General features: G+C 41.9%; 1 protein-coding gene across 5 annotated transcripts; it reads left to right on the forward strand.

Annotated features, from left to right (window-relative positions):
* Positions 1-384: 384 nt before the first annotated feature.
* On the forward strand, positions 385-51,883 carry dnajb5 (DnaJ heat shock protein family (Hsp40) member B5). 5 transcript variants are annotated; one of them, XR_010963074.1, is made up of 6 exons: positions 391-481; positions 685-945; positions 17,097-17,707; positions 26,435-26,553; positions 33,842-33,969; positions 49,348-49,434. XR_010963074.1 is itself a non-coding variant. In XM_067985338.1 (5 exons), the coding sequence occupies exons 2-4, from the start codon at positions 735-737 to the stop codon at positions 46,074-46,076; spliced, it is 1,062 nt and encodes a 353-aa protein (XP_067841439.1). In that variant the 5' UTR covers positions 385-453; positions 685-734; the 3' UTR covers positions 46,077-46,118; positions 49,348-49,431. The 5 variants fall into 5 exon arrangements, 4 of the variants coding, with proteins under 4 accessions (XP_067841439.1, XP_067841441.1, XP_067841438.1 ...); XM_067985338.1 differs by lacking the exons at positions 26,435-26,553; positions 33,842-33,969 and adding an exon at positions 45,837-46,118 and having other exon boundaries at positions 385-453; positions 49,348-49,431; XM_067985340.1 differs by lacking the exon at positions 33,842-33,969 and having other exon boundaries at positions 49,348-49,495.
* The last annotated feature ends 13,056 nt before the right edge of the window (positions 51,884-64,939 follow it).

Consider the following 64,939-nt stretch of genomic DNA (forward strand, 5'->3'; position numbering starts at 1 on the left):
CTCCTCTAGTCCAACTGGAGCCACGAAAAACGATCCTAATTCCAGCGAATGGTTTTCTAGCTGTCTCGTCCTTTCATAACGTAGTCTGGATTCGGACCGGAAGCGATGCCATCTACCGCTGACGGAATGTTTCTCGAAGTTTCTCTGCTCCCCCCCCCCGCGCGCTCCTCTCTAATTCCATCTCATGAGTCACCCCTCACAGCCGCCGGATCATCCTAACTTGATAACTGTCGATTTTTTTTAAATATTGGATGATCGACATCATTACTAACCAATCATCTCTGAAGAACGGTGGGTGGGTTTCCAAATATAACAAATTACAGGGCGGTGATAACACAAACAGACCAATCAACGCATTAATGGGCGGGGCTTATGTGGCTCCAACCGGGCACTTTAGCAGCTATCAAGTTAGGTGGCACCGGAGCGTAGTTCTGGTTGACGTGTTGGTTTAAAGTAGGGGGAAAAATATATATATTTAACGGTAATGAATTCGGGGGATTAGGCTTGAAATATTTCAATTTTAAATGAGAGTTTTAATGCGAGTTTCGAATTTATCATGAGCGGTCACCGGACAGAGCTTGTCACTTGTGTTTTTTTGTGTAATAATCTAGATGTGTCCATACAAGTATATATACCATATATATATATATATATATACATTATGTACTTTTTTTCCTGTTTCAGAAAAATCGCTGCCGTCTGGTGGGGATTCAGGTCAACGTTTCCGAAAAATCATGGGTAAAAATTATTATAACATCCTCGGCATCAGCTCTGAAGCCAATGAAGATGAAATTAAAAAAGCTTACAGGAAAATGGCCTTGAAGTTTCACCCGGATAAAAACAAAGAGCCCAACGCCGAGGAGAAATTTAAAGAGGTGGCCGAGGCTTACGAAGTGCTAAGTGACCCCAAGAAGAGATCCATTTACGATCAATATGGGGAAGAAGGTGAGTGTCCTTGGAGCTGGTCTCCCCCGTCTTCCTGCATGCACCGATTCTCGGGGAGCGGCCGCTGGGATTCACGATTTGTGCGTGATAGATAAATGTTGCAATCGATTGCAGAAGATATTTAGTGTAAAAGTGAGAGGCTTTGCAGACATTGGCCTAATACAGATACATTCTTCCAACAGTTCTTGATGAATGCAGTTTATTTTTCTGAACTTCCGTTTAGTTTTTTGTTTACGATGCCTACATCCAGTTCCGTACAAATGGAAGTTATTCTTCCCCGCCTTAATTTTGAAGGGGGGGGGGGGTTCAGTGTAATCAATATATGATATGGACTCACAATAATGAAGTTGCTGCTAATTAACTTTAAAAAGCAATGTAAGCAGTTTGATAGAGCCTCTGTGTTTGAGGGAAGTCACTCTTGCGTCCGACGTTATATTTGAGAGTAGTAGGTTGCTGCTTGAACTATTCTATTAATTATCAGCCTTTATTCATATATGATTTGTCTAATCTGCAGTGATGAACTAAATAAACAAGCAGTGATGTGTGGTGTCCAATCAAACCACCGTGACCTTTCCTTGGTCAGCGCTATGTGAACAGTTAATTGGGAAAGTAATGTGAGCAACCAGTTGTGACTATAGTGATCCATATTAATTTAGTTGCTTTATGTTCCTCACCTTTAGTTGCTTTTCCTTTTGCAGAATTTAAAAATATCTGGTGGACAGTCCTTTATTTTTATCAGACCCCTCACCCAATATGCCATATTTAAGCAAGCCTGTCTTTTTATCAATAGGATGTAACTCTTTGAATAATAATGTTTGTGCTTCACTAGTTGGTTGAAGAGATTTTACCCAAATATTGATAAACTTGTTTCCTAGCTGCCATGGCTGACCCCTGCAGAGCAGCAATTAACAATGCAAATGCAAGCATTATCTATATCATTGAGCATGCCTTTCTTTGCCTTGTTGTAGTCAGAGGAAGTCATGCTCAAAGTGTATAGTCAGGCCATACCTTAAGTTCCATATCCAGTTCTGGTCACTGAAACACGGCAGAGGCATTCAAGCATTGGAGCAGCGCAGAGAAGAGCCACAAAGTTGATTCCTAATGTTAGGGGTCTGATTTATGAGGAAAGACTGAAGAACCTTGAACTTTTAAGCCTTGAAAGGAGGCATCTGAGAAGTGATTTTTTTTAAAAATTGAGGCATATGATAGTAAATGTATGGAAAAGGTAAATCTGGAAAATTACTTTGAACTAAATTGCAAGTACAATAAGGGGGCACAGATTCAAACCAGTAAAAGACAAATTTAGGACTGATATTAAGAAGTTCTTCACAAAGATTGGTTAGTCATGGAATGCTTCCAGATAGAGCAAGGAGGCAAAAACCATGGAATCGTATGCAAAATAATTGGATGCCACATTGATGGGACGTTAGAGATTTTTTGGATACTTGAACTAAAATAGGTCAAATGGCCTTTCTTATCCATAAATATCTTGTGAAATCAAATGTATAAAGTGCAAAGTTGTACAAATGTAGATGCCCTGGCAATTGATGATTTATAATGGAAAATACAAACCGCAATAATGAAACTCCATGGAAAGTTAATTTTTTTTAAAAACTCTGTATTCAGGTTTCGGCTCTCGGGATTTAATGACACTAAACATTGCTCATTGTTGACACTAGGCTTGCGTAACATATTGGGACCAATATAGGAAAAAATTGCACTTAAGCTAATGTGCTTACTGCAATGACATACCTCTTATGTGATCTTCCGTAAAGTGCTCCGCCATTACAACAACGACTTACATTTATATAGCTCCTTTAACGTAGGAAAACCACCCAAGGTGCGACACAGGAGCGTAATCAACAACTTGCATTTATATAACGCTTTTAACGTAGAAGGAGCGTTATCAAATAAAATTTGACACCGAGCCACAAAAGGAGATATTAGGACAGGTGACCAAAAGTTTGGTCAAAGAGCTGATTTTAAGGAGCGTCTTAAAGGCAGAGAGGTTTATAGAGGGAATTCCAAAGCTTAGGGCCTATACGGCTGAAGGCACGGCTGCCAATGGTGGGGCAATGGGAGTGGATGATGCACAAGAGGCCAGAGTTGGAGGAATGCAGAGTTCTTGAAGGGTTGTAGGACTGGAGAAGATTACAGAGATGGGGACGGGCGAGGTCATGGAGCAATTTGAACATGAAGATGAGACTTTTAAAATCAAGGTGTTGGTGGACCGGGAACCAATATAGGTCACTGAGCACAGGGGTGATGGATAAGCAAGACTTGGTGCTGGTTAGGATATGGACAGCAGAGTTTTGGATGAGCAGAAGTTTATGGATTGTGGATGATGGGACGTCAGCCAGGAGAGTATTGGAATAGGCGAGTCTGGAGGTAACAAAAGCGTGGGTGAGCATTTCAACAGCAGTTAAGCTGAGGCAGGTACGCAGAGGTGGCAGTAGGTGGACTTTGTGACGGAGGGGATATGGAGTCGGAAGTTCGGCTCCGGGTCAAATAGGACACCAAGGTTGCGAACAGTGTGCTTCAGCCTGAGACAGTGGCCAGTGAGGGGGATGGAATAGGTGGTGTGGGAATGGAGTTTGTGGCGGCAGCCAAAGACAATGACTTTGGTCTTCCCGATGTTTAATTGGAGGAAATTGCGGCTCATCCAAAACTGAATATCGGACAAGCAATCTGACGTCCAAGGTAGTGGAGGGGCCGAGATGTGGTGGTGTGGTAGAGCTGGGTGTTGTCAGCGTACATGCGGAACCTGACATCGTGTCTTTGGATGATGTCGCCGAGGCTCAGCATGTAGATAAGAAATAGGAGGGGACAAGGATAGATCCTTGAGGTAATGGTGCAGAGGTGGGAAGAGAATTCAATGCAGGAGATTCTCTGGCTACCACTGGATTGGTAAGAATGGAACCAGTAAAGGGCATTTCCACTCAGCTGGCAACAAAAGTGAGGCATTGGAGGAAGTTTGTGTGGTCAAACATGTCAAAGGCTGCAAAGAGATTGAGAAGAATTAGAGCGCCGCAGTCACAGAGGATGTTATTTTTAACTTTGATTAGGACTGTTTCAGGGCAGTGGCATTGGAGAGGTTCAAACATGGAGTTGGGGAGAAAATGGGCACAAATTTGGGAGGCAACAACACGTTCAAAGATTTTGGAGAGGAAAGGGAAGTTGGAGATAGGGCAGGAGGTGTTAAGGGTGTGATTTTTGAGGAAGGACCTATTGATGGCAGATTAGAATTGTGGGGGGGTGGACGGTTTACAACATCAGCTAGCTTGAGGGCCAGGAAGGGAAGTTGGACGATTAGCAGCTTAGTGGGGATAGGGTCGCAAGAGCAGGATGTGGGTCTTGTTGACACGATGAACTCAGAGAGAGCATGAGGAGACGTAGGAGGGAAACTAGAGAAAGATGCTAGGGCGGGGGGAAATTAGGCTTGGGGAAGGGAGAGTTGCGGCAGAGGCTGCTGAATGAATGGTTGCGATCTTAGTGACTAAGAAGTCGCTGAGCTCCTCGCGCTTGTTGGAAGAGGTGGGGAGAATGGTTTAAGGAGAAAGTTGGCAGTGGAGAAAAGAAGCAGGGGGTTATCTTTTCATTCCAAAATTATCCCGGAGTAGTGAGCAGTTTGGCATTGGAGCCCCATGCTGTTTGATGTGGTCCAGCCAGATCTGGCTAAAACAGTTGTGCGCCATATGTTTGTCTGTGCCCCTTAGACTTAAGGGAACGACGATGGAGGCCACACCAGGGGGAACGACCAGGGTATAAGGGTTTTGCTGGGGACAAGGGTATCAGAGGCAGATATGAGGTTGTGATTAAACAGATCGATAGCTGCAAAAGTATTGTAGTGAATGGAGGGCCAAAGGCTAGACTGTTGGGAGTTTGAAAGTGTCAGTAAGTGATTTGGGGGAAGAGTTTTGTTCCAGAAGCAGACACTGAAGGAAATGGGGTTGGAAAGGAGATGTGAGTGAGGGATACAAGGAAGTGAACAGAGATGGCCTTATCTGTGATCGAGACAATGAATTAACTTGCATTTGTATAGTGCCTTTCACAACCTCAGGACGTCCCAAAGTGCTTCACAGCCAATAAAGTAAATATATATTAAGGGGAATAAAGAGGCCATGTAAGATGGGAAAATCAAGGGAGTGGGCGTGAATATGGGTAGGAGAGGATAAGGGAGGTCAGAAGTGCCCGATAACTCGGGGAAAGAGGGCCAGGTGAGATGGAGATTGAAATCAACAAGGATGAGAAGTTGCTCATTGCAGAGGCCGACGGAGAAAATGATTGAGGATATCTCCGAAAAACTTGGCATGGGGTTTGGGTGGACAGTAAAGAACGCAGATTTTAAAGGAGAGGTGAGCGGGGTAGAACAAGGTGAGATGTTCAGAAGAATAGAGGGCTAACCAAGGTGGTATTTGTTGACCAGGGCCACACCGCCATTGCCATCACCATTGACAGATCTAGAACCTCCTTGATTTTTATGTGGAACAAAACACTATTTCCTGATACAGCCCAGAGTTTGAAATGGGAGAACTATTGTACTACAGTGTATTTTCACAATTCAAGTGGATATGTTACAAAAATTTCATATACCCACCATATACATTTTCTCAGTCCCACATCAGCACTATCGCTCGAGCTTTGCTGTCATGACTTAATATTGTCCAAAACTGTTTTGAGTTTATTGCAGCCTTATAATGCCTGCTGAATGTAACCAAGTGGAAGGTAGTTTTTAATACTCTTCCTAGATTGTTATAATTCTAGTTAAATGTCAGTTTTTATGGCGAGGGGAGAAAATACTGCCTGAAATCACACAACAATGCTGAAGTATAACAGTTTTTTTGGCGGTTAAGGGTGGAGGATGATTAGAAAGAATACAAAACTATATAAACAGGTATCCTTGTACCAACATTATAACCAATCTGTTCAAGTGGGATATTTCACAACTGATGCATTATTATACTATACTCAACCCTACATAGGGGGTATTTGGCTGTAGCATATTGTTTAGCATGTAGGTTTTTAAAATGGAGTCAGTCCAGCAGTAAGACAGCATTCATGTTTCTTTAACATCAAACTTCAGTCACAACATGCGGATGCCAGCTTTCGTTATCATGTTGGTTTTGCCTGATGAAGCAACCCACCTGAAATTTGGATTGTCTGAAAGTTAATGTCTATACTTGATGATATAGTTATAGCAGTCCTCATGTAAAGAAATGTCTAAGCATTTAAGGCAGTAAAGTGGATACTGAGCAGGAAAAATGAAGACCACCACCTTCTCAAGGGCAATTAGGGATGGGCAATAAATGCCGGCCTCGCCAGCGACGCCCACATCCCATGAACGAATAAAAAAAATTTAAGAAAAGGGGAAAGAAATCCTTTGATAAAGATATTAAACAAATATGCTGTTAAAATTATATGGAAATGTGTATTTTGAAGTTTTGGCAGCGGCAATCTGTCTCTGATGTAGAGAATAATGGACACTCTGCACTTTTTTTAGGCAGCCTTTTCATTGAGAGCTTTGTTATTGGCAGGAGGAACCAAAGGGCAGGTACAGATAGGACAAATTCAGACCAGGAAATAGAAAACAGTTAGTGATGTAGTTAGTGACTCAGAAAGGCAAAAGAAGCAAAGGTTAAATAGTGTTCAGCACAGGAATTTGACAGGGTTAGAGGGTATATACTTCAATGCAAAGAATATTACAATGTAGATGAGCTACGGGCACAGATAGACAGATGGCAGCATGATATCATTGCTATAACGGAAACCTGGCTTAAAGAGGGGGGATAATTGGCAGCTCAATATCCCTGGATATAGAGTTTTTAAGGCAGGATAGAATGGGTGATTTTAAAAAAAAGGAGGGGTAGCATTATTGGTTAAAGAATCAATTACAGTTATGAGATGGGATAATATGCTAAATGGATCATCAATTGAGGCCATATAAAATAAAAAAGAAGGGGCAGTTACACTACTAGAAGTGTACTATAGGCCCCCGAATAGCGAAAGGGAGATAGAACAAATATGTAGGCAAATTTCTGAGTGCAAAAGTAAGAGAGCAATAATAGTAGGGGACTTCAACTACCCTAATATCAACTGGGATTCAAACTGTGAGGGGCACAGAGGACGCAAAACTCTTGATCGGTGTCCAGGAGAACTTTTTTAGCCAGTACGTGACAAGCCCAACAAGAGGGGATGCAATTCTAGATTTAGTCCTGGGAAATGAAGATGGGCAAGTGGGTGAAATGACAGTGGGTGACCATCATGGGGATAGTAACCACAATTCAGTTAGTTTTAGTATTATTATGGAAAAGGACAGAGTTAAATCCGGAGTATACGTTTTAAATTGGGGGAAGGCAAATTTTACAGAACTAAGAGGTGATTTGGCAGAAGTGGACTGGACGCATCTACTTGAGGAGAAATCAGTGGCAAGCCTGTGGGACGCACTAAAAAGTGAAATTCTACGGGTACCATGCAGACATGTCCCCTCAAAGAAAAAGGGTGGCACTGCCAAATTTCAAGCCCCCTGGTTGTCTAGAAGTATACGGGCAAGATAAAGCAGAAAAGGGAAGCTTATGACTGTCACAGAAAACTAAATACTCCAGAAAGCCTAGAGGAGTATAGAAAGTACAGGGATGATGGAAATAAGGAGAGCAAAGAGAGGGCATGAAAACATATTAGCTAGTAAGATTAAAGAAAACCCAAAGATGTTTTATCAGTACATTAAGAACAAGAGGATAGCTAAGGAAAAGGTGGGACCTATCAGGGATGATAAGGGTAACTAGTGTATAGAAGCAGAGGATGTGGGTAGGGTTTTAAATGAATATTTTGTCTCCTTATTCACAAAGGAAAGGGATGATCCGGACGTAGTAGTTAGAGGAGAGTTATGAAATATTGGATAAGGTAAACATAATGAGAAAGGAAGTACTAGAGGGACTGGAATCCTTGAAAGTTGATAAGTCACCAGGGCCGGATGGATTGTTTCCTAGGCTATTGAAGGAAGCCGGGGAGGAAATAGCGGATGCTCTGAGGATCATTTTCCAATCCTCACTAGATACAGGGAAGGTACCGGGGGACTGGAAGACTGCAAACGTAATATCATTGTTTAAAAAGGGTACGAGGGAAAGGCCAAACAATTATAGGCCGGTCATTCTTACCTCGGTGGTGGGCAAACTATTAGAATCAATACTGAGAGATAGGATAAACTGTCACTTGGAAAGGCATGGTTTAATCAGGGATAGTCAGCATGGATTTGTTCAGGGAAGGTCATGCCTTACAAATCTGATTAAATTCTTTGAGGAAGTGACAAGGAGGATAGTGCAGTGGATGTTGTCTACATGGATTTTAGTAAGGCATTTGACAAGGTCCCACATGGCAGACTGGTCAGAAAGGTAAAAGCCCATGGGATACAGGGAAATGTGGCGAATTGGATCCAAAATTGGCTCAGTAACAGGAAACAAAGGGTAAAAGTCAATGGATGTCTTTGCGAATGGAAATCCGTTTCCAGTGGTGTGCCACAGGGCTCAGTGTTGGGTCCATTGCTGTTTGTGGTATATATTAATGATTTGGACTTAGGAACATAGGAACAGGAGTAGGCCATTCAGCCCCTCGTGCCTGCTCTGCCATTTGATAAGATCATGGCTGATCTGTGATCTAACTCCATATACCTGCCTTTGGCCCATATCCCTTAATACCTTTGGTTGCCAAAAAGCTATCTATCTCAGATTTAAATTTAGCAATTGAGCTAGTATCAATTGCCATTTGCGGAAGAGAGTTCCAAACTTCTACCACCCTTTGTGTGTAGAAATGTTTTCTAATCTCACTCCTGAAAGGTCTGGCTCTAATTTTTAGACTGTGCCCCCTACTCCTAGAATCCCCAACCAGCGGAAATAGTTTCTCTCTATCCACCCTATCCGTTCCCCTTCATAACTTATAAACTTCGATCAGATCACCCCTTAACCTTCGAAACTCCAGAGAATACAACCCCAATTTGTGTAATCTCTCCTCGTAACTTAACCCTTGAAGTCCAGGTATCATTCTAGTAAACCTACACTGCACTCCATCCAAGGCCAATATGTCTTTCCGAGGGTGTGGTGCCCAGAACTGCTCACAGTACCCCTACTTGAATGTAGGGGGTATGATTGGCAAATTTGCAGACAACACAAAAATTGACCGTGTCGTTGATAGTGAAGAGGATAGCTGTAGACTCCAAGAAGATATCAGTGGGTTGGTGGAGTGGGCGGAAAAGTGGCAAATGGAGTTCAACCCGGAGAAGTGTGAGTAATGCACTTAGGGAGGGCAAACAGTAAAAGGGAATACGCAGTAAACGGGAATATATTGAGAGGGGCAGAGGAAGTGAGAGACCTTGGAGTGCATGTGCACGGTCTCTGAAGATGGCAGTACAGGTAGATAAGGTTCTGAAGAAGGCATACGGAACGCTCTGTTATTAGCAGAGGTATAGAATACAAAAGCAGGGATGTAATGATGGAACTGTATAAAACATTGGTAAGGCCACAGCTGGAGTATTGTGCGCAGTTCTGGTCACCACATTACAGGAAGGACATAATTGCTCTGGAGAGAGTGCAGAGAAGATTTACAAGAGTGTTCCAGGGCTTGAAAATTGCAGCTACGAGGAGAGATTGGAGAGGCTGGGGTTGTTTTCCTTGGAGCAGAGGAGGCTGAGGGGAGACTTGATTGAGGTGTACAAAATTATGAGGGGCCCAGATAGAGTAGACAGGAAGCACCTGTTTCCCCTAGCAGAGAGTTGAAGAACTAGAAGACATAGATTTAAGCTGATTGGCGGAAGGATTAGAGGGGACATGAGGAAAAACTTTTTTATCCAGAGTGTGGTGGGTGTATGGAATGTGCTGCCCGAATTGGTGGTCGAGGCAGGGACCCTCAATGCTTTCTAAAAAGTACCTGGACCTGCACCTAAAGTGCTGTAAGCTGCAGGACTATGGACCGGGTGCTGGAAGGTAGGATTAGAATAGGTACCTGGTGGTTGTTCGAGCCGGCGCGGACAGGATGGGCCGAATGGCCCCCTTCTGTGCTGTATCTTTTCTATGGTTCTATTTATGTCATTTGAACCCCTCCAAGAGATAACTGCCTGGAAAACGCCTCCACAAATCCTTTTCATAATGGAGCAGTTTTTTTTCCATATCAGACATTGACTACAATTTTCCATTTTAGTTTGTGTAATACCTGGACTGGGGCCAACAATAAATCAGAATGTGATTTCTGAAGTTTGCATAATCTAGTTACCAGTAAACAAAAGTTGAGATGATAGGTATAAATATATGATTACATTGAATGGATGATTATCTTTTTTGAGTAGTCCCATGTCAGTCAGTGTTGAAGTGCATTAATAAAAGAATCAAGTGTTCAGTTGTTAAGTACACATGTAATGTACCAAGAGACCATGTAGAGAGCAAGAAGGATTCAGATTTGATCCTTAGTTAAGTTGTTTTGAGTTAGCTATGTCGGGCATGCTGGCAAAGAGGCAGTATAATTTGTCTTAGTGCCCTGAGTGGAGAAATTAACCAGGGTTTCCATTCTTGATCACTACTCAGTGACCTTTTCTGGAAATTATAGGGGTGAGGACTGATGGTGGGCTCTGATGCCTTCCATGGCCAAATAATAGCACTTTATAATTAGGCTTGTACAAGATAAATAATTGATTTTGTAGCCAATTCAATGAGGTTTGCAGGAGTGATAGGGCTGTAGTAATGTCATCTTAACTATCCAGAGGTAGCCTGGGATAGCACTAAACATTGATGGTCATAAAGGGGAAGGGTTCCTAAAATGCATTCAAAAGTGTTTTGTAAGCCAGTGTGTTGCAAGTCCAACGAGGAAAGATGTAGTACCAGACCTAATTCTGGGCAATGAACTGAGACAAATGAATGGCTTTCAGGTTAGAAGAAAGTTTAGAGGCAAGTGATAGGAACATGAGAAAATATAGGACCAGAAAACTCTGAAGTCCCATCTCGCCTGTCCCAGATCCAGGCCAGTCTCAAAAATTAATATCTCTCAATTACTCACTCCCTCAAATAGCTATCTGTTTTCCCCCTTAAATTTTTTCAGATTACCTGCCTCCTTGGACAGTGCATTCCACACCTTCACCACCCTCTGCATAGTTAAATCTAAACTATCGAGACACTTTTCCTTGTGTAAGCCTGAGCCTGTGTCTCTTGGTTCTAGACATGTTGACAATTCCAAATGTGTTTTCAAGGTTCAGCTTATCTGCTCCCTTAAGAATCTTGAATGCCTGAATAATACCTCCCCCGAACCTTCTCTTCTACAGTGTAAACATTCCCAGGCTTATAGCTCAGATCCCTTAAGCTAGGTATCAGTTTGATTGCCCTTTCTTGTGCTTCCTGGATGTCCTTGTTGTACTACAGTGACCAGAATTGTACACCATACTCCAGGTTTGGCAATACCAGTGTCTTGTACAGACTGGTTACAACTTCATGGAATGTGCACACTCTCCCTCTGGCTATACATGCATTACCTTGCCCTTGTTTTCATTTAATGCCATTTGCCACATTTTGATTTGAATCATAACATAATTAGGTTCACAGCCAGAATAAAGAAAGGAAAGAAAATCAAAAACAAAATGTTGGGCTGAAAAAGAGAACATTTTAGAGGGATACAAGAAACCTGACCTAGATTAATTGGATGGGAAAATTGAAGATAAAAGAGAAGACAAGATGGGGAAATATTGAAGTACAAAATGGGTAGGATGCCATTTGTGCATGCCAACAGAAAATGGTGCTTTGATTCGTGCTGTTGGCAATACCGATCCAAAGTAGCAGACATGTTTTTTGCTAGTGAGCTTAGCTGTTGAAGGATTCATACCCAGCCCATACCGACTAGCACAGTGGTTTTGCTGTCATTGATCCATATAAACCTTTCCTGGTCAATGGGGAAGGTGTCGGTTCCAGAAAAACAGTCACCGATATGGCTCTGCAACTCTGGGTATAATTTCTTTTGCTGTCACAGTAGTGAAACGACCCTAACCAAAGTTGTGAACAACATTCTCTGTGCTTGTTGTGATGCAACATCCAGTCTTAGATGAGCCACAATTTTCACCAGCTATACATCGGGAGGGTTAAATCCATTGTCTTTGCCCCCAGTACAAACTCCATACCTTCATTACTGATTCCATCCTTCTCTCTGGCCGTTGTTTTAGGCTGAACCAGACTGTTCACTTTATCTGTGTCCTGTTCAACCGTAAGCTGAGCTTGTGACCCTTTATTCTCCCTCTTGAAAACTGCCTACTTCCATCTCTGCATCAGTGCATCTGCTGCTGAAACCCTCATCTACATCCAGACTCAAAGTACTCCAGTCCACTGTTGGGTGGCTTCCCGTCCTCCACCTTACATAAACTTCATCTTATGCAAAACTCTTCACGTATCAAATCCCACACCTGGCCCCACTTGCCCATCACTCCTGTCCTCGCTCGCCTATATTGATTGCTAGTTCTTCAGTGCCTCCATTTTAAAATTCTTATCCCTGTGTTTAAATCCTTCCATGGCCTCATGCCTCCAATTCTCCAACCTCCAGCTTTACAACAACTCCCACACCCTCAGATCCCTCTGACTCTGGCCTCTTCTGCACTCTCAATTCACTTCACCATTGGCAGCCATCTCTTCAACTGCCTAACTCCTATGTTCTAGAATTCCTCCGTAAAACCCCATTGCAAGTCAACCTCCCTCTCCTCTTTTAAGATCCTCATTAAATCCCACCTCTTGCCAAGATGTTCCAAGGAGCTTCAGAGGTCAATTTTTTTAATCTCTCCTCCTTTGGCTCGGCATCCACTTTTCATACATCTCTGTGAAGTTCCTTAGATGCAAATGCAAATTGTTGTAATAAAAAAAAATGCCCTATAATATAAATGGTTAAATTCTACAGGAGCACAAACTGCAATTTAGGTTGTGGAAGCATTTCTGCTAATATAATGCAGCATTGGTTGTTGAGATCACATATTGGCAATCTTTGTACGTGTACATCAGATTTGTACCACCTGAGGTGTTTTAAGTAAACAATACCAAAATGTTTAAAACATTTTTTTAAGTGGAATGAGTACTGTTAGGAATTAATTTAGTCGCAAAGGACTCTTGTTTTCTACAGGGGAAAGAAGGGATAGAATACATACACCTCAATTAGAATTCTGTCTTGCACTTGAGAAATTCTAATACTTCAGGCTTGGTGGAAACCGGAGAGATGCTCATATCTGACCAAACCTCTTGCTGACATTAGTTGGCCAGGTTTCTAGGCCAGTATTTGAATCTGAATCATCAAATTTCCCTTGATGAATTGTAGAAGTGTAATTGAGGTTTAAAAAATGAGTTGTATTGAAGTGCTGCTGCATTCTTTCACTTAAGTGTTCAAGCAGTAACAGAAACACTAGAATGTTAGACTGACATCCAAGACCCAAGTTTGAATCCCAGTGTTTTACACATTGGACTTATCCCTGGAGAGGGAGTGTCAGTTTCAGCCAGCTCATCAATGGTGGGAATTAGCTGAACAGGGGTTCATGTGCCTGCTAACGAGCCTTCAAGATTGAGTGTCTGTGGAAATTCCTGTTCTGCTCTGTGACAAATATGAAAAGCTAATTTTGAGAGGAGATATCATGTGGAAAACATCTTTATTTTGAAAGTGTGCATGATAATGTTTGTTTTTAACCTCCTCCATCCCCCCCCCCTCCCAAGAGTGCAGAGACACAATGGAAGAAATCATTTGGTGATTGTGTTTAAAAAAGTTGGTAGTTGGTAATGTTTGGCTTCAATAGCTATCTTGTTAACCTGTCAGTTTGTATTGAATTTTTAGGTACTTATGTGATTTCTGTGAATGTGAGAAGTCCTATAAGGGACAGCAGATAAGTTTAAAATTAATGAAGAAATATAATATCAAGGGAAAAGAATCATGAAAAGCACATTTGAAACAGACAAAAAAAAGCTAAAATTTATTGTGATAGAAATTTTAATTTTTAACCTAAAACAATTAAATGAAAGATTTTTTTTTAAACGCAGAAACGTTCATTTTTGAAGTAGTGGATTCGGGACCTATATAATGCAAATTGTTGTTTTTGTTCACTGACATCTCTCTGCTGACTAGAATTTGTCCCTATTTTCACTTAGCAACTTCAGATATATAATCCTGAAGTTTATAGGGAAGTTTAACAAAGTGGTTCAAATGATTATGGTAGTATGTAGCTGAGCCATTCTACCAGGAACATTATAGGTTCTGTGCGGAATTAGCTGACCTGAGCCTGAATAGTCCTTGGAATTTAAAAAAATTAATTCTTGAAGTACGAGTGTCGCTAGCAAGGCTGGCATTTATCTCTCATTCCTAGTTGCACTTGAGACGATGGTGGTGAACCTGCACCTTGAACCGCTGCAGTCCTTGTGATGAAGGTACACCCATAGTGCTGTTAGGTAGGAAGTTTCAGGATTTTGATCCAGGGACGATGAAGGAACGATTATGTCCAAGTTTGGGATGGTGTGCGATCTGAAGGTGATGGTGTTCCCATGCACGTGCTGCCCTTGTCTTTCTAGGTGGTGGAATTCATGGGTTTGGGAGGTGCTGTCGAAAAAGCCTTGGTAAATTGCTGCGGTACATCTGGTAGATAGTGCATACTGCAGTCACGGTGGAGGTGGTGGATGTTTAAGCTAGTGGATGGCTGTGTCCTGAATGGTGTTGAGCTTCTTGTGCTGTTGCAGCTGCATCCATCCAGGCAAGTTGGAGCGTATTCCATCATGCTCCTGACTTGTGCTTTGTGAGTGGTGGAGAAACTTTGGGGAGTCAGAAGGTGAGCCACATTTCAAAATACCCAGCCTCTGACCTCATCTAAAAGCCACAGCATTTATGTGGCTGGTCCAGTTGAGTTTCTGGTCAATGGTGACCCCCAGGATGTTGGGGGATTCAGCAATGGTAATGCCATTGAATGTCATAGGGAGGTGGTTAGAATTTCTTGTTGGAGATGGACATTACCTGGCACATGCATGGTGTGAATGGTACTAGTCACTTACCAGCCCAAGTCTGGATGTTGCCCAAATCTTGCTGCATATGGGTGTGGACTACTTCAGTATCTGAGGAATTGCGAATCGAACTAAACACTATGCAATCATTTCCAAACAGTCCCACTTCTGACCTTATGATTGTGGGCGGGGTGGGGTCCATTGATGAAACAGCTGAAGATAGTTGGGCATAGGATGCTATCTTGAGGAATTCCTGCAGTAATGTCCAGGGGCTGAGTTGATTGGACTCTAACAACCACAACCATCTTCCCTTGTGCCAAGTATGACTCCAGCCACTTTAGAGATTCTCTCTTCCTCCTCCCCCCCCCCCCCCCCCCCGCCATTAACTTCAGTTTTACTAGGGCTCCTTGGTGCCACACTTGGTCAAATGCTACCTTGATGTCATGGGCAGTCACTCTCTCCTCACCTCCTAGAATGCTACAGTTAACCTCGGCACCCTGGTGAGGGAAGGGAAAATCAGCCAGGGTTCTCACTCCTGATCACCTTCTGGCAAGTAAACAGTTACTGACGGCAGGTGAATTGGGCTGTATGCTCCCATGGGAGAATAGTTTAGAAACACGTTTACTGTCCCGAGTCAACTTGGTGTCCCATCGAAGTGTCCATAAATTCAAAAGAAGGGGAGAAGAGAAAATTGGTGAAAGAAAGACAAAATGAGATTCTATTTTTAAGAAATCCATCTCTGCTGGATGTAATTTGACTTTATATCGCAAAAATACTGAATCTAGTCTTAGTTCCTATGAAGTGCCTTGGGACGATTTACTACATTAAAGGCATTATATAAATGCAGGCTATTGTATCTGTTCATGTCAGTAGTTCAGTTTTGACACAACTGTTTATTAAGCTGGTCAGAGCTTGAGCCAATAGTGAAACAGAAATGCATAGAAAGGGATCACACCTTAAGAAAAGCACTGTTTTCAATCATTGGTTAATTTGCTTTAGACGGGTCTGTTCAGTATTTTATACTGAATGTACATTCTGTCGTAAATATTCAAGTTTGCTGTTGCCTAATCCAAGGATTATTACTTCAGCTGTGTAGTGATATTTTTATTTTCTAGAAATTGTCATCACTTTTTATGCACAGTTATAGGCATTTTGTTAAAGATTTTGAATAGTTCATGGGAGATATTAATTTGACCCAGGTAAATGCACTCTGGGATACATTTGATTTGACAAAATAACCCAACGGACCACAATTCAATTGGACAAGTGGCTTTGGCAACAACAGTGTGCAGCAGTTGTGTTCATTAAACTGGGAATATTTTCACTCTGCTCATAAAAAGTAGGAGCAGATGGTCCCTGGGGACTTCACAAGTACTGGGAATAGATCAGCAGATCCACTGAAGGACTCAACCACATGGTCTGTCCTTCAATTGACATGCCGTATCCAAAATCATCAAGTAGCATGCATGTGGACATGTTATTTTATTTACAGTTTAAAGGACTGAAGGGATGCTTCAATTGTTTTTCACATATAGGTGCCAACATTTCTGTTAAAATAGTGAGCCTTCATCATTTAACAAATTCTGTGGAGCTTAGCTTGTGGTATAAATAAAATGCTCTTAATCAAGGTAACAAGTATTGTAATCTAATACTAAACTGTAAAAGATTGAAAAGCAGATTGTTCAATTCGAGGATGTCAAAATCTTTTCTACCAAGTATTTTGATTCTTGGGCATTAGTTTGTAATATAGGTCATGCTTCGGAATTAGATTCTGGATTTTGTAAAACAACACTTGTACAGTCAAATGTAATATCCTAAATTTTATGCTGGTAATTAAAATTTAGCAGTAGATTAAGTATTAAAGGGGTCCCTAAATTACCTAGTTTAGAGGAATTTCTGTATTTTAAAAATTCAGCTGCAAGTCTTCTGATGGGTGTCCTGAAGTCTTATTTCATAGCAAAACTATACTGTAATGTCATAACGGATGAGGTTCCACAATTTTCTGTATTGCTCCATGCACCTGTACAAAGATATGTGTGATAAGCCTGTTCTATCTGTCTAAAATGTTGTGAATCTAGAAAAAACACAAATATGCATCACCTCCTTACTGATTCAGTTCTGAGGTATGCGGGTTTTTGTCTTTTGTAATTTGTCTTAATTTTTTTTATTTCATAGGTCTGAAAGCTGGAGGAGCCTCTACCGGTGGCCCTGGTAACACGTTCCACTACACGTTTCATGGTGATCCACATGCTACCTTTGCTTCCTTCTTTGGTGGGTCCAGTCCTTTTGATATTTTCTTTGGTACTCAAGGACGCTCCAGAATGGCTAATGGCTTCAGTCATGAAGACATGGACATTGATGATGATGATGATGACCATGATCCCTTCAATGCATTTAACCGTTTTGGTTTCAGTGGAATGAATGGATTTCATCGACGGCATCCAGAGTCCCTCCATACTCGCAGAAAGGTACAGGATCCTCCTGTAATTCATGAACTTAGAGTATCTCTTGAAGAAATCTATCATGGTTGTACTAAAAGAATGAAGATCACACGTAGACGGTTGAACCCTGATGGCCGAACCACAAGGACTGAGGACAAGATTCTGAACGTTGTTATTAAAAGAGGTTGGAAAGAGGGCACAAAAATCACATTCCCCAGAGAAGGTGATGAAACGGCAAACAACATCCCAGCTGATATTGTCTTTATTCTGAAAGACAAGCCTCATCTTCATTTCAAGAGAGATGGATCCAATGTTGTTTATGTAGCCAAGATCACTCTTAGAGAGGTAGGTACAGACAAGTTTTTTTTAAAAAACCTAACAGAAACTTAGAGGCTATCTTGAAATGCAAATTATTTTCTGTTACCCAATATCCACACGAGTAAAGCATAGCTTGATTTGGTCCTAGGAAAACTATGTATTTTGTGCACATCAATATTTTCTGTAGATAGGTGGTGCTACATGTGATCTTCTATTCCTGCATAGTATAAAGCCCCAGTATCTGTGCAAATTCATTTTTCCCCAGTTAAAAAGATTTGTTTTCTGCACCTTGCATGCATATCTCATTGAATGTCTCCAACTTTCTTCTCGGAGCAATTTAGGTTAGATATTCCTTCAGGCCAGTTAGTGTTTTTCAGAGTTTTTCCTGGTAAAATTGGGCATATCAATAAAAATAGTGCTATTGGTATACAATAGCATTTAAAAGAAAAATAACAAACCCTGTCTACCTACAATCTAAGAAATAGACTTTTTTTCAGGGAATTATGGCAATAGCCATCACCCAAACGCGTGCTTTCCCTAGCAGTAACAAAGGGCCGAGGCATATTTTGGAAATTTGGTTTTGGTCAATATTGTACGGCAGGTCTCCCCATTGAGTGGAAAATACACTAGTTAGAAATGTTCAGAATTTGGGAATTTCCGGTGATGGATCTGTTCACCTTTCTGGTCAACCACCAGCTCTTGAATTACTGCTTGAAATTACGTCTGCCTGGAGGCTGGACAGTCTCTTCCTGGACATAAAGCTTTCCATACAAGTTTTCTCCATTGCCCTTAATCTCAAGGGTAGTACAAAAGATACGAGCAGAGAGGAGGAAAACTATCTAACCCTAAATTCGATTGGTTTTGAAAACATATTTTTGGTTTCTAGATGTTTCTCTGTTACATCTTCGAGTATGATTCCATTATCTTTCCTAGCACCGATGTTAAGCTAATTGGTCCATAGTTCCCTGGACTTTTTAAATACAAGAATCACATTAACTGTCTGCAAGTCCTCTGGAACGATTCCCTTTTCTAATGAATTATTATATATATGTAATAGTACCTCTGCTTTCTCTTCCCTAACTTCTTTTAGTATGTGCAGATGCAATCCATCCGAACCTGGGGTTTTATCCTCTAAGTTTGATTAGTTTATCAATTATCTCCCCCTTTTCTATCTTAAATGTCTTTACATCTTTTTTGATCTCGTCTTCTAATGTGATGCCCACCACATTAGTCTCCCTGATAAACAGTGAAGCAAAGTAATTATTTAATATTTCTGCCATTTCGGTGTCATTGTCTGTGAGTTTATCGGGTGGCCCTGTCCCTATTCTGATTTTTCTTTTGTTATTTGTGTATGTAGAAAACTTTTTTATATTCCTTGATAATTTAATTCCATGGTTTCTGTTTGCCTTTCTAAATTTTTTTGACTTCTTTCCTAACCTTTTCATATTCCCTTTTGTCATCCTCTCCTTTGTTGTCTACATACTTAGTGTATGCCTTTTTCTTTAGTTTCAATTTTGCCCATATTTCTTCATTCATCCATGGTATATCATTACTAGCTAGTTTGTTCTTGCTTTTTAGTGGGATATATTTCTCCTGGACTCTCTTGATCACCATTTTAAATGTTTCCCACTGTTGTTCTATTTCTTCGTTCGTCAGTAAGTTTTTCCAGTTTATTTTTCCTAGTTCTATTCTCATCCCCTCAATCAGCTTTTTTCTAATTTATTACTTTGGTCTTTGTCTTACTTATTTCCTTCTCAATCTTTATCTTAAACCTTATTATGTTGTGATCGTTATTGCCTAGATGTTCCCCTACGCTTACTTCTCTTATCTGTTCTGGTTCATTTCCCATTACTAGATCCAGCAGTGCTTCCTCTCTTGGGTTTTTTACATCCTGGGTGAGAAATGAGTCCTGCACATATTGTGAAAACTCCATTCCCTGTACCCTTTTACCCACCTCTTCTTGTCCGTTTATTTGGGGGTAGTTAAAATCTCCCATGATGATTATTCAATACCCTATACTGATTTCACACATTTGCTTACATATTTCTTCCTCCACCTTCTTTCCACTATTAGATAGTTTGTAGTATACCCCTATTAATGTGATCAATCCCTTATCTTTTATTTCAATCCATATGGATTCTGTTTCTATCCTTCTGTTAGTTATGTCCCTTTTTTCTACTGCCATTATGTTCATTATGTCATCCCTAATTAGTACAGCTACTCCATCCCCCCCCTCGCCGCCTTCCTTCTCTATCCTTTCTGATTAAGTTATAACCTGCAATGTTTAGTTGCCAGTCCTGTTCTTTATGTAGTCATGTTTGTTATTCCTACTGCATCTGGTTCCTCACTTCGGATTATTACCTCCAGTTCCCCCGTTTTATTTTGGATGCTGTGTACATTGCTGAACGTGCAGTTTAAAGCATCTTTAGTAGTTGTTCCTTTTATTTCAACACTTTAGGTAATTATTTTCCTTATTTATCACTCCCAATGTGTTTATTTCAGTTATTTTATTGGTTTCCAGACCTGGAGTATTTATGGTTTCTACAACACTGGCCTGGACTTTATTCTGGTCCTTATCTCTTACTCTTGTTTTATCTTTTTTACTAACATTTTTGCCTGAACCTTTTCCTCCCCCCGGCCCCCTTTTATCGGTTTACAGTCTTATTAACCGCCCAATTTATCCTTTCCACTAGGACCTTGGTCCCAGCCTAGTTCAGGTGCAGCCTGTCCCAACAGTACAGCTTCTTCCTGTCCCAGTACTGGTGCCAGTGTCCCATGCAAAGGAACCCTCTTTCCCACACCAATCCTACAGCCACATATTTACTTTCCTGATCTGTTTGTCTCTATGCCAATTCGCATGTGGCTTCGGTAATAAACCTGAGGTATTTTGCATTTATAAGTGCATACTTAATTTGGGAAGCCTCCAGCAGGGTTAAATCAATTTTATATTGCCTATGCTACCTCAACGATTTTAGCGACTAATTCTCTTTTTACAATTTTTATACTTTGATCAGCAAATTGTGTAATGTTCCACCTTTTTAAAAATGTCTCCTTTTGCAAATAGTTAATAGTTTATTTTAACTTTGCTTGGGATGTAACGTCCATAAATTGGGTGTTACTTTTTAAAAATGCTAGTGTATCTAATTGCTGGTGATTTGATAACGTGGGCCTATCTACAATGCAGTCAACCCTCCTTATCGTTCCTAGACCTGGAAGTACCACCTTTCCCAAGTGTTTATCTCCCTCTTTCTTTTTGAGCCACCTGCCCCGCCCTGCCTATATAGTGACATGAGCAATGGCTTGCTACATTTCATCTGTTATCACACATTGCAGCTGTTGGTGATGACTGTCAGACATTTGAGCCAATTCCGTTTCGCTCATTTCCACCAGGCTCTGTTACTTTGCTAACTGCTTGACCAGTTTTTGCTGCTCCTCTGGGATCAGTCTCCACAAAGGTTGCATGAAGATGGTGGTGCGGACGCTGTCAATAACCATACTTCCTAGCCATTGAGATGTCCAGTGCATTGACCATTTTTGTGGTGCATGAAGTTGGAATAGCCTTTGCCAAAGAATTCCTGATGCCATCTATGGTCAGCAACCATCTTCAGGTAATGTGTCCACAACCTAAGTTGCCTCTTTCCTCACAGTCAGCTGCACCTATTCTGGCAGTGACGAATCTTAGACTGCTTGGAAAGCACATCTGCTGCTACTGTCCAAGAAGTGGCTTGATTGGTGCCATGTTGCTCCTTGGTAACAGCCATACCTTCTGCTGTCAGGCTGTTGTCGTCATTTTCTGCTTGGTGATATATTATCAAGCAGGCAGAGTCAGTTTTTACATGCTGATGGTGGCACTGAAATTAAGATACAATGAAGTAATCCTGTAAAATATTAAAGAGGCAAAATAGTGTAGCACAGATGTAATGTTTCCCCAAAAAATCTATTACATGGATTTTGTTGTCAGCACAATGTGTGGAAAATCAGAAGTACTCTCAAGGTTTAAAAATGGTTTACACCAATGATATTGAGATCTGTGTATATTCACCATGGAGGAGATTGCAAAAAACTGTTCGTCAAACGGGTACATTAGAAGTATTTATTTATACTGCATATCTTGTCAGCTCAAAAAAGGAATCGGCATTTATTTCTTAATGCACATTTAAAATAGTTTTAAAACAAGCAACAAAAGATAATGGGTACATTCAAGAGCTGAAAAGTTGGTTGGGCAAGTTCCAGTCTTACTGAGCAGTGGTTGTACTGATCTTGCATGAAGAAAGAATCTTGTTCCTCTGTGCATGTGTTGGAACCACAGCCAAGAAGTGGCTCCTGGGATTTGTAATCTCATTCAGGGATGTGCATTGAGTAAAACATGTCAGGCCTGGGGTTTTTCATTGCAAGGCATCCAAAAATAGGGAGTCATCTAGTTGAGTTCAAATCCTGAAGTATGGGAGAAGGGTGGAGTCCGGAGTCTAGGATGTTTAGCAGGCTGGTAGTATGTGTCGTGCTGTTTTTGGTGGGTAGGGACAATGGAGGGAGTTCTTGGAGCCAAGTTTATAAATTTGTTTTTTTTTGGTATGTGAATTTTTATTAAGTGATTCTAACGATATATAGTGGAGTTAAATGAGGAGCAGTCTTGGTTTTTTTTTGTCTGATTTATGATTGTGTGCAATGTTTCTTTGATGGAATATAATTGTGCAGAAGGGTATTCTTTAAAATGAATAATGTTTTGCACCAGTAAAATAAAAATTAAACTGTTTAATCGGTGAGGGAAAAAAAACTGACAGACTTGACCGTTATTACATGAGAGATATTGACACACAGGACATTGGAACAGGAGTAGACCATTCAATTATGTAATGGCTGATCTGTATCTCCATTTACGCACCTTTGTTCCATATCCCTTGATATCCTTACCCAACAAGAACCTATCGATCTCAATCTTGAAAATTTCAATTGCCCCAGAACCCACAGCCTTTTGGAGGAGAGTTACAGGTCTCCGTTACCCTTTGTGTGAAAAAATACTTCATGATTTCACTCCTAAATGGCCTAGCTCTAATTTTAAGATTATGTCCTCTTGTTCTGGATTCCCCCACTAGAAGAAATAGTTTTTCCATCTACCCTATGGAATTTCTTAGTCATTTTAAACACCTCAATTAGATCACCCCTCAACCTTCTAAACTCAAAAGCCAAGTTATTTATGCAACCTGTTCTCAATTTAACCCTTTAAGTCCTCATAGTTCTGGTGACATGAGGCCTACAAGGCCAATATATCTCTCCTGAGCTATGGTGCCAAATACTGAACTCAGGACTAGATGGGATCTGACCAAGCTCAGTACAACTGAAGCATAACTTTCTCCTCTTTGTATTCAAACTGATTCTCAGATTATGGCAGAGCTACTAAATGACCATTTCACATTAGTCCATACTTCTGTAGATTGTTTATGTTCCAGATGGGGGTACTCTGTACTGAATAGCTTTATTATTAAAATAGATAGTATTGTCATTTTGGATAGATTAGGAAAGCTCAAAATTGATTGGGCTCCAGGTCTGGATAATATTCATCCAAGGGTGATTAAAGAGATCGGGTCGTGCTATGTGAGGCCCTTGCCGGTATCTTCAATAGTTCAATAGCGTCAGAGATAGTTCCCTTAGACTGGAAGCTATCTCATGTTCCTATTGTCAAAAAAAGAGACAAATCAGAGCCAGGGAACGACAGGCCTGACATCCATTATTGGAAGATGCAAGAAGTAAGAGATGCCCTTTATGATCACTGGGAAAGGGAAGGGGCCATTGGAAATACATAACACAGTTTCTGGAAAAATAGGGTGTGCCTTACAAAAGTCATTAGGGTAGTGGATAAGGTACCTCAAGATAGAATTTTGTGGTATCAGGAATTTGATACGCTGGATTAGGAATTGGCTCCAATCCTGCAGCCAGAAAGTTGTAGTTAACGGATGTGGTTCAGCCTGGAGGCACGTTACTAGTGGTGTCGCTCAGGGATCGGTCCTAGGCCCCCTAATGTTCACTGTCTTTATAAATTGCCTGGACCATGGTGTTGGGAATATAGGGCCCGATTTTACCAGGCCTGCGGGTTTCCGGCGGATTGGGTTTCGGGAGCGTGGTCAACATGCTCGGTGAAATTAGTGGGTTGCCCGCGCGATCGTAGCAGGCAACACACTAATTGGATCCACTTACCTGCTCTTCCGGGCTCCGCGCTGCTGGTCTGCGCATCGGGCGGGCTGCGTATGCGCAGTACGATCTGTCAGCTGGAGGCTCTCTAGTTAAAGGGGCAGTCCTCCACTGACAGATGCTGCAACCAATAGAACAAATTACAGCATGGAGCAGCCCAGGGGGAAGGCTGCTCCCAGTCTAATGATGCCTCACCCCAGGTATCATCAGATGGGGTGAGGAGGAGGGGGAGGACAGAGCTCTTTCACCCGGCGGGCGGGAGGAAGCGGCCTGCCTCTGCCACCAAGAAGGCCTGGCTCGAGGTGGCAGAGGAGGTCACCTGCACCACCAACATATCGCCCACCTGCATACAGTGCAGGAGGCGCTCCAATGACCGCAGTAGGTCAGCCACAGTGAGAACACGTAGTCTTTCCCCTACACTCCGTCTGCCACAACACTGCCCCCACCCCACATCTCCTTCGGCACTGCCAACACTACTCTGTCCCATCACCCCTCATACCCACTCAAACCCCATCCTCACCTTACCTGCACCTACTCACCTCGCGAGTACTCACCCCGCAACCCAATCCTCATATAATCTCATGGCTCTATCCCATACTCACCCTCTCGTGCATCTCCCTCATGGCCAGCCTCACTCAACGTGCCACCACCTGTGCTGCAGCCACAGGGCATGCATCACATATGTGCAGTAGGCAGCGTAAGGCAAACGTGTCGTGAGCATGAAGGGGATGCACAAGGGTGTTTGAGGGTTTGTCATGGGTGTTACCTATATTGAATTTCAGAACAACTCACATCACACATTATATTGGCACCACCACTGCCATGTCTCCGCGAATCCTGTCTGTTTTGTGCAATAATGCCCGCTCCTGGGTATCACTATGAGGACCCACCACTGATGCCACCCATTGTGTTACTGCAGAGTAGGTGCAGGTGTATTTGCAGGGCTCCTCCGCGCAGACGACTGAGAGACATCGGCGGTGTACCCGGCTGCACCCTGGAAGGATGCGGAGGAGAAGTTGTGGAGGGCAGTGGTGACTTTGGCAGCGACAGGTAAGCAGATGGTGCTGGGGCCAGCCAGGAGCAGCTCGGCATGAAAGAGGCTGCAGATCTCCACGACTACATGTGTGCACTGCTGCTCAGAGAGGTCCGGGGAGCTGCGCCTCGGTCTGTGGACCCTGTGGCGAGGGTAGTGCCCTCTGCGACGCGTCTCTCTCTGCGGTAGCCCCCCCCTCCTGCTGTACAGGTGGATGTGTCACAGCACTCTGTTGTGGAGCTCCATGTGTCAGAGGTGGATGGCGAGGCTGGCGATGTTGTGCGTCCTCCGAGGAGGTCATGACTGCAGCTACGGCGGCCCCCATCCGCAATATGTACATCTGAGGGGGTCCGCGAGGTAGCCACATGTCTCCGGACCCCGGGGTGAGTGTGCAGGTTGGTGACTTTGACCGTCAGGAGGGGGGTGGTGGCGGCCACACTTTGTCCCAAGTGACAGAGCGGCCTCCTGCAATGGATGAGGGTCTCTTTCCCCCCCCCGCCCCACCTGTCAAATGGACCTTTGCAGCTGCCACAGGCTGACGGCTGCAACATGTCCAGTTCAACTAGGACTGTTTCCCCCAGTGTGTGAAACAGTCCCATGTTTCTCCAAAATCACACACAGTCCCTTAATCAGGACAGTTAATGACCTGAACAAGCAAAATAAATACACTCAAGTGGCATCCCGCTGGCTTTAATTGCCTGCGGGATTCCCACCAGCGGGGGCTGCGCACGCACCCCCGCACGTCATCGGGGAACCCGGAAGTGGGCGGGATCGTGGCGCGATCCGGTCAAGTGCCTGGATATCGGGATTTTCGGGGCCCCCCCGCTGGAAACGCACACGAAACCCGCTGGTAAAATCGAGCCCATGGTCAGTAAGTTTGCAAATGACACCAAAATCTGTGCAAGGGTTAAGACAGCAGAGAAGTACAATCAAATTCAAAAAGATTTAGATGTGCTAGCAGAGTGGGCCACATAATTGCAAATGGCATTTAACTTCGATAAATGTAGCGTCATGCATGTGGGTATGGCCAACGCAGAATACACTAATCATTTTCAGGGAACAATACTGAAAGAGGTTGAGAGAGAAAAAGATCTAGGTGTTATTGTACACAGATCATTGAAGGTTCATGACCAATGTGGAGAAGCTGTAGCTAAAGCTAACAGGGTATCGAGATGTATTAATTGAACTATTCAGTATAAATCAAAGGACACCATTTTGTCGCTGGTCAGCCAGCATCTGGAGTACTTAGCCCTGTTTTGGTTCCCTTACGTGGTGGGTGATATAGTGGCTTTGGAATTATGCAGAGGAGAGCTACGAGAATGATTCCGACCTTATGAAAGAACCTCAGCTACGCAGATAGGCTTAAGGATCTTGGTCTGTTTACTTCAGAGCAGCCTAGACCTGATAGAGGTCTATAAAATAATTAAAGGGCTGGATAGCGTATCTATTGATGAAGTTTGGAGGACCATGGACGTGAGTTTAAAGAATGTAAGAGTAGGAAAAGACTGGATGTTAGGCGTTTCTTCTTTTCCCAGAGAGTAGCGAGCCTCTGGATTACATTGTCGGATGGTGTGGTGGGTGCTGACTTTCCACATGCCTTCAAAAGGGAGCTGAACTGGTTCTTGACTCGGGCAGAGATTGGATCATATAGACGGTAAGTGCCTTTTATAGATAACACTTGGTCCATGTGATCTGGACTAGTTTCGATTGCCAGAGGGGGTTAAAGAGGAATTTTCCAGAGTACTTTTTCCCTTATTTCCCCTGGGTTTTATCTCTTTTGCCTCTCCCAAGAGATTACATGGCTGCGAGAGGGTGGGTAGGCAGTGTCTAGTCATGATGCTCCATCCACAGGCAGGCTTGATGGACCAGCTGTTTTTTTCCTGCCTGTCGATTTCATATGTTCATATTCCCGCCTCCTGGAGATAAAAGCAGATATTCCATTAGTCTTTTTAATTAGTTTTTGTGCCTGTGCACTAGCTTTTAATGATTTGTGCACATGGATACCCAAATGCCCTTGCTCCTCCAAAGCTCATAGTCTCTCAAATTTAAGAAAATATTTCAATTTGTCTTTCTCTGATCCAAGGTGAGTGACAAGAAATTTTTATTCTAAACATTAAGTGTCACACTAAATAATGTGTGCTCATACTTTTCAGTAGTAAGTCAGTTGTGATGCTTGATAACTGAGACAGTACTGACACAATCATCTGTTAATATTTGGCTCTCATGCTATAATTACACTCCTCCTGCCACCAGATGGCACTGTTGATACACCCTTGCCTGGGCCCTCTGCAAGGCCCGATTCTGTGTCACTCAACTGGCTCTGCACCACCTCCAGCTCCCCTCTTCAGATGGGCTGCTTCTCCCCTGTAGGCTGAAGATCACTGCTGGGTCTAGCTCCACAGTAAAATGTCTGGTTCTTGCTACTCCTGCTAAGGCTTGCACTCTCCCACGCTGCTCGGTTGAAAATCTCTGCTGGGTCTCCCGCCACTTTAAAACACATTCTGCCACCGGACTACTGCCTTTCCCTGGGTCTGTGGCCTGTATACTCCTTTCCTACCTCTGCTGCCACTGCCTTCTGCCCCCATGGCCATTAACTAACTTTCACTGGTCCTTTTTATGTTTCAAAGCATTATCAACAGGAACTAACACTTGATTTCTTCTTCCTGTCACACCTGGCAGTCAAATTTAAATTATACTTACCTATACTTGCCCAACTCGAAGAACTGGGTAAGTATTCAAATAACTATCCCAAATCCATGCATATCTTTCCTGCAGTTCCATGTTTGAGTCCCAAATTAGGTTTCCATCCCTGCCTCAGCCCTAACCAGGCACAAATAATTTCTTTTTATTCATTCATGGGATGTGGGCGTCGCTGGCAAGGCCAGCATTTATTGCCCATCCCTAATTGCCCTTGAGAAGGTGGTGGTGAGCCACCTTCTTGAATTGCTGCAGTCCGTGTGGTGAAGGTTCACCCACAGTGCTGTTAGGAAGGGAGTTCCAGGATTTTGACCCAGCGACGATAAAGGAACGGCGATATATTTCCAAGTCTGGATGGTTTGTGACTTGCAAGTGGTGGTGTTCCCCTGTGACTGACTATGCTGCATTAGCTCTCCTCAACCTCTCTGCAGCCTTTGACATGGTCAATCACACCATTCTCCTCTGCGCCTGCCCTCTGTTCTCCAGCTCATTATAAGTGGAACTCGCTTGGTTCCACTCATACTTAGCCAATCGTAGCCAGGGCATCTCAAGTAATAGCTTCTCTTCCCACCTCCGCGTTGTTGCCTCCTGTACCCCAAGGATCCATTCTTCTTCCCATCTTTTCTTCATCTACATGCTGCCCCTTGGGGACATCATCCACAGATATGGGGTTAGCTTCCATATATACACGGAAGACACCCAGTTCTTCCACCTCTCTTGACGCTTCCACTAACTTTGTAGACAGTATTTATTTATTCTAGAATAAACAATATTTTAAACTAACGATCATTCATGGTGTTTCTCAGTGTGAGGTCATCCACTTTGAATCCAAGAAAGACAAATAAGAATATTTTCTTAATGGCGAGATACTGAAGTAGAGCAATGGGATTTAGGTATCCAGGTACAATCACTAAAAGCTAGTGCACAGGTACAAAAAGTAATCAAAAAGGCAAATGGTATGTTGACCTTCATCTCAAGGTGTGGAGATGCCGGCGCGATCTTCTTGGATATCCTTTCCACTGTGAGCCGGCAGTTTGTGGTGTCGATGGTAGTCATGATGTGGAGATGCCGAGGGGCTTGGAAATCAAAGGGGAGGAAGTGATGCTTCCGTTGTGCTGAGCTTTGGTCAGACCTCATCTGGAGTACTGCATTCGGTTTTGGGTGCCGCACCTCGGGAAGGGTATATTGGCCATGGTGAAGGTGCAGTGCAGATTCACCAGAATTATACCAGGCTAAAAGCGTTAAATTATTAGGACAGGTTGCATAAACTTGCTTGTATTCCCTTGAGTTTAGAACGTGAGGGGTGATCTAAGAGCAGGTCAGAGGCTGGGTATTCTGCGGCGAGTGACTCACCTCCTGCCCCCCCCCCCCCCCACCCCTGCCAAAGCCTTTCCATCATCTACAAGGCATAAGTCAGGAGTGTGATGGAATACTCTCCACTTGCCTGGATGAGTGCAGTTCCAACAACACTCAAGAAGCTCGACACCATCCAGGACAAAGCAGCCCGCTTGATTGGCACCCCATCCACCACCCTAAACATTCACTTCCTTCACCACCGGCGCACAGTGGCTGCAGTGTGTACCATCCACAGGATGCACTGCAGTAACTCGCCAAGGCTTCTTCGACAGCACCTCCCAAACCCGTGACCTCTACCACCTAGAAGGACAAGAGCAGCAGGATCATGGGACCAACACCACCTGCACGTTCCCCTCCAAGTCACACACCATCCCGACTTGGAAATATATCGCCGTTCCTTCATCATCGATGGGTCAAAATCCTGGAACTCCCTTCCTAACAGCACTGTGTGAGAACCTTCACCACGGACTACAGCGGTTCAAGAAGGCGGCTCACCACACCTTCTTATGGGCAATAAATGCCGGCCTCGCCAGTGATGCCCACATCCCATGAACAAATTTTTTTTTAAATTGAGGTGTTTAAGATGATAAAAGGATTTGATAGGATCGAAACAGAGAAGCTATTTCCTCTGGTAAAAGAATCCAGAACATGGTGCAATCTTAAACTAAGAGCTAGGCTATTCAGGAGTAAAATTAGGAAGCACTTTTTCACACAAAGGGGAGTAGAAATCTGGAAATCCTTCCCCCAAAGGCTGTGGATGCTTAGTCAATTGAAATTTTCAAGACTGAGATCGACAGATTGTTATCAGATAAGGGTATCAAGGGACATGGATCAAGAGTGGGTAAATGAAGTTGAGGTACAGATCAGCCATGATCTAATTGAATGGCGGAACAGGCTCAAGGGGTGAATGGCCTACTCCTGTTCTTAGGTTCCTACCGCCACCATTGCTTTCCCCATTGTCAGTGAGTTTCTGTCTCTACGTTCCTGACTTAAACTTTCTGCTTGCTAAGTCAATGAAGAGAAAATCACAAGCTGATGGGTGCGTGATTTCCTGATATGCATGGAATGTACCAGGGGTACGGAAACGGAAAGTTTAGTGCACTATTAGTATTTTTGCTGACTTTTGTTAACAGTCTTCAATAAATAAAAATGACTTCCAAAAATACTCAAGTGCATTTAAATAGTTCAATGAGAGTTTTCAACAGCAATAAAAAAAAATCATTGTCATGTTTTTCTTTTCTAACCATAGGCAAATAAACTACATCACATGTGTTCCTGTCCACATGTGCTGCTGTTCCCTTGTTTGTTAATAAATTTAAATAAATGTCAGCCTTCCCTGAAATAAAAGCTTTGACAACTCAATCTTCAGTTATTTCAGTATCAACCCCTGTCATCATCTTATTCTCCTTACACCACATCCTGTTCTTCCACCCTGAGTACACCTTCCGGGTAGGGTGGCATAGTGGTTATGTTAGTGGACTAATAATCCAGAGTCATAAGTTCAAATCCCGCCACGGCAGCTAGCAAATTTAAATTCAATTAATTAAATAAAATTCTGGAATAAAAAAAACTAGTATCAGTAATGGTGGCCATGAAACTCCCGGATTGTCGTAAAAACCCATCTGGTTCACTAATGTCAGTTAGGGAAGGAAACCTGCCCTCCTTACGCAGTCTGGCCTGTATGTGACTCCAGACCCACAGCAATGTGGTCGATTCTTAATTACCCTCTGAAATGGCCGAGCAAGCCACTCAGTTGTAAAATCTCGCTACGAAAAGTCATAAGAATAAAACCGGATGGACCACCCGGCATTGAACCACTAGGCACCAGACATGACAAAGGCAAGCCAAGCCCGGTCGACCCTGCAAAGTCCTCCTCACTAATAGCTGGGGAATTGTGCCAAAATTGGGAGAGCTGCCCCACAGACTAGTCAAGCAACACCCTGACACAGCCATACTCACAGAATCATACCTTTCAGCCAACGTCCCAGACTCTTCCATCACTATCCTTGGGTATGTCCTGTCCCACCGGCAGGACAGACCAACCAGAGTTGGTGGTACAGTGATATACAGTCAGGAGGGAGTGGCCCTGGGAGTCCTCAACATCGACTCTGGACCCCATGAAATCTCATGGCATCAGGTCAAACATGGGCAAGGAAACCTCCTGCTGATTACCACCTACTGCCCTCCCTCAGCTGATGAATCAGTCCTACAACATGTTGAGCACCACTTGGAGGAAGCAATGAGGATAGCAAGGGCATAGAATGTACTCTGGGTGGTGGACTTCAATGTCTATCACCAAGAGTGGCTCGGCAGTGCCACAACTGACCGAGCTGGCCAAGCCCTGAAGGCCCTAGTTGCCAGACTGGGCCTGCGGCAGGTGGTGAACGAACTAACACGAGGGAAAAACCTACTTGACCTCGTCCTCACCAAACTACCTGTCGCAGATACATCTGTCCATGACAGTATTGGTAGGAGTGACCACCGCATAGTCCTTGTGGAGACAAAGTCCCATCTTCGCGCTAAGGACACCATCCAACGTGTTGTGTGGCACTACCATCGTGCTAAATGGGATTGATTCAGAACAGATCTAGCAGCTCAAAACTGGGCATCCATGAGGCGCAGTGGGCCATCAGCAGCAGCAAATTTGTATTCGAGCACAATCTGTAAACCTCATGGCCTGGCATATTCCTCACTCTACCATTACCAACAAGCCAGGGGATCAACCCTGGTTCAATGAGGAGTGTAGAAGAGCATGCCAGCAGCAGCACCAGGCGTACCTAAAAATGAGGTGCCAACCTGGTGAAGCTACAATACAGGACTACATGCATGCTAAACAGCAGAAGCAACATGCTATAGACAGAGCTAAGTGATTCCACAACCAACGGATCAGATCAAAGCTCTGCAGTGCTGTCACATCCATTCGTGAATGGTGGTGGACAATTAAACAACTAACTGGAGGTGGAGGCTCTATAAATATCCCCATCCTCAATGATGGCAGAGTCCAGCACGTGAGTGCAAAAGACAAGGCTGAAGCGTTTGCAACTATCTTCAGCTGGAAGTGCCAAGTGGATGATCCATCTCTGCCTTCTCCCGATATCCCCACCATCACAGAAGCCAGTCTTCAGCCAATTCGATTCACTCCACGTGATCTCAAGAAACGGCTGAGTGCACTGGATACAGCAAAGGCTATGGGCGCCAACAACATTCCGGCTGTAGTGCTGAAGACTTCTGCTCCAGAACTAGCCGCACTGTTCCAGTACAGCTTGGAAATATATCGCCGTTCCTTCATCGTCGCTGGGTCAAAATCCTGGAACTCCCTTCCTAACAGCACTGTGGGAGAACCTTCACACGGACTGCAGCAGTTCAAGAAGGTGGCTCACCACCACCTTCTCAAGGGCAATTAGGGATGGGCAATAAATCCCGGCCTTGCCAGCGACGCCCACATCCCAGGAACGAATTTTTAAAAAAGCTACAACACTGGCATCTACCCGACAATGTGGAAAATTGCCCAGGTATGTCCACAAAAAGCAGGACAAACCCAATCCGGCCAATTACCGCCCATCAGTCTACTCTCAATCATCAGCAAAGTGATGGAAGGTGTCCTCGACAGTGCTATCAAGCGGCACTTACTCACCAATAACCTGCTCACCGATGCTCAGTTTGGGTTCCGCCAGGACCACTCTGCTTCAGACCTCATTACAGCCTTGGTCCAAACATGGACAAAAGAGCTGAATTCCAGAGCTGAGGTGAGAGTAACTGCCCTTGACATCAAGGCAGCATTTGACCGAGTGTAGCACCAAGGAGCCCTAGTAAAATTGAAGTCAATGGGAATCGGGGAAAACTCTCCAGTGACTGGAGTCATACCTAGCACAAAGGAAGATGGTAGTGGTTCTTGGAGGCCAATCATCTCAGCCCCAGGACATTGCTGCAGGAGTTCCTCAGGGCAGTGTCCTAGGCCCAACCATCTTCAGCTGCTTCATCAATGACCTTCCCTCCATCATAAGGTCAGAAATGGGGATGTTCGCTGATGATTGCACAGTGTTCAGTTCCATTCGCAACCCCTCAGATAATGAAGCGGTTTAAGAAGACGGCTCACCACCACCTTCTCAAGGACAATTAGGGATGGGCAATAAATGCTGGCCTTGCCAACGACGCCCACATCCATGAACGAATTTTTTCTAAAAAAAAAAGCTCTTTTGTGCCTCAGCCAGTTCTTCCTTCCTCTGTCGGCCCATCCTACACTTCCATCCACTCTACCTTACGTAATGACTGGATTTCAAACCCACATGCCACCACTTTTAATTTCTCTTTCTGCTATGTGACTGGCTCCTCTTGTCCGCTTGAACTGCCACCATTCCATTAATAATCCTTTCTACCGTTGAAGCCTCTACTCCCATCCATCCCAAAATACCACACTCCAACCTGTAACTGTTCTTTAACAGCATCACAAAGCAGTCACCAGGTTTCTTTTCAATTCTCCAAACAGTATCCTCCTGCCTTCAAAACAAGGCCATCATTGCTTCCCACCATCCACCACCTCCACTATCCACTATACATCCTCTAACTCTCATTGAGCATCACTGCAGGTCCATTCGTAATTTATTAAAAATGGCACATCATGCTGCTAACCTCGATTTTGTTTTCCATCTGTAATAAACCTGTGCCTCCCAGCTGACAATCAGTGAGCAAATTTCCTTGGCCAAACAATAGTTAAACTCTGGATGGTCTGAGAAATAATTGGACACTGTTGCCCTTTTAAAGGGGGACATCTTCACTTTACCAGCAGCATAACACATTATGCATTATTATATACTATAAAACTCCTTTATAAGACAACTTGCTGTGATTAAATCACCGTGCCGTGGGATCTTTTACTTCCATCTGAACAGACACACGGGACCGTGGTTTAACGTCTCTGAAAGATGATAGCTCCCTCAGAACTGTGCTGAAGTGTCAGCCTAGATAATGTGCCCAAGTCGTAGAGTTGGGCATGAGCCCACAATCTTCTGATTCAGAGGTGAGTGTGTTACCAACAGACTAAGCTGACGCTTTTAAGTCTATTCATATATATTAAAATAGCATGGGTCCTAAAGTGTACTTTGCTTATGCCATCATTTTAGCCTGAAAAATTCCTATTTATGAATATCTTCTGTTTTCAGTTTTAGCCAATTTTCTATTCTGTACCCTTTTCAAAGCCTTTCACTTTACCTCCTATTCCATAACTCTTTGACTGAGCCATTAATCTCTAATGTAGAACTTTGTCAAAATCTTTCTGAAAGTCCAGGTATATAATGCATTTCTCCAGTCTGCTATGTCTGTAATATCTTCAAAATGCTCCAGCATTTAGTTAAACACAAATTTTCTGAATCCATACTGACGTGTAAAAGCATAGCTTCTTAAAAAAAAATTGTTCATCCAGTAGATTTCTCATAACCATAGTAAGGACCGTCCATGCAACATATGTTAAATTTATTGGTCTATAGTTTCTAAGTATGCTTCTTGACCATTTTTTTTAAAAAGTGGTTATAATAGGTTAGACACTTTCGAATTCTCAAACCTTTCATGAATTTAATGAACTTATAAGAATCTTCACTAATTTCAGTCCGATTTCCTTTAAGACTTGGGGCTGCACTTAGCTAGACATGCTACTATGTCTTTAAGAGCACCTAATCTTTTTCATAATCTATTCTACTTTATCTGCAAATTGTCTAGCTACTCATGTCATTCCAGGAACTTTCACTCCTTTTCTCACTTTGTTGAAGATGATCTGACAAAAACTGGAAATTCAAATGAATGGACATTTTCAAATGAAGTAATATTGTATTTTTATTTTGTGGTCCATTACTATGTACAACAGGTGGCCCGCAAGTGATCTCATTTCATCCGGCCTCCACTTCTCGTATTAAGTGCACAAAGCCAGTTTCAACAATGGTTTGTTTCATTGGCTGCTAAAATGAATCATAGTTGAAGTGAGTTTAATAAAAAGTGTGCCAGTTGAACAGCTGAGCTGTATCTCTTTTAAACTTACCGGGCCTGGGGATCCAGAACAGGCTGCTCCCTGTTTGATTGATTTCGATCAATTAGGGAGTAGTCTATTTGTACCAGTCCTCCAGCTGAAACTGAACCTTCGCAGTTTAAGATTTGGGGGGAGAAAAGAATGAAAGTGAGGATGGTGTTTGAGGCCTTGGAATTTGTATAGTAGTATCTTCTTTGCATCAGGGTTTGGTAGCCCCACTTTTTTGGCTGCAGGTCCTTGCAATTTTTGTGGATGAATTTTCAGTCCATCAGTGCTCGCATTTTTGTATAATCGTGTGGCTCACTGGCTGGTTTTGACACAAGTCCAAAAGGTTGAACACCCTGCATTATTACATCCTGTTGCTATTTTTTTTAAAAACAACCTTTTTTTTTTCATCTTGCCTCTTCTTCATACTTCTTCATCCAAATTAGACTGAAACAGTAGCAGCAATAAAAATATAATATTGTACTATGTACAATGTAGCTTATTGCAGATAGGGGACTATGAGACATTTTGAAGAACTTAGATGATGTATGGTGTGCTTCATTTATGAAATAACTACCTCCAGCTCCTTATTTGGCCATTTGAAGCATAGAAAAAGGCAAATGTGTCACATCCATTGATTAAGATGTTTGAATTTTGGCTTCTATGTTTGTTGTATCAAACAGTGGTGCACACAGCCTTTGTAAAACCAAGCTGAGCACTTAGGAGGCAGCTTTGAAAATGTGAGGTCCATGGACTTTAGATGAAGTTAAAATCATGATGGGAAATCTGCTCCATATTTTGAAGATGAAAATATTTATATTCCTGCTGTTTAGACAATTTGATCATGGAAATTGTTAACCAAATCTAATGTGCTATGTTTCTGTTAGCATAATGCTTATCAGTATTCAAAGATTTAATATAAAGAACTAACCCATTACAGTAGTTGGTAAACTCAGCTAGTTGGGTTGATTCACAAGATAATTATAGATGGGGAAGGCCATTTGGCCCTTCTTAATTCATCCATCAAGAAAGATCCTAATGTCTCCCCATTGTAACATGCAATTGTTTCTTAAATTATTCAATATTTTGCCTGCACCACTATCTTGAATTTTATTCCACATGTTGATCACTCTTGATATCAGTAATAACATTACCTTTTACTAGGTTGAACCCTGTGTACTGTAGTTCTACTCCCATAATTTAATTTACCTGCTTTTTCTCTTTCTTCCTGTCTAGGAAATTTATGTAATTTCCAAGAGTTTTGTTGACCCAATAAGTGCAGTATTCAAGCATTAAATTTTCCCAACAGAAAAAATTTGATTACAGATCAAAATTTAAATGGCTCTACCAAATTTGTAGTTCTGGGCTGCAAGACTACAGAACTGACCTAACAGAAGAAATTTAGTAAGCCAGATTCTTACTAGTTGATTCTAGTCCGCAAGAGAATTTCTTGTGGATTGAGAACAAGGTTTTTTTTTTCTGTGTCTCGGTTTGCTAAAATTGCTAAGGTTGGAGCAGTTTGAATATTCTGTTGAAATTCAAGAAGTGTTCTTGAGTTTTCCTTCTGGAACTTGTTTGATTTCTGAACATAGTGCATTCTGTATGCTAGAACCTAAAAGAACTGCTTAATTTATTTTGACTGCAGATATAAGCAAGTCTGTCAAGCCAAATAGCAAAATGACTGGTAGTGAAGTAGCATTGCAACCTCTCCTACTCGCTCACAGGCTCTCCAGGACATTGTATCCTGTATGTTCTGTGGATAAATTTAGAATGTGAAAAGGAAACTAAGTGGAGGTTCTTCAATCTGAACAGCTGACTGTGTGGACATGTTTGCTATAGAAGCCGTTTTGCTTCCTCTAATTTATTTGTGACCTCTGTTTGGACTGGCTATTTTGAAGTAGGCTATTTCTAATTATAGTTTGAGTTCATCCACAAGAAACTTGATATCTGTCAAACATCCAACTAAAAGCTGGGCGATTTGCTGTTAAAGGGAGCTATTTTCAAATGTGCATAGACCATGAGATTTTGTATTCCCTCTTTTAAAATAGCCTGTTCCATAGATCTACTTTTCATACAACATATAATTTTCATTCCAGATTACTATATGCTTTTAAATTTTAATCCTTAAACAAAGTTTAAGGCACAGTCCTTTAGACTTTGTTCATATGAAGTGGCTACAATACATGCTAAAGTTATAGGTCTCTAACCGTCCCCTTTTTTCCCTCCACCATCATTGCCCTCTCCGAAGCTTAGTTTTTGCTTCACCCCAGTTACACAGATTACCTCCTTGTCTCTTTTGGTTGTTTCCTTGTCGCCTATTCATTTATGATGCTGAAACACTGTCTGGAGTGGTTCTTATCTTCCTTTTATCACACATACCAATGTTCAAACTTTGTGTTGAACTGGCTCATTTGAATCCTGCAGATTGCACCCAATTTCAGAACAAGTTCTCTTGCAGAAGCCAAACAGGAATTCTAGCAACCAGAATTGGTCAGTCACAAATTTTAGGTGCTAGAATTGCCACTTGCATGTGAACAATGTGAACAGTGAGTGGAACAGAATGAATAGGAGTCTTGTCAGGAGCAGAACAGAAGAGAAGTCGCTGCTCTTTAGAAATCCCTTGAGGGCAGTATGCCTGACTCTGAAGAATACTATAATGATGCTGTTTCTGGAATCAATGACAGGGATAGATAGGCACCACTAATTCTACACGTTAGAATAATTTGCCAATCTAATTGTTTTATCTACATCTCAAAATCAACCTGTTAATCGAAGTAAATTTGATTGCAACTTTTTAAATAACAAATGACTGAATTCATAGCCCGTAGTCAGATGAGTGACGACCTGTGCCGCATTCAAAATGCATTAATTGGAAGGGGTGTGTTTTGGCATGATTCATTTCCAAATCTATTTACTCTGTTACATTGGTTACCTATATCTGTGATGTGTTGCATGATTTTTTTTCTAAGCACTGCTAATTAAGTGATTTTTTTTTCTTTCATCTGTTAATCAGTTTTGTTATAGGTGTACACTTGTTTCAACCTATTTTAGACCGAGGCTTAGTTTATGTGTGTGGCAAACACTATTGCTTCCAAACGTGGGAAATCTATATAGAGGTGTTAAGTTTCAATTGAAGCCAATTGACTTATTAAAATAAGCAGGGAATTTGGACTAGCCAGTGATTTCACACAAGAAAACGGTCACTGGCATGGTAAAATACCCAGCGCACAGACATTTTGGAGTTATTGCCATTATATCAATTGATCTATTTTCCTTCCTTCTGCTAATTTTGGATTTTTTAAATGCTGAGTTTTTTTTTTAAATGGTAGGTTGAGGGGGGTAGTTGTCATATAAACTAGGAAAGTCCTTTGGAGGAGAACCAAATTCAATTTGCTACATACAGACATGCTTGAAAGTTAGACCATCTTTAGGCGTAACATAGTTATGTGCCATCAGAGAAAACTCTGCATTGTAAACAACGTGCACAGCAGCAATTGTACTGCATCCACCATTTTGATTCTGGCCGTGGATGGGCTGAGCACTCAGTCCGGCTGTACCAAGTGCTTTTGCCATTGGTGGATCGAAAAGTTCTTCCCTTAACACAGAGGATGTTCTGTGGCCAGAACGAAAAAGTCGCAATGGCAACTGTATAACAAAAATTGCATTTATATTGTTCTTCTCATGTAAAAGAATATCTCGAGGAGAGAGGTAGACACCAAGCAAGAAGCATGGGGAGGGGAGGGGGAGAGTAGGGGGAACAAATGGCACAATGAAAGGGATTGATATTTAGAAGACTTTTGAAAGCAGGGAGGCATGCACAGTTCTGTTAAATCTGTCACAAAAGTATAAATAGGGCAAAATTGGCATCAAGGGAACAAGCTTGTAATGAATTCTGTCACTTTTCTTTTCCTAGGGATGCAAGGCAGCATTTATTGCCCATCCCCGAGTGTGAAATTGGAATCACATGTAGGCCAGACTAGGTAGGGATGACATGTTGATGAATCATAGAATAGAATCATAGAAGTTTACAACATGGAAACAGGCCCTTCGGCCCAACATGTCCATGTCGCCCAGTTTATACCACTAAGCTAGTCCCAGTTGCCTGCACTTGGCTCATATCCCTCTATACCCATCTTACCCATGTAACTGTCCAAATGCTTTTTAAAAGACAAAATTGTACCCACCTCTACTACTGCCTCTGGCAGCTCGTTCCAGACACTCACCACCCTTTGAGTAGCTTTCAAGGTAATTTATTTCCAATGTGTTAGCCCGGAAATTAACAGATTTATTGAAGATGTCATGGTGGGATTTGAACTCATGATCTCTGGGTTACTATCCATTAACATATGGGCTATGGGGAAGGAGCGGCGGAATGGGACTAATTGGATAGCTCTTTCAAAGAGCCGGCGCAGACACAGTGTGCCGAACGGCCGCCTTCTGTGCTGTATGATTCTGTGACCATAAGGCTACTGTACCCTCAATTTAAGTTGGTTAATAAAGGCACATTTGTACAATCTAAAATGTTTACTGTAACCCTATCCAGTGCTGGTGTAACCATTCATGTTTGTAAATTTGTTTAGAAATAATTTATTAATCCAGTCTATTACCTTTAACAATAATCACTTCTAGGTTTGCTTGGCCTCTGTTTAGTTACAACTGCAGTGTGAAAGATCTTGAAGCTCTTCTGGTGCTACAGCTTGACTAGTTAGTATTATAAAAGCTTTCTTAAAAGTATACTGCAACTACGTTTTGTCAGCAAACAGCATTTGTTTCAGTACTTATTTAGTACCACATTTACAGTACAGAGCCAGAATTGTTCTTGAAATTGACTGTCCCTCCTGCTGATAAAACTTCACCATTTTATAATAAGGGGTAACTTTACTCACAGGATGGTGAAAGTGGCAACCAGGAAACGTGTTTTAATACATCTAGCTGCTCTAAGTCTTCCTGTACTGGTAGTGTAATGGTTTTACTAGCAGGTACCAGTACATTGTCTTTTTCTATAAAGCTTTGGAGTTGTGAGGTGGAAGATTTATATAAATTGCTTATGCACAGTTGCCAGTACTTGAAGTTCTTCTCCACCCCTGCCCATCAAGAGTGTAGTGGAGGGTATATGGAGTATGCCCACATTATTGGAGGCTAACTAATGAGGATTAAACACACACTGTCTTATGCTTAGTCTTCATTAACATGTCTTTTATATCCATTCATACTTGAATCTTCATGCATACCGTGGACTCTATTATCATTATACATTATGTGTAATCCACATTTATATGCATTCCCATTATTACATACCTTGCTTAATCCTTGTTCATATATATTCCATTCTTTATCCAATGAAATTTTCCCCCTTCCTTAATAATAACTGTTCAATATTGAATGGTTTATGGCCCACATCTTGACTTCTTGCCACCTATTGCTCAAACCTGGCATCTCATTAATGTCTTAGCTACATCTCTTCCTTTATCCTACCAGCCTTTATTGGAAGACAAGGCTCTCACTTAAGATTTTTTCAGATGAAACTATATAGTACTTAATGAGTTCACTGATCCACTTTTAATTTGGATCGAACCCCAGTTTTGAAGAGTTACATGTTAATAAAGGGGCAAAATGAAGCATAAAGAGAAATAATAAACATGGCAAGTTTCAAATTGTGATCCTGAATGGACCACCTCTTCAATTGAGATGTAAAGAAGTACATCAGATCCTATCTCCAAAAGCAGATGGCAAATTACACAAGGTCAAGATAATGCAAGCGACTATCTTCTGATGAAGATAGTAAGAGTCTGTGTCAGTTAATGTAATTTTTTTTATATTTGTATGTGGTAATTTTTAGGCTTTGATCTCAAAATGAATCATTAACTATAGTAGTAGTCAAGCATTAGTGAAATTCCTTTGTCTATTATTTTAACTGTTTTCAACTATGATATTATCCTATTTAAAATAAATTGATTAACATCTGTAGTCAAATAGCAGATACTGCTAGTGGTAATTTCTGGACTCAAAGTATAGTGATATAGCAAAAAACATCGATATTATTTTGTTATGATTACCGAAAAGTATTTGATTCACCATTCTAGCTTTCAGCGAACTGCTTATGTAGTATACACATCATACGTAGAAATACATAGAAGTTATAACATAGAAACAGACCATTTGGCCCAAGCAGTCCATGTCAGCGTTTTACCCTCCACGCAAGCAAATAATTCTAATCACATTTCCCCATCCTGTTCCATAACCCTTCAATCACTTTTCCTTTATCCACCTATCCAATCTAATCTTGAATGACATTTAGTTTCTGCTGTAACCACTCATCCTGGAATTGAATTCTACAGCCATACAACTCTGTTTTTTTTAAAAAGTTTCTCCTGTTCTAAATCTCTTGCATTGAATCTTGTATCAATGGTCTCTCGTTCTTGCCCCTTCAACTATCTACTGCCTCATCCTTTCATAATTTTAAACGCTTCCTGCACATCGCCCAGTAATCTGCTTTCTAATGAAAATAGCCTCAATTTTTCAAGATGTGGAGATGCCGGTGATGGACTGGGGTTGACAATTGTAAACAATTTTACAACACCAAGTTATAGTCCAACAATTTTATTTGAAATTCACAAGCTTTCGGAGGCTTCCTCCTTCCTCAGGTGAATGTGGAAATGAAATCCTCGAACCCTTCGCATTTATAAATCACAGAACAATACCTGGTGATTACAGATAGTCTTTCCAACTGCCCGTTGCCAAGGCAATCACAGTGTGCAGACAGACAGGTGTTACCTACAGGGCCACCGAATATACAAACAACCAAAAAAAAAACAGAGAGAGGCAGAAACATCCGGAAGGAAGAGAAAGACAGCAAATGACCCGTTATATTAAAAACAGATAACTTTTGTTCGCTGGTGGGGTTACATGTAGCGTGACATGAACCCAAGATCCCGGTTGAGGCCGTCCTCATGGGTGCGGAACTTGGCTATCAATTTCTGCTCGATGATTTTGCGTTGTCGTGTGTCTCGAAGACAACGTTGGCCGAGTCACAGGAGTATGAACCATGCACCTGGTGGGTGGTGTCCTCTCGTGTGGTGGAAAATCAATTTTTCAAGTCTTCGTATTTATGTTTCCTCATACCAGGCAGCATCCTAGTGAATCTGTGCTGTACCCTCTCTTAAAGCATTAATATTCTTCTTTTGGTGTGATTCCTAATACTGCCCACAGTACTCTTTAACTACTTTTGTATAGGCTCATCATTACCTCTTGGGTTTTATCTCGAGGCAGAGAATATATAAAAGCAAACATTCCATTAGTTTTTTTTAACATCCTTATCAACCTGAGGTGTTGTCTTTAATGTCCTGTGAACTTGTACCCCCAAATTCTTCTGCTTTTCCACAGAACTGAGCCTACTTCCATTCACTTCAATTACAGCTATTGTTTTTACCACAGTATTGGTGGGTACCCCATACTGACATTGAATTCCATCTGCCACTTTTTAGCACATTTCCCCCATCTTATTTACCCCTGTGCGGTTTCCTTTCGGCCTTCTAAAAAATTAACAACTTCTTTTGGTATCTGCAAATTTTGACACCACTCTTTCTAGGTCTGTATCCAAATGAAAAGAAAGATTTACATTTATATAGCATCTTTCGCAACCTCAGGAGGTCCCAAAGCACTTTACAGCCAATGAAATACTTTTATTTTGAAGTGGTAGTCAGTGTTATAATGTAGGAAACGCAGCAGCCAATTTGCATACAGCAAAGTCCCACAAACAGCAATGACCTGATCAGTTTTTAAGTGTTGGTTGAGAGATAAATATTGGCCAGGGCATCAGGGGAAAATTCCTCTGCTCTTCAAAATAGAGTCATGGGACCTTTTAGGTCTACCTGAACAAAGTGAACAGAAGTGGCCGCAGAACTTAACTGTGTAGAACTACTCCGGAAAAACTGCCCTTGATTCATATTCTCCCCCTTCTCTCCTCTAACCAGTTTTTAATCCTGTTTACTATCCTCCCCCTAATTCCATACCTCTTAATCCTCTCTAATAATCTCCTGTTTATACCTTGTCAAAGGCTTTCTTAAAGTCTTTTGCACTACATCCACTGCATTTCCCCCAGTTACCTTCTCAAAGAATTCTGAGGGCTTTAACTAGATAGGGGATAATTTCAGCCTTGAAGACTCTTCAAATTTTCCCTACCACAGATGTTAAACTAACTGGCCTGTAATTACCCAGATTAGCTCTGTCTCCCTTTTTAAAAATGAGTATTACATTGGCCACTCCAGTCCTGCAGCTGATCCACACATAGAGCCCTGAAATATAATTTCTAGGATCTTTGTAGTTTCCTCCGTCATCTCCCTTCTGATCCTAGGATGTATCTTGTCTGGCCCTGGCACTTTGTTTTCCTTTAGCTTAACTAATTTACCTAAAATTTTCCTTATCCATTGTAATATCACTCACCTCACTCTCAACCACACTTCAGGATTTAACTCCTCTCTGATATCCTTCTCTTTAGTAAAGACTGATGTAAAGTACTTATTTAAATATCTCCACCATTTTTGATCATCAAGTTGAGAATCCTCTCCTATCCGGGGTCCCATCTCGCTTTTAACAATCTCTTTTTACTGATAGACTTGAAAAATACTGTACTATTCCTTTTGATGGTTTTTGAAATGTTTTCCTTATCACACTCTTGACCTCTTCTCAGATTGTGCTTTAGTTTTTTAAATTATTATAATCCTCATAGGTCCTTTTCAATTCTGCCATCTTCAATTTTCAGAAATGCATAACTATAATCTTTCAAAGTTTTCTAGATTCAGGAACTGTCCCTCTGGATTGGAAAATTGCACATGTCACTCCGCTTTTTAAGAAAGGAGAGAGAGGGAAACCGGGGAATTATAGACCAGACCAGTTAGCCTAACATCTGTTGTGGGGGAATTGCTGGAGTCTATAATTAAGGATAGGGTGACTGAACACCTCGAGAATTTTCAGTTAATCAGGGAGAGCCAGCATGGATTTGTGAAAGGTAGGTCGTGCCTGACAAACCTGATTGAATTTTTTGAAGAGGTGACTAAAGTAGTGGACAGGGGAATGTCAATGGATGTTATTTATATGGACTTCCAGAAGGCATTTGATAAGGTCCCACATAAGAGACTGTTAGCTAAGTTAGAAGCCCATGGAATCGAGGGAAAAACACAGACTTAGTTAGGAAATTGGCTGAGCGAAAGGCGACAGAGAGTAGGGATAATGGCTAAGTATTCACATTGGCAGGATGTGACTAGTGGAGTCCCGCAGGGATCTGTCTTGGGGCCTCAATTATTCACAATATTTATTAACGACTTAGATGAAGGCATAGAAAGTCTCATATCTAAGTTTGCTGATGACACAAAGATTGGTAAACAATTTTACAACACCAAGTTATAGTCCAGCGATTTTATTTTTAATCCCACAAGCTTTCGGGGGCTTTCCCCTTCCTCAGGCAGTGTGGAAGTGACAATTTCGAATCCTTCGCATTTCAAGATCACATAACAAAGCCTGGTGATTACTGCCCGTTGCCAAGGCAATCACAGTGAGCAGACAGAAAGGTGTCATCTAAAAGGCCACTGAATATACAACCCCCCAAAAAAAAAGAAAAAAAAGAGAGAGACAGAACGAAGACAGTCAATGACCCGTTATATTAAAAACAGATAACATTTGTTCGCTGGTGGGGTTACGTGTAGTGTGACATGAACCCAAGATCCCGGTTGAGGCCGGCCTCATGGGTGCGGAACTTGGCTATTAATTTCTGCTCGACGATTTTGCGTTGTCGTGTGTCTCGAAGGCCGCCTTGGAGTATGTTTACCCGAAGGTCGGTGGCTGAATGTCCATGACTGCTGAAGTGTTCCCCGACAGGGAGAGAACCCTCCTGTTTGGCGATTGTTGCGCGGTGTCCGTTCATCCGTTGTCGCAGCGTCTGCATGGTCTCGCCAATGTACCATGCTCTGGGGCATCCTTTCCTGCAATGTATGAGGTAGACAACGTTGGCCGAGTCACAGGAGTATGAACCGTGCACCTGGTGGGTGGTGTCCTCTCGTGTGATGGTGGTATCTGTGTCGATGATCTGGCATGTCTTGCAGAGGTTACCGTGGCAGGGTTGTGTGGTGTCGTGGACGCTGTTCTCCTGAAGGCTGGGTAATTTGCTGCGAACGATGGTTTGTTTGAGGTTGGGTGGCTGTTTAAAGGCGAGTAGTGGAGGTGTGGGGATGGCCATAGCGAGGTGTTCGTCGTCATTGATGACATGTTGAAGGCTGCGGAGAACATGACGTAGTTTCTCCGCTCCGGGGAAGTACTGGACGACGAAGGGTACTCTGTTGGTTGCGTCCCGTGTTAGTCTTCTGAGGAGGTCTACGCGATTTTTCGCTGTGGCCCGTCGGAACTGTCTATCGATGAGTCGAGCATCATATCCCGTTCTTACTAGGGCGTCTTTCAGCGTCTGTAGGTGTCCATCGCGTTCCTCCTCGTCTGAGCAGACCCTGTGTATTCGCAGGGCCTGTCCATAGGGGATGGCCTCTTTGACGTGGTTAGGGTGGAAGCTGGAAAAGTGGAGCATTGTGAGATTGTCCGTTGGCTTGCGGTAGAGTGAGGTGCTGAGGTGCCCGTCTTTGATGGAGATTCGTGTGTCCAAGAAAGAAACTGATTCTGAGGAGTAGTCCATGGTGAGCTTGATGGTGGGATGGAACTTGTTGATGTTATCGTGTAGTCTCTTTAGTGATTCCTCACCGTGGGTCCATAGAAAGAAAATGTCGTCGATGTATCTGGTGTATAGTGTTGGTTGGAGGTCCTGTGCAGTGAAGGAGTCCTGCTCGAACTTGTGCACAATACTCCTGTGACTCGGCCAACGTTGTCTACCTCATACGTTGCAGGAAAGGATGCCCCAGAGCATGGTACATTGGCGAGACCATGCAGACGCTGCGACAACGGATGAACGGACACCGCGCAACAATCGCCAAACAGGAGGGTTCTCTCCCTGTCGGGGAACACTTCAGCAGTCATGGACATTCAGCCACCGACCTTCGGGTAAACATACTCCAAGGCGGCCTTCGAGACACACGACAACGCAAAATCGTCGAGCAGAAATTAATAGCCAAGTTCCGCACCCATGAGGACGGCCTCAACCGGGATCTTGGATTCATGTCACACTACACGTAACCCCACCAGCGAACAAATGTTATCTGTTTTTAATATAACGGGTCATTGACTGTCTTCGTTCTGTCTCTTTCTTTTTTCTTCTTTTTTTTCCCTTTTTTTTTGGGGGGTTGTATATTCAGTGGCCTTTTAGATGACACCTTTCTGTCTGCTCACTGTGATTGCCTTGGCAACGGGCAGTAATCACCAGGCTTTGTTATGTGATCTTGAAATGCGAAGGATTCGAAATTGTCACTTCCACACCGCCTGAGGAAGGGGAAAGCCCCCGAAAGCTTGTGGGATTAAAAATAAAATCGTTGGACTATAACTTGGTGTTGTAAAATTGTTTACAATTGTTAACCCCAGTCCATCACCGGCATCTCCACAACAAAGATTGGTGGCATTGTAAGCAGTGTAGATGAAAACATAAAATTACAAAAGGATATTGATAGATTAGGTGAATGGGCAAAATTGTGGCAAATGGAATTCAATGTAGACAAAAAGGATAGAACGGGGTACTTTCTAAATGGTAAAAAGTTAAAAACTGTGAATGTCCAAAGGGACTTAGGGGTTCAGGTATATAGATCATTTAAGTGTCATGAACAGGTGCAGAAAATAATCAAGAAGGCAAATGGAATGCTGGCCTTTATATCTGGAGGACTAGAGTACAATGGGGGCAGAAGTTATGCTGCAGCTATACAAAACCCTGGTTAGACTGCACCTGGAGTACTGTGAGCAGTTCTGGGCACTGCACCTTCGGACGGACATATTGGCCTTGGAGGGTGTGCAGCGTAGGTTTACTAGAATGATACCTGGACTTCAAGGGTTAAGTTACGAGGCGAGATTACACAAATTGGGGTTGTATTCTCTAGAGTTTAGAAGGTTAAGGGGTGATCTGATCGAAGTTTATAAGATATTAAGGGGAACGGATAGGGTGGATAGAGAGAAGCTATTTCCGCTGGTTGGGGATTCTAGGAGTCGGGGGCACAGTCTAAAAATTAGAGCCAGACCTTTCAGGAGCGAGATTAGAAAACATTTCTACACACAAAGGGTGGTAGAATTTTGGAACTCTCTTCCGCAAACAGCAATTGATACTAGCTCATTTGCTAAATTTAAATGTGAGATAGATAGCTTTTTTGGCAACCAAAGGTATTAAGGGATTTGGGCCAAAGGCAGGTATATGGAGTTAGATCACAGATCAGCCATGATCTTATCAAATGGCGGAGCAGGCACGAGGGGCTGAATGGCCTACTCCTGTTCCTATGTTCCTAAAAATTTGAACTTCCTGTAAGCAGTTTTTATGTAGAATTACATTGAATTTACAGCACAGAAACAGGAACTTTTATGGCATCGGTATCAGTCACATTAAAAATAGAAAAGCTTCCACGGTTACATGTGCTTAAAATGCTTGCCTAATGTGCCTGAATGATGGTTAGATGGCTTGAAGCTTCATACTTAAAGAAGGAATATATGGCCAGCGTTCCACGCTTTCCTTGGGCTCTGCTTATTTCTGTTTTTATACTAATTTTTATATTCTGGCGTATGATGAGGTTGGCAGGAAATTTAGGTGTAAATTGACATCGGTCAAATGGGCATAATTTCAGGTGTAACTTCTTGATTACGCTCCCACAGGAAATTCCACCCCAATGTATTCTACTGAAGTGTAGGTGGGGCTTGGAGTAATTCCTCTGAATTTTTTAAATGAAAACTCAGGTTAGTTACAGGTCAGACTGCAGCTCGGGCTACCTTTATTTGTGGAATGGCAATTAAAGGAGGTAGAGACATTGTGACTTCAGAATTGTAAGATACAGGAATTTGCAGTAGACATAGTGTGGTTTCTGGATGCTGATGTACTGTTTTTAATATCGTAATAGATATATTGGTGCTGTGCAGCTGAGCATTGATGAAATGCCAGACTATCCCTTAGATGGGAGGCAATAAACCCACTGTGGAAGAGATCCCTTCCTTCAGCTGTACAAACTGAAGTCTCCTTTTCTCTGGTTAGCATAATTACTGCTACTAGTGGTTTTACAGGTGTTTAAGAACTTAGTGAGACTAGGAACATGCCCTCATTTACTTGGATACTGGTACATTTCTAAATTGCCCTTTTCACATTAGTGTATTGACTAGGAGTACTAGATTGACCTCCACGGATAGAAGTTTAAAGGACAACCTGATTGGAAATGGCAGTGCATTGCGACACCAGTGTTCAGTTCAAGTGATGGGACACATTCAGTTCCCCTTTTACCAAGTTCCCAAACTTAACCATCCTATGTGGGAAGGTGCCTAACCCATCCCCACAGTAAAGGAAAATTGTGTACGGTGTCACCAGGCCAAGCATAGCAGCAAATTGGTGGAGGTAAAGTGGCCTTCTAATTTTTTTTTAATTAATCTAAGATTTTTCCTTTTATTTTTGAGTTTAATTAGTTAGCTTTATAGGCATTGTCCCAAAGGCCATCATCCCACTTGACATGGGTTTCACCTAAAAATAGTCTTCAGCGTTCCTGAAACAACTTCCAACTAACTCACATGGTGCCAATTACCTATAACTTCAGCAAAATGCTAGAAACACTCAACAAGTCAGGCAGCATCTGTGGAGAGAGAAAGAGTTAGCCTTTCAGGTCGCTGACCGTTCATCAGACCTGGAATTCAGTTCTGATGAAAGATCATCGACCTGAAACGTTAAATCTGTTTCTCTCTCCACGGATGTTGCCTGACCTGCTGAGTGTTTCTAGCTTTTTCTGGGGGGTTTTTTAAACCTATAACTTCAGGTTGTATTATACCATCTTCTCTGATTCAACAGTTACCATTTGATACCCTGAATACAGGAGTTGGGACTATGGATTAGGATATAATCCTGTACAAATACACCTGATTAAGGATACAATGCTTTACGATGCAATGCTTTAAGAACCTAAAACAATGACTGAGAAAAGATCATTCTGGCCACCAAGCAGCTCTTTCAACAGATCATGTGCATCCAAGCCCATCACGGACTCCATTCCACCTATTTAAGCTCTAAGGAATTTGATCAGGGATAATCTCTCAATTCTTCCTGATCCCTGAAGATAATATCTTATTTCCTCAGTACTGTACCACAAAACTTCCCTTCAAGATGATGAGCCTGCTAAAAGAAATGGATTTCTCCTGTTTCATTTTGTGTATATAATTTTTGTGTGTGTTAGTTTTTGTCAGACAAAAATGGCTTTAAATATCTTAGTATAATTAAACATTTGTTTACTTTCATAGGCCTTATGTGGTTGTACAGTTAATATTCCTACAATTGATGGCAGAGTGATTCCCCTACCTTGCAATGATGTTATCAAGCCTGGGACTGTGAAGAGGCTGAGAGGAGAGGGTTTACCGTTTCCTAAGACTCCTACTCAACGTGGTGACTATATAGTAGAGTTTCAGATAAAATTTCCTGACAAAATGCCTCCAACAACAAAAGAAATCCTGAAGCAACATCTTCCTATCTCTTAGAACTCAAATCAAAGCAATATTTGATACTGTGCCAGAAATTTGAAGAAACGAACAAAGGATCATACATTTTCTAATATAATGTAATATCTTTTAAAGAAAATTATTTTAAGTCAGAACTTTCAGTTCTTTAATATGCTAAGCCTTGTAAGCATAACAATGGTAAGTGTGCAAAAGAACTGTGAAATCTGTTGTAGTAGAATAAAAATCTTAATGCATACTGAAATCACTTTTCACCAGTGTTTGGGGGCGGGGGGGACGAAAACTCATTTTAAATATCTCTATTTGAAACGGTATGGTGCAGAGCTACATCTCTAAAGCAGGGTTTGTCAAATACAGAGCAATTATTGTCGAAGCTAAAATACCCGCTTAACAGACCAGAGATGGTAACTTGAGAGTTAAGCTTTAAGCACATTACCCTTCAAGAGAAACACTAGATTATTGTAAACTAAAATGACACAGGTCAGTAGTATTAATGCACAAGTCATCACAGTACCATAAAATGGTAAGATTTTGTTTGAACCATGGAATAACTTGTGCAAGTTTACAAAAATCCACTGTAGCAAAAAAGTTTCAAGTTTTGTAAAGCTTGCAGAAATATTGACTATAATTTTTTACATGTTCCACAATTTGAGGGGATTAAATTACTGATTTGAATTGCACTTGGACCAGTATACTGGAAATACTAGACAGAAGCAACCTTGTATGTAGAAGAGCCCTTACTTCAAGTAAGTTTGCTTTTTGAGAGGCCATATGAATTTTGAATACTGTTAATGGTGGTGAAAATGAAGTTTTTTAAGTATTGAATTACAATTGGCTGTGACAGTACAGAACTAAATGCAGAATTTCAGATTTTATATATAAAAACAAGCACTGTCTTACAAAGTCATCTGTGAGCAACAGAACAGGTAGCTTTGGAAGCTGAGATAACTTCTTTTAAAATTGAAGCAAATTTGAGCTGGAATTTTGTGCATTTGGTGAAATTTATTAAAACTGGTACACTCACGACTGTCCCTCAGTGATCATTTGAAAAATATTTCTGTTCAGTATTTGTCACTTGTCCAATATCCAACTTTGTATTTTCTTCTGTTTTGTATGAGTTCCTAACTATAATGTAATGTTTAGGTTTTCTAGCTTTCTGTTAACAGTCACTGCAGTTCTTATACCTGATAGGCATTTTAACAAAAGTTGTTTTTGGTTTTCCTTGTGTTGTGTACTATTAGCTTTTTTTTTGCAGTAAAGTCATACCATTGTTCTCCACAGCCTAGCCAAACCAAGTTTTATATTTTGCTTTCAATGAGCTCTAACACACTCCAGTCCAGTTCCTACCATTTGTTTTGACATCTAGTTATACATGGGCTCTGTGAATTCATACTAGTATTATGGCTGAAATTGGTGCATACAAGACTTGGACAGCAGTTTCAAAATCTTATTGGGGAGGGAGACATTTTAAGAGAGTGCGGTGGTGGGGGGAGGGGTTGGGGGCCCCTACAGCTAATGTAGAAAAACCCCTGTGGAAAGAGAGTTTCAGCTGTGCACTGTAACTCAGGGCTGCATGTTTTTGCTGCTGAGTACCTGCTGCTATGAAGCTTTCTGTGCATTGAATAGAACAATTATCACTTTTATAATCTGGTAAATTGGTCTCTTTAGTAGGGGATTGTACAAAGTATTTCCCAGTTTTATCAAATGCAAAATAATTTGGCAATGTTTTTGTTTACCATTTCCTCCCCCCTCCCCCAAAGCACAGTCAAAATTGCCAACTAGAGAAGGAAAAAGTGCAATCTGTGTATTGATTGAAAGTTTTGAAAATGTTCCACCTTTTTATATGTTCGTATGACTGCATACAAAATTATGAACAATGGTTGCCATGTTACACATTTGAATGAAAATCTCTTAAATTAGTGATTTTAAAAATTAGTTGATGGTACTACAGTACCAATAAAGAGCACCATGAAGTTACCAGTGCTGGATAATTTTTTATTTTTTAAACCTGCCTTTTGCACACACTTTTTTTATTTAATGGAATTGACGCGAAGCAGAGTGGCCCCTGCGCAACTGGTAATTTGAAACTGAAAACTTCGTATTGTGCTAATAGGAAAGGAATGAAAGTAGCACAGGTGCTGCTTGGGAAAGAATGTTGAGCCTTATTCCTGAATCTTTATTTTATTTTTTTATTGATTTTAAAGAGACTTTCAAAAGAGGAAAAATCCACACAGGTCCTTTTCCAAACCTATAAATTGTTTGCTGTTTTAATACTTCCATCTGTATTTTAATTCTAAAAAAATAAACTGCATTTTGACTGAAATTTTCTCTTGTTTTTTCTTTAGGCATTTATGTTGTAGTATTTATCAACAGTAGTTTAATTCAGATACTTTATTCATTTTGCTTTTTGTAATAGCGAACCCAATGAAAATTGGAGACAACCTATCGGCTTGGATAGGAAATTGGCTAGGAGGTAGGAGACATAGTAGGGATAATGGGTATGTACTGATTGGCAGGATGTGATTAGTGGTGTCCCCAAGGAATCTGCACTAGGGCCTCAGCTTTTCACAATATTTATAAATGACTTGGATGAAGGAATAGAGAGCTGTATGTCTAAGTTTGCTGATGACACTAAGTCAGGTGACACAATAAATAGTGTAGATGGGAGCAGAAAGTTCCAAAGGAACATTTGATAGATTAGGTGAGTAGGCAACTGGTAGATGGAGTTTAAAGTGGAAAAGTGTGAGGTCATCCACTTTGGACCTAAGAAAGTTTACATAGACTGTACAGCATAGAAACAGGCTATTTAGTCCAACAGGTCCATGCTGGTGTTTATGTTCCATACAAGACTCCTCCCTCCCTACTTCATCTAACCCTATCAGCATATCCTTCTATTCCTTTCTCCCTCTTGTGTTTATGTAGTTCCCCTTCAATGCATCTATGCTAGTTGTCTCAACTACTCCTTGTGGTAGTGAGTTCCACATTCTAACCACTCTCTGGGTAAGGATAGATCAGGGTATTTTCTAAGTGGCGAGAAGCTAGGGACTGTGGATGAGCAGAGGGATTTAGGGGTCCAAGTACAGAAATCACTAAAAGCTAGTGGACAGATACAAAAAATAATTTTAAAAAGTCTAATGGAATGTTGGCCTTTCTCCAGAGGGCTGGAATACAAAGGGGTGGAAGTTATGTTGCAGCTGTACAGAGCTCTGGTTAGACCCCATCTGGAGAACTGCATTCAGTTTCAGGCACTGCACCTCAGGAAGGATATATTGGCCTTGGAGACGATGCAGTGCAGATTCACCAGAATGATACTGGGACTAAAAGGGTTAAATTATGAGGACAGGTTGCATATGTGGCCGGGTCCTGCTCCGACTTCTTGTGTTCTTTAGATTTGTGGTTGGGATCAGATCAGCCATGATCTTATTGAATGGCGGAGCAGTCTCGAGGGGCCGATTGGCCTACTCCTGCTCCAATTTCTTATGTTCTTAAAGACTAGGCTTGTTTTCCCTTGAGTATAGATTAAGGGGTGATCTAATTAAGGTGTTAAAGATGATTAAAGGGTAGATTGAGAGAAACTTTCCTCTGGTGGGAGAGTCCAGAACAAGGGGGCATTACCTTAAAATAAGAGCCATGCTGTTCAGGGGTGATGTTAGAAAGCATTTCTTCCCACAAGGAGTAGTGGAAATCTGGAACTCTCCCAAAAAGCTGTTGAGGTTAGGTCAATTCAAAATTTCAAAACTGCAATTGATAGATTTTTGTTAGGCAAGGGTGGGCAACCAAGGTGGGTAGATGGAGTTAAGGTACAGGTCAGCCATGATTAATTGAATGGCGGAACAGGCTCACAAGGGGCTGAATGGCCTACTCCCGTTCCTATGTTCCTAACCCAGAGTATGTGTTCTTTGTTTATACAAAGCATATAAATTTAAAGCTTTGTAAATTTAAGGATTTTTTAATTGAGGATTAGAAAAACACAGCCCAATCTTGTACTTTGAGCTCACTTAACATTTGAGATTTGAAAAACAATCATTTTTCCCAAACGGGCCATTTTGTTTTAAATGGAGCATGGTGGGTGGAGTTTGGAAGAAGTAAGATATAGTTTAGTGTGAAGATGGGCATCTCAAAACAAGAGGATTCAGGTTCTTAACTAATTTGTTTGGCCCCACCGGTACAACTCTGATATTGCTCAGATCAGTTGCCTCAGCTCCAGAACAGATGTCAGCAATAACAACTTGCATTTATATAGCACCTCTTAACGTAGAAAAAAATCCCATGATGCTTCAGCGAGGTGTAGGGGGAAAAATTAACGCTGAGCTAACGAAGCAGAGATTAGGATCGGAGACCAAAAGCTTAGCCAAAGAGATGGTTTTAAGAAGGATCTTGAAAACTGAGATGGAGATGAAGAGGCAGAAGGGTTTAGGGAAGGAATTCGAGTGGGGCCGAGGCAGCTCAAGGCAAAGCTACTAATTGTGGAGAGAAGGGAGGAGGATACAGAAGAAGTCAGAGTCAGCGGTACAGAAAAACAGGAGTGGGGGGAGGGGGCTTTGGGTTTGTGGGTGGAAAGGGTTTGTCGGACTTGAGAAGGTTATAGAACTAAAGAGAGGTGAAACCATGGAGGGATTTAAACACAAGAATGACCATTTTAAATTAGGTATTAGGGAACTGGTTCCCCAGTGTAGGTGAGTGAGGAATGTGCTGGGCAAGTTACGATTTGGTGCATGATAGGATATGGGCAGCAGGATTTTGGATGAGCTGTAGTTTTTGGAGGGTGGGAGTATGGGATGCCAGCCGTAACAGCATTGGATAATCTGAAGATTACTAGGTGTGAATGAGGGTTTCAGTGGCAGATGGACTGAGGCAGGCCAAAGTGGACGTGGACAGTCTTCACACTGGAGAGGATATGGGATCAGAAGCACAGCTTGGGATCTAACAGGATGCCGAGCTTGCAGATTGTCTTTATATTTGTTCGTGGGATGTGGGCATCGCTGGCAAGGCCAGCATTTATTGCCTATCCCTAATTGCCTAATAGAGAAGGTGGTGGTGAGCCGCCGCCTTGAACCACTGCAGTCCGTGTGGTGAAGGTTCTCCCGCAGTGCTGTTAGGTAGGGAGTTCCAGGATTTTGACCCAGCAACGATGAAGGAACGGCAATATATTTCCAAGTCGGGATGGTGTGTGACTTGGAGGGGAACGTACAGGTGGTGTTGTTCCCATGTGCCTGCTGCTCTTGTCCTTCTAGGTGGTAGAGGTCACTGGTTTGGGAGGTACTGTTGAAGAAGCCTTGGCTCTGGTTCAGCTTGGGAGGGGGATGAAGTCGGTGGCAAGGGTATGGAGCTGGTGACAATACAGATTGACTCTTGACACCCACATACTTTGTTGGGCTTGAAGTTGAACAAATGAGGCCTATGAATCCAGCCCACTGATGTTGCCAACAGTTGTGGAGGTCCCTTAAGGTTTTTTTAAATGTGTTCTGCCTTTAGCCATTAAGAATCTGCATTGGCAACTATAAGGGTAACTTTGATGTTACACAGATATGTCGGCTCATGGCCCCAACTGAGTTGCCAGAGACGAGTAACGTTTATGCAGAAGGGCAAACTGACTTCCCAATCTGAGTTTTCCTGGCCCAACAGGAACATTTCTATAGATCTGCAAATCGGTGGCACTAGCGTCTCTGAGTCAGAAGGTTGTGGGTTCAAATCCCACTCCTGAGCCTTGAGCACAAAATCTAGGCCGACATTCCAGTGCAGTAACTGAGGGAGTGCTGCACTGTCAGAGGTGCCGTCTTTCGGATGATATGTTAAATCATCTGCGCTCTCTGGACGTAAAATATCCCATGGCACTATTTCGAAGAAGAGCAGGGGAATTCTCACCGGTGTCCTGGCCAATATTTATCCCTCAACCGATATCAACTTTAAAAAAATAAACAGATGACCTGATCATTACCACATTGCTGTTTGTGGGACCTTGATGTGCGCAAATTGATTGCTGCATTCCCTACATTACAACAGTGACTACACTTCAAAAGTACTTCATTGGCTATAAAGCACTTTGAGATGTTCTGAGGTCGTGAAAGGCGCTATATAAATGCTAGTCTGTCTATTTATAGTTACAGGAACAGTTGCTCAAAGTTCTTGTTCTGCTTATCCTTGAGCTATTTAATGAAAAACACTCCTTTGAATCTTGCAAGAGAGTCCAGAAGTAGAGGGTATAGCTTTCACAGTTTTCAACAAAACTAGCCATTCTGTGAAATTGTTAAATGTGCACTCGCCCTCTCCCCCAGCTGGTGGGGCCCCACTTCAGTGATAGAAGGGCACTGTGACTGGGAATTACTGGATTCAATTGGAAGAGTGGGTGGATGCATTCGGCTGTTTTTATTGTGCCCCTGAGCATCCACCTCAATGCCATTGCCATCTTTGCTTAGTGCCTGTCCTTAGTGGGAACTGTGGCAGAATGACATGTGATGGCCCTATTTTATGAAAGTTATCAGGAAAATGCAAGCCGTGTTCCTTAGACTTGGCCCTATGCTTCACTGCAAGGCTCTGGTCCATGCAGGGTACTTCTATCTTTATAGCCTTAATCAGGAAGAAAGTAACTGAGAATTCTTGAGTTGAACTGATCTATGGTGAGGGGAATTTAGATCTAAGTAATCATCAGAGGTAGCGATTGTGATGGGGTGGGGGGGGGGGCTGATTCAAATAACATAAATGTCACACATTTCCTCTCAGGGAAAATCAATAACTGAAACAACTGGCTATAGATAGCCCAAAATGGATTTGCTGCTAATGCAAATTTCACCATCATTATGGGACAAATTTGGTATGGTTTAGCTGAGACAAGTTTTAGCTTCTGTTTGCTAACTTTACAATTGAATATTCCGTACAATTCTGGCAATGTTTAATAAGTCATGCAAGCTGCTTTTTCTAAGAAATTAGATTCCATAGAACACATCATTTAGTCCGAGTATTGCATTGCTATATAAATGCTGATGCATTTTTCTGGGTTGTCATGTGGATCCACTGAGAAATTTAGCAGCTGGACTGAGATCTGCAAGGGATGCAGCATGGCCTTGTACAGAATGTCCATCATGGTGCAGTAACTTGTTATCAACTTCTGACCCTCTTGATTACAGATCTCTCTGGTGCCCTTAGCATTTGATCAATAATTATGAGTTACCATTTGATGCTCAGAATTTCTCTGGGTATTTAAAGGTTCCTAGGGTAGGACAATGTTGAAAGTTGAACGTTGCTCAAGTTTCAGAGCATCTTTTATTTTTGAATCCATTTTTAACTCTAGGACTCTAATCATTAAAATGTTAATTTTTGAAATATTTGGCATTGCCAATTTTAAGAATTAGAATATTTCAATTGAAGGCCTGACTTTGTCTGATCCTATTTGTATAGAATACACAACAGACTATGTAGCTCATGGAGATGTATATAAATGCAAGTTCTTTCTTGCTTTCTTTATGGCTATTCACTGCCACCTGTGTCTTATGTTTGTTTCTTTTTTTTTATTCGTTCATGGGACGTGGGCATCGCTGGCAAGGCCAGCATTTATTGCTGTTCAAAACGTGTTGGGCAAAAAAAGAAACATCATAACCATCTGGAGAACCTAAGTGTTCTAATTGTAATGTTTTATTTCTGGTTGTTAATATTGTATTCTTGTCCTCCAATTCCACTGTCAAATTTTGGTTAAATAACCTGTTTACATCCACATTATCCATGACTTAGCATTTGGAAGACTTTGATCATCTCCATTCACAGTTGCCTTTTCTCCAATGCGAATAAATGTGATTCTGAGAGCTTTTGGAGGTGCGATGCCCAAAGTTGCACACAAGATACCAAATGTGGCCTTGCGATCAGTTATGTGAAGTTAAAATAACCTGCTTTAACTTAGTTTGATGCCCTTGGGATCAATACGAGTGAGTAACCTGGATATGTGTGTTGTATATTAGTCTGGTGAGGAGGGAAAGAGTGCAACTGATTCATTTTTATTAAATATAAGAAATTTTTTTTTTAAGTTCCAATCATGACCTCTGTAATAGTTGTATAAGATTGTGTATTTTGGTGGTATTGAAACCTGAAAACCTTTATACAGATGCTATTCTTAAATTTTGCTCTGACAAGCTGTGTGCTTTTCTTTTGCAGTAATTATTGCTGCAATATCAAGTTTAATGCCAGCAGTCTATGGTATTGAAAAGCAACCTACAGTAGCTGTGCTCTTATTGGTTCTACCCTGCACTTTTTGGAGAAATAGGTTTATGCTACTTTAGTATGTTTATACAAGTAAATGTTTTAAAATATCATACGTACCACATGAAACTATGACACTTTTAGCAACAAAAGCACAGCACAGATATTAGGAAAGCATTTACAAGCAGGGTTTTTCTTAATTTAGGGGAAATTTCATTGTTTTTCCTTTGTAGCCAAACGAGTGTGTGCAGAGCTCAAACAACAGCTGATCAGACCTAATAAAAGTGTCAATAAGAGTTATTGTGTTTATAGCTGATGTCATCAAACTTGTTTTTCAAATACATTTTTTCCATCAGTGTGTAAGGATGCTTTAGTAAATGAGTAATGCAAATGATTTTTTACCAGATATGGTATACCTTAGGCACACTGCAGTGACCTTGGTTTTCTCTTTACAAAAATGTGGCTGTTTTGTCAGACCATATGTGGCCATCATACAACTCCAGCTTACTGTAATGGAATATAGAGCAACCATCTGCACAAATCAGTTAAGCCGTACCAATAAGGCACAGCACAATAACCATTTGTCAGCAGCTTTTTTTGTTAAACAGTCAGGCTGTTGGCAACAATTGGTTGGTATTTTCAACCAATCTAATGGATGGATCACTTAAAATTGAAGTTGTGTTATTTTTAAGCTATCTTGAAGTTAATGAGAAATTTGTTGTATATTTTTTGTTTAGTGATGGTGCATTGGGCATGCTCAAAACATTTTATTTTATGTGGAAAACATATGCAGTTGAAGCTGAGAAATGCAGTTTGTTTTTAGTATTTACTGAAATATGGTTGCCACTTTCTGCTCTCAATTCAGATTTTTAAAAATGCATCTTGGCTACACGCCATATTATTCTGCTGAGGATGGGCAGGTAAAAACAGGCATATCTACAACCAGCACCTATTCTCCGGGCTATTCACTTAAGCGGTTGCTGAACATAAGAAATAGGAGCAGGAGTAGGCCAATCGGCCCCTCAAGCCTGCTCCGCCATTCAATAAGATCATGGCTGATCTGATCCTAACCTCAAATCTAAATTCATGTCCAATTTCCTGCCCACTCCCCGTAACCCCTAATTCCCTTTACTTCTAGGAAACTGTCTATTTCTGTTTTAAATTTATTTAATGATGTAGCTTCCACAGCTTCCTGGGGCAGCAAATTCCACAGACCTACTACCCTCTGAGTGAAGAAGTTTCTCCTCATCTCAGTTTTGAAAGAGCAGCCCCTTATTCTAAGATTATGCCCCCTAGTTCTAGTTTCACCCATCCTTGGGAACATCCTTACCGCATCCACCCGATCAAGCCCCTTCACAATCTTATATGTTTCAATAAGATCGCCTCTCATTCTTCTGAACTCCAATGAGTAGAGTCCCAATCTACTCAACCTCTCCTCATATGTCCACCCCCTCATCCCCGGGATTAACTGAGTGAACCTTCTTTGTACTACCTCGAGAGCAAGTATGTCTTTTCTTAAGTATGGACACCAAAACTGTATGCAGTATTCCAGGTGCGGTCTCACCAATACCTTATATAACTGCAGCAATACCTCCCTGTTTTTATATTCTATCCCCCGAACAATAAAAGCCAACATTCCGTTGGCCTTCTTGATCACCTGCTGCACCTGCATACTAACTTTTTGATTTTCTTGCACTAGGACCCCCAGATCCCTTTGTACTGCAGTACTTTCCAGTTTCTCGCCATTAAGATAATAACTTGCTCTCTGATTTTTCCTGCCAAAGTGCATAACCTCACATTTTCCAATATTGTATTGCATCTGCCAAATCGCCGCCCACTCACCCAGCCTGTCTATATCCCCTTGTAGGTTTTTTTATGTCCTCCTCACTCTCTACTTTCCCTCCCATCTTTGTATCATCTGCAAACTTTGATATGTTACACTCGGTCCCCTCCTCCAAATCGTTAATATAGATTGTAAAGAGTTGGGGACCCAGCACCGACCCCTGCGGAACACCACTGGCTACTGGTTGCTAGTCCAAGAATGAACCATTTATCCCAACTCTCTGCTTCCTGTTAGATAACCAATCCTCCACCCATGCCAGAATATTATCCCCAATCCAGTGATTCTTTATCTTGAGCAATAATCTTTTATGTGGCACCTTGTCGAATGCCTTCTGGAAGTCTAAATACACTACGTCCACTGGTTCCCCTTTATCCACCCTGTACGTTATGTCCTCAAAGAACTCAAGCAAATTTGTCAGACATGACTTCCCATTCATAAAGCCATGCTGACTTTGTCCTATTAAATTATGTTTATCCAAATGTTCCGCTACTGTCTCCTTAATAATAGACTCCAAAATTTTACCCACCACAGATGTTAGGCTAACTGGTCTATAATTTCCAGCCTTCTGCCTACTACCCTTTTTAAATAAGGGTGTTACATTAGCAGTTTTCCAATCTGCCGGGACCTTTGCCGAGTCCAGAGAATTTTGGAAAATTATTACCAAACCATCCACAATCCCTACTGCCACTTCCCTCAAGACCCTAGGATGTAAGTAAGCCATCAGGTCCAGGGGATGTATCCGCCTTGAGTCCCATTAATTTACTGAGTACCAATTCCTTAGTGATTTTAATCGTATTTAGCTCCTCCCCCCCCCCCACCCCAGAGCCCCCTGTTTGTCCAGTGTTGGGATATTCTTAGTGTCCTCTACCGTAAAGACTGAAACAAAATATTTGTTCAGCATTTTTGCCATCTCCATGTTTCCCACCATTAATTTCCCGGTCTCATCCTCTAAGGGACCTACGTTTGCCTTAGCCACCCTTTTTCTTTTTATATAACTGTCGAAACTCTTGCTATCTGTTTTAATATTTTTTGCTAATTTATTTTCATAATCTATCTTCCCTTTCTTAATCAATCCTTTAGTTACTTTTTGCTGTCTTTTGAAGACTTCCCAATCTTCTATCCTCCCACTAAGTTTGGCTACCTTATATGTCCTTGTTTTTAGTCGGATACTATCCTTAATTTCTTTACTTAGCCACGGATGGCTGTCATTTCTTTTACACCCTTTTTTCCTCAGTGGAATATATTTTTTTTGAAAGTTGTAAAATAACTCCTTAAATGAACACTACTGCTCATGTACCGTCTTACCCTTTAATCTATTTTCCCAGTCCACTGGGAGTGAAGTGGCATGAAGCTCAAGATGGATGACCCTTTTCACTTGTCTGCTAGGATCTTTGCCTCCATTTTGTAACAAAATGAAAGTTATTTTTCTTTTTCTGCCCTTACATGCCACTTGACATCAAATGAATGTTGAGAGTTGAAGTCCCAGGATACCCACATATGTATTGAGGTTTTTGTGGCTTTCTCATCAGGCATTAATGAGGACAGCCTGATCATTTTGTTTTTTTGCAGTGCTGAAAGTAGACATTGAAAAGAAAGAAAATGAAAAACTTGCATTTACATAGTGCCTTATCACATCTCAAAACACTTCATATACAAAGAATTATATTTGATGTGTAGTAACTGGTGTTACTTAGGCAAACATAACAGCCATTTTGCACATAGCAAAATGCCCCACCTACCAATGAGTTGAATGACCAGTTAATCTACTTTTGGTGGTATTGGTTGAGGCTGAAATGTTGTCAGAACTCTTGCTTTTCTTTAAGAATGTAATGGGATCTTCAAAATCTACCAGCAGCACCGCAACAGTTGGGCCACATCCCAATTCAATGTCTCATCCAGAGGGCCATACCTCTGACATTGTTGCACACCATCAGTACTGTATCAAAATGCCAGCTTAAATTATGACTTCAAATTCCAGATACAGGGTTTGAATCCACAATAACATGATGAATTACATTCATATAGTGTCTTTAATGTAGTGAAACACCCAAAGGCACTTCTGAGAAGAGGAATGGACATCAAGCAATGACAGAAGAATTAGGAGAAGTGACTGAAAGCATAGTCAAAAAGATAGGGCTTAATGCAGGACAGGATGTGGACAGCAGAGCTTAGGGCAAGAGTAGAGTTTGTATAGGATAAATCTCAGGAGACCATTGGAGAAATCCAGCCTGGAGGTAATGAAAGTATAGATAAGAGTCTCAGCAATGGTTGGAGTGAGGTAACAGCAGAGTTGTGTGATGTTGCAAAGGTGGGAGTAGTCAGTTGATGAATGGATAGGATGTGGGTTTTGAAGCTCAGTACAGAGTTGAATAGGATACCGATGTTGCAAACTATTTGGTTCAGTCTGATCGAACAGTGGTCAAGGTAAAAGGTGAGACAGTCAAGGTAAAAGGTACAAAGTTTTTGGTGGGAGGCAAGCAGGATTGCTTCAGTGTTCAGCTGGAGGGAATTCTGCCTCAATTATGACTTGATGTCTGACAAACAATTTGCCAATACAGTAGTAGTGGTGGTAAAATAGGATTAACCACATGACACCAAGAAGACATGTAAATTAGAAAGAGGAAGGATCAAGAATGGAATATTGAGGTGACCGTGTGGGTGGCAGAAAGAGAAAACATTGCTGGAGATACGCTGGCGACTTTGGGGTGGGCAAGAGTGAACCAACTAAGGTAGTCCTCCAGTGGTGGATTACAGAGGAGTGGTAGTGGAGGAGAATGGTTGACGGTAAACACTGCAGAGAATTCAAGCAGGGATAATGCACCACAGTTGCAGTCATGGAGGATGTCATTGAAATTGCTCCAGTCAAAGTAACCAGTATGGGTGAAAACTAGACTGAAATTATTTAAACATAAAATTTTGGTACGTATGCAACAGGGTGGCAATGATGTGTTCAAGGACCTTAGAGAGGTTTGATATAGGATAATAGTTTGAGAGGACCCAGGGGTGAATGGTGGGCTTTTTGAGGAAGTGATGGCTGTTTTGAAGAGAAGTGCAACAGTGCCTCCGCAGAGGGAGTTGTTTATAATGTAGGAGATCACTGGAGCAAGGAAAGCTGGTCAGGAGTTGGAGAGGGGGAGGTCAAGAAAACAGGAGGTGAGTCTTGTGGAGAAGATCAGCCTGGTGAGGAATGGTGGAAGATCCACAGAGTGATGTGGAGAAAGGGCTGAGTTGAGGATCATTGAAAAAAAGGAATCTGGAATTGTCCTAGAATGGTCCTAGAATTTTGATTTTGTCATTGAGAAGAAGGCATTGGATTGCTTGAAGTGGTCAAGGCAGAACCGGTTGCACTGACAGGCCAATCATATGCCAAATGTCTGCAGCCCTCATACTTTAGAGAGTAGCCATGATGTGGAGATGCCAGTGATGGACTGGGGTGGACAAATGTAAGGAATCTTACAACACCAGGTTATAGTCCAACAATTTTATTTTAAAATCACAAGCTTTCAGAGATTATCTCCTTCATCAGGTGAGTGAGTGACGAAGGAGATAATCTCCGAAAGCTCACCTGACGAAGGAGATAATCTCCGAAAGCTTGTGATTTTAAAATAAAATTGTTGGACTATAACCTGGTGTTGTAAGATTCCTTACTTTAGAGAGGGCAGAGATAGCAACTGTATTAGGGAGAATGGCTGGGCTGAGAGCTTCAGTGATTTGGCAGGGATAAGGGCACCATATATGGAATAAAGGGAGCTGTTGAATAGGTTAACAGAGTTAATGGAATCATGGCAGGTGGAGGGCCAGTAAACAGGTTGTTGGAGAATTTTAGTGAGGGACTGAGGGAAGGTTTTTTTCCCTGGTGAAGATTAAGGATAGTTGGGTTGAAGGTAGACAGAGAGATGTAGATAGTGAGGGAGACAAGGAGGTGATTGTAGATGGCCAGTCTGATCAAAACCTCGAATATGGTGAGGCTTCATCCATGGTAAAATTTAGAGGGTAACTGTGGGTAGGGAGTTTTTATGCAGGGTGATGTTGAGTAAGGACAGGAAGGCAGAGAAGTCACAGGAGATGGGGCACTAAGAATTAAGGCCAAGGTTGAAATGACAGACGATAGGGAGTTGCGCAATGCAAATGATAATACACAGATATGAATGAAGGGGATCTCAGGGAAGAAATATCCGTGGTAGGGGAGTAAACGAAGAGAACTTTAAAACAGTGCATGGAGAGATGGAAGAAGGGAGTGCTCAAACAAAAAAGTATCTGAGGAATTGGAAATAGATTCAGCAATAAGAGCCACAACATGACCACAGCATTTTGGCTGAGGGATACCATGTTAAGTGTAGCTGGGCAAAGTGGCTTCACTGAGGAAGGGAAGGAGCCACCTTCCATGAGCCAGTTTTTAGTCAAGCCGAGAGTATCGATAGTCTCATCCAAGATGAGATTGTGGATAGCAAGAGAGCAATCTTTCCAGAGAACGATAAGGAATGAGCAGATGATTTGTGGCCCCATGGAGGAGTTGGAGAGGCGGTTGGAAGAGAAAAGGGGAAGAGTTTGGAGAGATTAAGCCCCAGCAAAGAAACTGGGCAGAGTTTGGCAGGGAAGGAAGATAGTTGGGGTTGCTGCAGTGGGTGCAGCAGAAGATGCCTAGGAAGAGCAGAGGGAAAACATAGACATGTCCAGGAGGGATGCAAGCCTAGAATCGGGAAGACAACAGAGGAATAGCATCAAGTAAGATAGGGAACTGAGGGCTACGTTGCAGAATGGGGTGTTAGTGGTAGATGTTGGGGAAACAGTGAGCCAGAAAACAGCAGTTAGAAAGATAGAGGAACTCAGGTTCAAAGTGGCAACCAATGTGCACATATGAGGGAACGTGGGTACAAAATGAAAGGGAAGCTAAGCATGGTTAAAAGAGCACTTATGTATGTGCCGGGGAATATGGTGGGGCTGGTGGACTCTCCAGGCCTGTCATGAAGTCAAGGTTCAAGGCCGAAGAGTTAGTCGCAGCCAGGGTCCAGATTGCTGGCCCAAGTAGATGGGCCTGATGACTGTAATCCTGGGTGTGGCCATTGGATGGAGGGAGGTACGAGATTTGAGGCTGTCCATAATCTCCCTACCAGGAGGTGAGAGTGCTACCGACTGAACCTAGCTGGTGTGGGCTGCAAGCCAACATCGAAAGCAGAAGTTCTAGACTCTAGATTCTAAAGCTTTGGTACTCTTGGGTGTATTTTCAAAACCATAAATTGGCAGGTATTGAGTAAGCACTGCAGTGAATGTGGGTCCAGTATCATAAAATGTTCAATGAGCTCAACAGCAGGAGCATTATTACTATCATGAACTGTTGCTTCTTCCCCA

This window comes from Heptranchias perlo, chromosome 1, assembly GCF_035084215.1.
Source record: "Heptranchias perlo isolate sHepPer1 chromosome 1, sHepPer1.hap1, whole genome shotgun sequence".
In the NCBI taxonomy this organism is placed as follows: Eukaryota; Metazoa; Chordata; class Chondrichthyes; order Hexanchiformes; family Hexanchidae; genus Heptranchias; species Heptranchias perlo.

Excerpts from the sequence above, each read along its gene's own strand:
- dnajb5 (XM_067985338.1), top strand. The coding sequence starts at position 735 with ATGGGTAAAAATTATTATAACATCCTCGGCATCAGCTCTGAAGCCAAT. Across the intron at positions 946-17,096 it reads CGATCAATATGGGGAAGAAG|GTCTGAAAGCTGGAGGAGCC; the intron begins GTGAGTGTCCTT and ends TTTATTTCATAG. Across the intron at positions 17,708-45,836 it reads CCAAGATCACTCTTAGAGAG|GAAAGGATGCCCCAGAGCAT; the intron begins GTAGGTACAGAC and ends CATACGTTGCAG.